Genomic DNA, 62,610 nt, shown 5'->3' with positions numbered 1-62,610 from the left:
TGTTGAATGAACTTTTCATTTGTCTACTATGAATCTATATGTATGACATGAGGTACTGTTTTTTATCATTACAAATGGTTTTTAAATTACTGTTATGTACCTTCAAAACGGTCTTATGTATAATTCAGGCATAAATTGCTCAATTATATTTTATAAAGAACACACACTATGCCTTGCATTCAGCCACACATCGAAGTACAATCCTATCAATTTTTCTGTCAAATTTCTTTGTCTTCATGCCTGTACCATAATTATGTTCAAGAGGGACAAGCATGTGCCATCTAGATAGATAGATCACTTTCATTTTTTTTTTTTTTTTACTTTCTATAAAGGGAACTGTTCAGCATGAACGCTTTTATATTTGACTTTGAAAATTTGATACGCATTAAAGTTTGTATTTTCACATGTGGTCAGTGATAGAATTCTACTGCAGGAATATCAAATAATTTGTCCTTCCTCTCTTGACACATGAGTGCTATGGTATGGATATGATTGGAATTTTTCCCCCAAGTTCCATGTGTGGGAATCCTTGTCCCCAGTGTGATAGTGTTGGAGATGGTGGAATCTTTGAGAAGTAAAGGCAAGTAGAAGAAGGTTGGGAGGTCACCCTGGAGGGGATAAATGATGATCTCATGGAATATATCAGCTCCCACGAGAATGAGTTTTCTTACAGCAAGTGCATCTGTCTCCATTGTCTTGCTCCTTGTCCTTCCCTGTGGTCTCTTCTGCAAGTGCTCCCACCATTGTGATTCCATCTGCTGAGAGGCCCTCACCAGGCTGAGTGGAGGCTGGCACAGTGTTCTCGACTCTCCAGAACTTCAGTGAAACAAATTTCTTTGTCAAGTTACCCAGACTTAGGTTTTGGTTATTGCAACAGAAAAACATAAATATAATGTATCATGATGACAGCTCTCATGCAGGTTCACAATGTGATTTGATGATAATTATATGAATTTCTGTTGGTGTGTGTGTCATGCTGCCTTCAGGGGTCAAGTTTTATACCTACTTGGCATTAGGATATATTGATAAAAGAGTCTACCAAACGTTTGTATGAATTTCCACCATGTAGGTTCTCCTATTTTAGTAAATATCATTTGATATGTCCTTTTTTAGAGTTAATAATTTATATTCTGTTAAACATAGTATGCTAATATAAAACCTATGATAAGTTCTTCTTCATTTTCTTCAAAGACATCAATTCATACCTTGAGAATTTACATCAGCAAACTATCAGAATCAGCTTTTTATATGTGTTGATAGTGATTTAAGTCTTTTTAAAGAAGCAAACAATGAATTTCAACGTGTTCTGAAAATGTTGCATTAAATATTTTTTTTCTGATTAGTCATAAGATATTCTATATTTTAAAATGTCTGAGAAAATATTTTGAGAGTTTTTGCCATGAGTTATTCTAGCTGTTTGAGGAAATAAATATGCATACTCTGATTTGAAGATTGACAAATATGCACACTGTATTCTAATATCCTGTGGTACCTTATAAATATGTACATTTTTTAAAGATTCAGATAAAAATAAATAAATTTAGCTGGGCAGAATGGTGTATACTTGTAATCTAAGTGGCCTGGGAGGCTGAGGTAGGAGGATCACAATTTCAAGGTCATCCTCAACATAAGTAACTTTGCAACATCCTTACTCAAAATAAAAATAAGTGATGGGAAAGTAGCTCAGTGGTAAAGCACCACTGGAATCAATACCTGGCACTGTTGCTGCTGCTACTACTACTACTAATAATAATAATAAATTAATAAATTAATTTAAAATATTTCTTTCTCACAGATTCATTGAGTGCTCACATACTTACCATTTTCAGTGTCAGTAATAATATGAAAAATCCCTCTCATACTTCTTATCTCTGACTGTCTCTTCAGCTGCCACTCTGTGCCTTCCGCATTAAGGGCCCATGTAAATACACTAGGTCAACCAGATTATTTGAGCATCCCCTTTCTTGAGATCAGGCAATCCGTAAACCCCACGTAACCGATCATAACCTCAGGAGTGACTACAGACCATTCTCCAAGTCGCCTTGGAACAACCCTTTCACAGGGCACGTTTTCATTTGTAGTTCTCAGGATAACTGTAGAGTGTGCTGAGAAGGTAACATGATAAGACAGGAAGGGACTAGATGGAACAGCGCAGCCTCTGTTCTAATTTTCCCTAGAATCAGGACACCCTTTAAGGGTTTAGTGAGTCATGTGATTCTAGGCCATAAAACCCAGGGAGTGCCACTTTCTGGGGTCCTCCAGCTGTGGTGTAAGTGGAGCACATTCAGATGAAACTAAGACCTCTGTGAGGAGCCTTCATGAGTGCTGTGGACAAGCTTGGAATGCATCCCTTCATGAGTGCTGTGGACAAGCTTGGAATGCATCCTAAGCTTCTGCTGTCCCTTGCTTATCTATCTGTAAGTAGTAAACCTGCTTCACTCTTCTTGCTAGGTATTGCTTTGGCTATTATGGGTCTCTCATTTTTCCAGATGAATTTCATGATTGCTTTTTCTATTTCTTTGAAGAATGTCATTGGGATTTTGATTGGAATTGCATTAAATCTGTATAGTGCTTTTGTTAGTGTGATCATTTTGGTAATATTAATTCTTCCTAAGAACAGGGGAGGTCTTTTCATCTTCTAAGGTCTTCTTTAATTTCTTTCTTTAGCATTCTGTAGTTTTCACTGTAGAGGCCTTTTACCTCTTTTGTTGATTCCCAAGTATTTTTTTTTTGAGGTTATTGTAAATGAAGTAGTTTTCCTAATTTCTATTTCAGAGTGTTCCTCACTGATGTACAGATGTGCGTTTGATTTATGACTGTTGACTTTATATACTGACACTTTGCTGAATTCATTTTTTAGTTTTATTTTTCTGGTAGAACCTTTCAGATCCTCTAAGTATAGAATCATGTCATCAGCAAACAGTGACAGTTTCTTTTCTTATTTGTATCCCTTTAATTTCTTTCTTCTGCCTAATTGCTCTGGCTACAGTTTCAAGGACTGTGCTTAATAGAAGTGGTGAAAGAAGGCATCTCTGTTTTGTTTCAGTTTTTAAAGGGAATACTTTCAATCGTTCTCCATTTAGAATAATGTTGTCCTTTGGTTTAGCATAGATAGCTTTTGCAATGTTGAGATATGTTCCTATTATCCCTAGTTTTTCTAGTGTTTTGAACATGAAGTGGTGCTGAATTTTGTTGAATGTTTTTTCTTACCCTTAAGTCTATTGATGTGATGAATTACATTTATTGATTTTTGTATGTTGAACCAATCATTCATTCCTGGGATGAACCCCAGTTGATCACTGTGCACTCTTTTTTATATGTTTTTGTATGCAATTGGCCGGTATTTTACTGAGAATTTTTGCATTTATGTTCATCATGGATATTGGTCTGAAGTTTTCTTTCCTTCACGTGTTTTTGTCTGGTTTTGATATCAAGATGATGCTAGCTTTATAGAATGAGTTTGGAATGGTTCTCTCCTTTTCTATTTCACGGAATAATTTGAGAAGTATTGGTATTAGTTCTTCTTGGAAGGTCTTGTAGAACTCTGCTGAGAATTTGTCTGATTTTGGACTTTTCTTTGTTGATAGACTTTTGATGCTGTCTTCTATTTCATTGTTTAAAATCAATGTGTTTAAATTGTATATGTCCTCCTGATTCTGTTTGGGTAGAATATATGTCTCTAGAAATTTGTCAATATCATCAAGATTTTATTTCTTAGTGGAGTACAAGTTTTCAAAATAATTTCTAATTGTTTTCTATATTTTAATAATGTCTGCTGTGATATTTTCTTTTTCATCATGTACGTTAATAATTTGAGTTTTCTTCCTTCTTCATTAGTGTGGCTAAGAGTTTATCAATTTTTATTTATTTTTTTCAAAAAAATTTTTGCTTTGTCAATTTTTAATTTTTTTTCAATTTTATTGATTTCAACTCTGATTTTAATTTACTGTCTTCTACTACTTTTGGTGTTAATTTGTTTTTATTTTTCTAGGGCTTTAAGATGTTGTCATTTATTTGTTAACTTTTTTTAATTCTTTTGATGAATGAGCTCAATGCAATAAATTTTCCTCTTAGCACCGCCTTCATAGTGACCCAGAGATTTTGATATGCTGCATTGGTGTTCTCATTTACCTCTAGGATTTTTTTATCTCCATTCTGATGTCTTCTGCTATCCATTTCTCATTCAGTATCATGTTATTTAGTTTCCAGGTGTTGGAGTAGCTTCTATTTTTACTTTATCATTGATTCCTAGTTTAATTCTATGATCTGATAGAATACATGTAGTATCTTTATTTTTTATTTTATTCTTTTTTTGTATTTTCTTAGAGTTGCTTTGTGGCATAATATATGGTCTATTTTAGAGAAGGAGCCATGTGCTGTTGAGAAGAAAGTGTGTTCCCTCATTGATAGATGAAATGAACTATGTATGTCTGTTAAATCTAAATTATTGATTGCATTACTGAGTTCTATAGTTTTTTTTTTTTGTTGTTGTTGTTGTTGTTTGTTTTGTTTAGCTTTTGTTTGCATGATCTACCCTGTGGTGAAAGAGGTGTGTTAAAGTTGCCCACTATTATTGTGTTGTGATCTATTTGACTCTTGAGATTGAGAAGAGTTTGTTTGATGAATGCTAGATGCTCCATAGTTATGGGCACATATATTTATAATTGTTATGTCTTGTTGATGTCTGTTTCCTTTAGTCAGTCTGCAATGGCCTTCTTTATCCCCTTTGACTAACTTTGGCTTCAAGTCTACTTTATTTGATATGAGGATGGAAACCACTGCTTGTTTACATGTCCCATGTGCACGATATGTTTTTTCCCAACCTTTCACCTTAATGTCTTTTCATGTCTATGTATGTCTTTTCTTATGAGTCTTTTTGTAAGCAGCATATTGTTGGATCTTTTTAAAAAATCCAATCTGCCAGTCTACTTCTTTGGATTGATGAGCTTATTAGGCCATTAACATTCAGGGTAATACATGTATATGTACAGTTCATGTGTATGTACATGTATGTATATATACAGTATATATGTTTGTATATATATTGTTGCCATCCTTAAACACACACTAACCATGCTCTGCATTCAGTCTTCAGGGTTCACTCATGCTTTAGCTGAAAATCTGAACCTGGTGATGATCCTCTCCCACTTCCCCACACTGCCTACTGGCTGACTCCTTTCACTCTCTGCTTCCTTAACTTCAACAGCTTTGGGTTTTGCACAGAATTGGTCTCGTGTAGCATTTGGTGTTCTGTGTCTGGCATGCTGCACCTACCATGGTAACCTCCAGACATATACATGATGTTGCAAATGAAAGGGTTTTTGTTTCCACATGTGGCTATGTAAATATTGCTGCAATGGTGTGGGAGTGCAGATGACTTCTGGCTCTGTACCCTGATGTATGATTGGTGGATCACATGTTATTTCTGTTTTTCATTGTTTGAGAAAAATCTCATGTTTTTTTTAATGACTGTATGAATTTCCTACCAAAATATGTACCAAGATTGTATTCCCTAACATTCTCACCAACTGGTATATTTTGAACTTCCAGAACTATCCTAATAGCGTAGGATATATGACAATGTCATTTGGATTTGCATTCCTCTCATGATTAGTGATATGGAGCTCCTTTACACATAGCTATATCCTATAGGGAACATTTTATTCAAGTGCTTCACTCACTTGTAGTGGGATTATTCCTATTTTTACCCTTGAACTTCTTCTGTCATAAAGATATCAACTTTCCATAGGATATTTTGCCTCCTGGAATTTTCTCCCACTCATAGTGTGTCTTAATTTTGCTAGATTCTTAGCAACAGTGGTTGCCAGGAACTAGGGGAATGGAGAAAAGGCAGTTCTGATCAGTGGGCATAAAGTTTCAGTCAAGCAGGATAAATAAGCTCTAGAAAGCTTCCTTACAACAAGGTATCTATGGTCAATAGAAATGTGCTGTACATTTAAATATTTGGTAAGATGATAAACCTTAAGTATTGTTACCATAAGAAATATTTTAACAAACAGTAAAAGAAAAACAAACAATAAAACAAAGAGAGAAGTGGGGAAATGTTGCTGGTTTCTCCTTTGATGCACAGGAGCCTTTAATTTTAACATAGCTCCACTTGTTCGGTTTTTCTTATGGTCCAAAGTTTGGTGCCTTATGGAGAAAGACCATTGTGAGGACAATAATATAGTCCTTTATCACATATTGTTTTAGGAGTTATATGGTGCCAGATTTCACATTTCAGTCTTTCATCCATTTGAAAGAGGTTTTTATGTACTGTAGAAGAAAAAGATCCAATCTCATTTGTTGGATGTGGATGTGTGGTTTTTCAAAATGCACTTATTGAAGAGAGTATTATGACTTTCTTGCATGTTCTTGCCATCCGTAGATGACTATGTAAGTGAGACCCTGCTCTGAGTGTCCCACATTCTATTTCATTGGTATCCCTGTCTGCTTTCATTACAATGTCTTTGTTATATAGTATGATGTTAGAGGTGTGACATCTCTAGCTGTGTTCTCACACTTTTATTTTTTTTAATAAGCTTTTGGGGCTTTTGTGGTTTCATTCTAATCATAGATTTGGTCTTTTGTAGTGAAAAGAACTGCAATGGAGATTTGAGAGAGATTTAATTGAACCTATAGTTCACTTTGGGTAGTATGGACATTTAATAATGTGGCTTCTCCTGATCCATGAATGTGAGATACCATTTTATTTGCTTGTGCTTCCTCCAATTTTTTTCATCAATTTCTTATAATTAGGGTAACACGGTAACACATTGTCCAGTAATACATGTCCATTTAAGGCCTCAAAGCCAGCCATTCATGTTAACTCCTTCTGGACGTTTAACAACCATTGCCCTTTTTCTTCTTCTGTTTGTTAGCATCCCAAGATGTGCACCACCACCTTATCCCCATGTACCTCTTTTAGCATGTCCTCTTTTTTTACTGCTCTGTCTCACATCTATGCAGTATTAATGCCTAAAACATTCTCGATTTCATATCCTAGGTCTTGACCTAAGTGGCCAACATCACAGCATTTATTAAGATGATTTACTATAAATATTGTCCTTGTAGGGTTGGACAGGATCAAAAATAATATAAAGGGCCCCTTTTCTGTGGCCACTCTTTGAGGCTCTCAAATTGTCATTATAGAAATGGTGTATCTGTCCTGTCAAAGCATCTGATCCTGCTGCTGTCATCGGTGAGGGTCCCATTTAGAACATGCTGTTACTTGTATGAATACCATTCTGTTTCTCCTTCCTGTCAGTAATGGGAGTTAATATTGGTAGAGTATATTTCCCTAAAAATATTTTGTATGAATTGGCATTGAATTGTACAAATGAGTCCAAATTAAGTAACTTGTATTTGTGCAGATGAGTCCAATGGCTTCCAAGGTGAATTATTAGCATCACATTCTTTTATATGTGAGTTTTTATATCCATCCCAGGTATTTTGTCTCATTCTATTTCTTGCCTATAGCTTAAAGAATGGTGCCACTCAGGAAAATGAATAGGAAGCAACTAAATTTGAGGTAGAAAACCACTCAAGGAAGCAAAGAATACAATGAACATGCATAGCTCACTGCCAGTCCTACACATAACAGACCTCAGTATTGTGTGCTTCCGTGGTGTGGGATGCTGTCTGCTTCCAGTAATCATAGATTATTGGAAGTAAAAGTATCTCCAAACTCTCCAGGATCCTATTAAGAGATGCTATGAAGATATTATCCCAAAAGATCTAAAATCAGCATCCTACAGTGAAATAGCTACCTCAATGTTTACGGCAGCACAATTCACAATAGCTAAACTATGGAATCAACCCAAATCCTGTCAATAGATGAACGGACTAAGAATTGTGATACACACACACACACACACACACACACACACACACACACACTGGAGCTCTACTCAGGCATAAAAATGAATGAAATTATGGCATTTACTGATAAATGGATGAAAATGGAGAATATCATGCTGAATGAAAGAAGCCAAACTCAGAAACTTGACATGTGGAAGGTAGGGTAAAATAAAGGAAAGAGGGAGGGAAGGACAGGATAACAGAGAGGGATAGATAGAATAGAGGGTTGGGAAAGGGGAGGCAATGCAGAACGAATTCTTTAAAAATCATGCTGTGTGCATATATAAATACACCACAGGGAATTTCACCTTTATACACAGGTAGAAAGAACCAAGGAAAGTAAACAGAAGCCTAGTAGAGGAAGGAGAATGGGAGAGTGGATGGAGGACTGGAGAGAGAAGGGGAGGGATCATGAGCTGAAATCGAACTCCATGCACGTATGAGTTTGTTGAAATGAACCCAACTACTATGTATAAATATAAAGCTCTAATTTAAAAAATAAAAAGAGATACTACGAAGAAACATGATTATTTTTGATAAGTGTCACCTGGGGAGAAAGTTTTCAGCAGTGTCCTCAGCTCCCCAAGCCTGCACACCCATTACTGCTGCAGCATCAGGGCTAATTGGTCCAAGGAGAGGGAAGGTCACAGTCACAGACCCACGTCAGAAGCTGGCTGCCTCCCTGCAGCACACATCCTGGTCACAGAGGCCTCAGCTCTGAGATCAACATCCTAGTAAAATAAATAACCAGGTGAGTATTTCCAATGTCAGTATGAAATGCAGATTGTCATGGAAAATCCATTTTAAGAATCTGAATAAGTGATCATATCAGAAAAAAAAAAGGATTCTGGAATGCACATGGTAAATATTAAAGCTACTCAGGAAAAGAAAAATTTCTGAATGGATTCACGCTCTAAAGAGAAATGGGGTTGCAGACCATGCACCAATCCCTGATAGCTCCTAATTTTACTTAATGTGATTTTTAGTGACAGTTTGTTGGATTAAACAACACTGATTTTCAAGATGTGTAAAGGTGTTGCCTCAAAATCAGACTGCTGCTCAGCCTCCCTGAGAGGAAACCTAGCCTAAATCTGCAAGATTTCAAGGGCTGGACCTATAGTCACTCAGGCTTCTTATAACAAGTAGGAAGAACTTACAGGAATCCGCTAGTCCTGTGTAGAAAGTGATCTGAGTGATGTTTGCTGGAATACAATGTTTTCTCTACATTGGGTAAAGACAGAATAGACACAGTAACTGTACCAATCCTGAAACCATCAGTGCTCTATGACTATGGTGAGGCCATTTCCCACTTAACATGGAAAGTAACATTTCAAGAAAATAGGATGAGTATTACAGGTGTGCAATACCAGTTATCAGATGGATGTCTTGTTTTTACCTGATTAAAAAATATTCGCCTGATTGTAGCAAATGCATCATTTGCTACATACAAGGAGAAGGCTAGCAGTGTGCAGGAAACATGTAGGAAATCTCTACCTGTGTTAAACTTTTTTAACCTAAATATGTTCTAAATAAAGAAGTCCTCTTCAATATGTACATTTTGAAAGACAGCTGTATTTGTGTTCTTACATGTACAATATAGACAAAAATCTACTATTTCAAGTTTTTAAATGCACAGGACTTCATGCCGTGGATATGACAGTTTGCATATAGGATTCCTATTCTAATATCAGTGATCAACCTTGTTTCCTTTATCTAGTTGTCCTTAAGTCAGTTATTAGTTAATACATAAGTATATCATCTGAAGAGAGTAAGAATTTTCTTCTACCCTCCACTCTTTCATCACCAGTTGTTGCAACATGTCCCAAAGCTTAGGACATGCTATATCATTGTGACACAATGCTTGTAATAGGTGCCATTGTGTTGTTTTCCTAACACACAACCATGGAGTAGCTGTCCCAATGTGCAGCCAGTCCCGCCTCACTTCAGGTAACTCACCATGGGACAGGTGCCTGCAGGGCTAGAGTTCCTTCAGTGTACCTGCAGTTATTAAAACACCTAAATGTCCCCCCCACCTCCCAATTGATATTGGTCCATAGAATGAACCTTTTTTAAAAATAATTTTTTAGTTGTAGATGAACACAATATTTTGTTTATTTTTATGTGGTGCCAGGATCAAACCCAATGCCTCACACATCCTTGGCAAGTGCTCCACCACTGAGCCACAACCCCGGCCCAGTCCATAGAATAAATCTTTACAAGCAAATGGAAACATATTAATATAAGAAGTTACAAAATACCACTAGTTTAGAATACATTAGGAATGTAGAAGAGCAAAAGTAAATATAGAACTGGATTGTCTGAACCTTTAGGAAAGCCTGGTGGTTCACTGAACTGTTTCAACTCAGCCAGTTCCAGGACCCTTCTCTGTCTGTCCCTAATAAGAATACAAATCTAGATCCCTAACCAGTGTGCTCAAGTTCTCCTCCTCTTTGGAAAGTCATCTCAGTGCCTGCCTTCTGTCATGAAGAATCAAGAAGTCACCATGTGCTGCCTTCATAGCAAGGATTTATTCACAATTAATGCCTTTAGATACACATAAAAATATTTATGAATTTAGAAATAGCCTTAAAAGAAGAAACATGAAAGTAAATTTTCAGAGCAGGAACTCCTGTGAGTGGGCAATGCTGGGTTTTAGTTGACAGGACAGGAGCAGCCCAGTCCTGTTCCCTGCCGGACCTCTTGTTGGCACAGGAGGGAACTGGCAGGACGGCAGCCAGTGCTGTGGCTGTAGGTATCATCTTCTTGTCACAGACTGTGGTTGGAGCTCTGGGCAATTCCTCCCTTCTCCTCCATTACCTGGTCCTTTACTTCACTGGGTGCAGGGTAAGACACACAGACTTGATTCTTCAGCACTTGATTGTGGCCAACTTGTTAACTCTCCTGTGTAGACGAGTTCCCCAGACAGTGGCAGCATTAGTTTGAAACATAGAAACTACTTTTCTTTCTTCACAGGGTGGGTAGAGGTTTGTCCATGTGCAGCACCTGCCTCCTCAACATTTCCAGGCCATCTCAATCACTACTGAGGACTCCGGGTTGGCAGAGTTTAACATGAAAGCTTCCAGTTATATGGGCCCCTCCATATGCTGAGCTGGATCCTGTACCTCCTTGTAAACATTCACTCTCTTATGTACAGTACTAAAAAATATAGTAGTAACAAAAAAAATCACCAGCCTAAGCAATTTTGGAAACTGTTCTGTTCATCATGATAAAACCCTAACCTCACTGCATGCAGCATTGCTAACATTCCCTGATGTCACAAAACCATCCTTCTCCTGATAATCACCTTTGTCTTTTATACAATTTCCTGCATCTTTCAAGTTTCCTTGGGTGTTGTTTATAATCCCAGCTTGTTCCTGATGAACACAGGTACAATATTGCTGGGTGACTGCCAGCTTTCAGCCCCTTTTCACTCATGAGGTGAGCCTCCAGAGCTTCTGCACCTTGCTTTGCCTGTACACAGACTCCTAGTGCAATGATAAATCAGTCACATTGTCAAGATGGCTGTAGCCACACAAAAACATACACATTTGTATACTGTATTCCCATGTATATTTGCATATGTTTTCATTCATGTACCGTCAAGATGTTGATTGTCCCTGAAGCAATTTAAGAAATTTTCACAGAAGTAAAAATTTTCAATTTTAAAAGACTCATAAAACAACAAAAATCTCTTTTAACATAAAATCCATTTTATTTGATGTCAATCTTACCATTGTAGTTGATTAACTGGTTACAATGTAATGAATATATCTTTCATCTATTTACTTCTACTCTTTTAGCTTAGCTTTTTCTTGAGTCAGATATGCTCCCCTTGTACCATAAGGCCTCCTATTCCAGCCTTTTTTCTTGGAAACCTATCCAAATGAATACAATCAAATAGTATTTGACTTTAAAAGAGCAGTTAGTCTTTTATCTTCATATAACCATGGACATCCTTTGGTAGAATTTACCTACAGATCTTGCGCTCTTCATGACACTTGTTTTATTTTCTTATTCTATTTTTTCTGTGTAATTTACTTTCTTCCATAATTCCACATTTTACCCCTTTTCTTTGATGGTGAATATTTACCACTCAGAAATTACAGCATATTTTTTGAAAACTAGTCATAGGGTAAATCATTTAGAATTTTTAGTCTCCACGTTGACAATATAAGGTTGTTGAAACTAATCTGTTTACCTTCTTTCAGTTTTTAATTGCCCATGTTTTTTAAAATAATTTTATGCACAGGCTGTGAATGTTCTCCTCAATGAGATCTGACTAACTTAACTTAACACAGCTCTGCATGCAGCTCCTATGTCAAAAAAGACAGCAAGGTCCTCTTCACTGATGCCACTTCTCTCCTTTCCCATCATGGTCCCTGGGTGACCACTATGTGACAGCTAACTACGTAAGTCTCTTTTTTTCTCTTTTATAATTTCTGTAAATGGAATCACATTGCATAACTCTTTAGTATTTAGCTAAAAATTACATGCTTCTGAACTTATCTGCATTTTCACAGTTAGTGATAGGATTCCATTGTATGGGACTCCAGCTATAAATCATCCCTCCCTTGATGCCCGTGTGGGGCTTCAGTTTGGGGCATCATCAGTAGTGCTGGCATGAAAGTTCTACCTCATGTTTTAAAGACACAGTAGTGCTTTCTGTTGGGTTCACGTATAGAAAAAAGTGTTGGGTCTCCAGCTTGCACATATATACAGATCTAGAACACCTCAGTTTTAGAAAACACTTCCAATATTCCCAAATTTCTGTATGCATTTCACACCAAGAAAAAGCTCTTAATTTTAAACTTGACAAGTTCTCCTTTGTATCTCACGTTTTTTGTTCTGTTTAGGTTATTTTCCCAGGACTGGGGTGTAGCTCAGTGGTACAGCACCTGCTTAGTCTGTGCAAGTTCCTGGGCTCAATTCCCAACACCACAAAAAGAAAACAACAGAATATGCCCACTTCTGACCCCTGACACTTTCTCTTGGCTGCTTTGGCAACTCCTGCCCCCTGCCCTCCCAGCCTCTAACCTGTGCTGTTGTCCCCTTGCCCAGCCTCTTATTCCCTTGTGGTTCAACCTCCTCCTCCCACACTTTTAACCTCCCTGGACCACTGCCTACTTCCAAGACCCACCAACCCCATATTCCCCTTCTCCTATAACACCTGATTGCTAAATCTGTGATAGGTTTCCTGTGACTTTCACAAACCACTGATCTTTACCACTTTTGCCCAATATCTCATCTGCATTTCCTCCTTAATTCTCACGTCCTCACTTTCCCCTATGCCTTCAATCCCTGCAATGCACATTGACCCCTCTGCCACATTTAACACCGTCTGCCTTTTATCCTTTCAGGTCCTTTTCTCCTGCTCTCTATGCTGCCATGCCCAGACTCTGCACCACTTTTATCAGCACCCTGCCCCTTTTGTACCCGGGTGTCCTCCACCCAAGCACCTTCTCTCTTCCAAACGCCACAGCCTTCTTACAAGGTGTCTCAATGTTAGGTGGTAATGCTCACTAATTTTTCAGGCTGTGGCTATTGTCTGGACTTGGAAGCTCCCCAAAGATTCACGTTAAAGGGCTAGTTTCCAGGATGGTGCTACTGGGAGGTGATGGGCCTTTTAATAGGTGGAACCTAATGGTCCCTGGAGACATGCCCTTGAAGGGAATCTTGGGATTCTGGCCCTTTGTCTTCCTGTTTGCTTCCTGGCTGCTGGGTGGTTTTGCTATGCCACACACTGCTGCCAGGATACAGTGCCAAAGTATTAGGGTCAATGGATCACAAAATGGAACCTCCAAAACTGTGAGCCAAAATAAGCCTTTTCCCTTTATAAGTTGATTACCTTGGGTATTTCATCATAGTTACACAAAGCTAACATAGTATTTATGAATACTGTCCTGGTAAGTTGTATGGGTGGAAGGGTTACAAGTGATGGGATGGGCCCTCTTCTCTGGCATCCAGAGGTCTGGAGATACAACTACTATATATGACATGTCAAGACACACAAACACACACACACACACGGTGACTACGTATGATTACAAGTAGTGTGTACATGCCAAGTATGTGCATGGATCTTTGAATGTGCTGCCAACTGTGTATGTGAGGGACTGTATGAGCATCATGGAAGGCTCCATGTGTACTTGAGTGTGAGTGTCCACATGCACATTTTCATCCTTGTATAAGTGTGTAAATGGTTTTTGTATATAGTCTGGGTCATCTACCAATCAACCCAAGTTGAATACTGGGGATGCCTGGATGATGAACCTGATCAAACTGTGAATCTGTCTTTAGGAATACTAAAAGAATCCATTTCAGCTCCTAAATTAAGTTATCCTGACGTGGGTGAAGTTCATAGAGAAGAGAAAAGACTGACATAACTTCTTGCCATTGGCCAGTGGGTCATGGCTGAACTCAACTAGATGTCATGTAGCAGACTATTTTCTATTTACCAAGTGGGGCTTCTCCTGTTTCTCTGCCACACTGAGATGAATTTATTTCTATCAACATTTGAGAAACTCACGTCAGGTAAGGGAATGCTAGAACTAGTCCCCAGTACAGTCTGCCCTTGCCTGTTCCTCTGCCCATATTAATCAGTTAGGCAGGAATAGAGACACATTGAGATGGGCCTCTCAGGAGACACCAGACCTCTATTCCTAGAGGAAACCAGTCTGGGTTGTAGGAGTGAGGCCTGGGGCTTTTCCAAAGTTCACAGTCCATCTGTGTAGTGGAGGGCTCCTGGGAATATACCAGAGTATTTCCATGTCTTAGAGCAGAGCGGCCAGGATCCTCATGGAAGAGGCAACTGCAATACTTGTTTATCAGACACCCTCCACAACAAGACTTCTGCAGTAGAGGCTCATCCAGGAGCTTGGCTTTGGTCAAGGATGGGGTCACACTGGAGCACAATCAAAGCCCACCGTTGCTCTGAAATGCTGCCCAGGCCATGGAGGGAGAATGACACTGGCATAGCACATCCTTCTCCATTTTAGATAACTTAATGCACATCTGCTCAGGTTTTATTTTTAGAATACATGTATTTTTTTAAATGTAATTTGGAAAAAAAATACCCTCTACAGAAATATTCAGACTTGTTGAAACAAGAAAATCCAAAGAAGACCTCATCCCAGGACTTGGCTCAAGCCACCCTCCCCTTTCTCCCTCAATGACAAATGTTAGAGAGCTGTGAGGTCACTGGAGCTACCCGCTTCTGAGGACTTCCCTCCCACTTGATCTCCAGGATGGGTAAGGGACAAGCATCTCCAGTGTTAGTAATGGGAGTAGTTAGTAATGGCTACACCCTAATCAGAGGAGTGGGTTAGAAAGCTGTGCATCTGAGTCATCTTGAAGAATAGCTGCCCTGCCCCGTGGAAGCTGATAAGTTGTAATCTGCTCCCTCACCTAAGCATGACATGAGGTTCCACCCTGAGCACATTCTAGAAGAGCAGGGAAAGGGGACTTTCCCTGAGTAGGGAAGGAGGGTAGCCATAGAACACTGCTATGCACTGTGGGCACTTTCCTGCACCAAAGGGAAATGTTCTCACATTCCTAAATCCCCTTCCTATCTCAGAACTACTGTGCAGACAAACAGTCTGAGAGCTATGGTGCTTGGTATGTCAGTAGTAACCTCAGCTATCTCAACACCGGACACTATGGCCAAAGGAAGAACAAGCAGTGAGCAGGCCTAAGAGCCAGGAAGGAAAAGAGGACCTGCAGACCTGGGCAGGATTCTCTCCATGTTGTCAAGCAGCACTCACATCCCCTCTCCAGCCACAGAGCAGAATTGGCTTCCAAGTTCAGGACATGAAACTGACCCCTGATATGAGCAAGTGTTGTGTATGTCCTCCCTTCCGAAGGCAGCCTGCTCCAAAGAAAGCCCTGGAGGCAGAAATACTGTCCTGGGAACAGTAGGCATTTTCTACAGTTTAGAGACTTAATCAGGAGGTAGAACTGACTGGGAATGTATGTTTGAAGACTTTTTTGATGTGGACCCTGGGGGGAAAAAGGGCAAGGCCTAGGAATATGGCAGGTGCTGCTAATGGGTCAGCTATAAAACACTGCTATCTAGAAGCAGGTCAACCTGACACTGACACTTTTCTCAGGTGGGTATCAAAGGAAAAAATTCCCTTCCCAATGGGAACAGCCTGGTCCCCAGCTGATGGCTACAGTGCAATGCCAAGGAATCCTCCATGAATGACAGGAATGTTTGTGATACTACCACATGTTCTCTCAGGAGAAAGGAGGCAAAATGAGGAAGAGGTTGGGATGGGAAGTGAATGAAGAGGAGAAAAGAGCCACTCCAGGGAGAAAGACATAAATATCCCCCTCCCCAGCTTGACACCCACAGCAAAAACCGATGGACCTGGGCCCAGGTGGCACGGCTCAGCAGGGGGCTCCCGCAGCAGAGCACTTTCAGCAGAGATGCACACAGGTTCCACCAAGGGAGGTTTCCAGGCCTGTCACTCTTAGATGAGCCTGGTGTCTTCCTTCCATCCATCCTGATGATAAGCAGGACTGTGTCCTTGGTGTAAACAGGAATCACCTGGTGATCCTCATCTGTTCTGGGAAGCTGCAGTAATTCCTGTGCCTGAGGGGACAGTGCCAGGGCTCTGCCTGAACCTCTATTTATTAACTAAAGGCACCAAATAACTCCCACAACCTCACCTTTTGACCCAAGTGGTGTGAGTCAGACTAGTAGAACAAGCAAGCATAGAAGTTTCTGGCAAAAAAGTCAAAGAAGCAGAATCATTCAAAAAGAAGACCAAGCTTATGCGTGGTGCTGTAAAGTGGCCACTAGAGAGAAGTTGTGCAGCTGTTGATTCAGACCTGCAGGGAGGAGAGGAGGACAGTGGAGCCCATCCTGGCCAGTTCCAGGACCAAGGGCCTTGCTCTGTGAAACCCTTCCACACATACACACCATCCAAGTGCCATGCTCCTTCCTCTGGGGCTCTCTGGGCCCCTCCCTGCATCAGTTAGGATTTAGATGACCAACAGTGATAAGATCTCTGAAGAGTCAATTAAGAGTGCAGCCCCTCCTTGTGACCAATACCAGCCAGCTGGCTGTTTGCAGCATCAGGAGCCCAGGCTCTGGTCTTGCTCTTCTGCCTTGCAAGGCCTACATTCCATAGGTAATCTTCTGGCCTAAGATGCCTGTCTCCATTCCAGCCATCTTATCTACATCCCAGAGTTCAGGAAGCAGGGGAAGGTGGGGGTCATGCCTTCCCCTCCTCACCCCCAAGGATCATTTCATAAAAGCCACATATACCATTTCTGTTCACACCTTTCCGGCCAGAATGTAGTCACAACTCCTCGCCAAACTTCAACAGACACTGGGAAATGTCTCGATCCCAGGCAGTCACGTGCCCAGCTAAAACTCAAGACCTTCCATGTTAAGAGGGGGAGAAGAGCAGAGATTGAGAACAAATGCTTCTGTCACTAAAGTCCCCTTACTGCTTACTGCTCTAGCTTTGACTATTCTGAGGCTCAAAGACAGGGCCCAAACCCAGGACACCGTAGCATGTAGGGCCTGGTGCACAGGGTGTGCAGCAATCTAAAAATAGTCTTGACTGCACATCATGTGCAACACAGGGCTTCTTAATTCACAGGAACTAACTCATTAGGCACACATAACTTGCCTTACAACCTAGGCACAACTGTAACCCCCACTTTACAGAGCACAAAACCAAGGACTATGCTCTTAAGCAACAAATATACTGCTAGCATCTATACAAGTCAACCACAGCATAGAACTCTATGGGCAGACATCATGAGGGGACCTCTGCCCGTAGGCCAACGCACTGCTGGTGGACCTCAGGGAACACTTCTCACTCTAGAGACACCTGCTGTAATGGCTCTAGGACTAGTTCCCCCCAGAGAGAAGGGCATAGTCTGTGGCCCTGAGGTGGCAGCCCCTCCTCCATGCCGACAACTCAGACCAAAGGACTATTTCTAGACCTTTATTTCTCTGTGAAAAGAAGGAAAAAGGAATAAAATAAAAATGGCAGAGTTGACACAAAAAATCCACTGGGGGATGGGAAATAGGGAAGTGGACAAGTAGATGGGAAGGGGTCCCCATTACAGCAGCAGGAGCCAGTGACCTGGGATGCTCACATCTCTCCCCCAATGTGGGCAAGTGTGGCCCCTTCCTCCCAGGTTGCTGCCCTGTCCTACCTTGTGCTCCCCCAGCCCCTTGGGAGGTGGACAGTGACAAGTCATCCCAGGCTGGGGAGAGGAGGAACCGTGCTGGGTGAAGGGGCCTGGGGTCAGACCATGCACAGGGAGTGACAGTCAGTGGCCCTCTACTTCTCCCCAAAGGAGGTACTTAGGGGAGTTGGAGGGTGGACACCAGAAGCCGGTGTGGGCTCTTCTTCCAGCATCAGGCGAGAGAGAGAACTGGGAAAAAGGAACAGGCGAGACTCAGAACCACAGCTCTCCCTCTGCCCACAATCTCCCTCTTCCCAGGCCACTGTGAACTGGGGCTCTATGCTTTCAAGGACTTACCAGTCAGAGCCTCCTGGGCAAAGTACTTGACATCCACATCCTGGTCCTGGGTCAGCTTCTCCAAGATGGGCTTGACTTCACTCTGCAGGGTGCTGGAAGAAGGGAGACGAGAGGTAAGCCAGGCGTATCTGGGGGCCACAGATGGGCAGAGAGTTCCTGAGTAAGAGTCAAAAACAGACACACACACACACACACCAAAACCCAAGTGGGGAAGCCTCCAGAGCCGAGGAAATACCCATGCACAAATAAGAAGTCTCTGAGGCCCAGGATACAATTACTCTGAAGGTTGGAAGGTGACAAACAAGGACAGACATCTCAGGGGCCCAGAAAAGGAACATCAGAGCTGTCAGGGAAAGTAGAGCAAAGAGGCAGAGAACCCATGAGTCTCAACTGAGCAGCTGGTGCCTTTCACTGATGAGAGACATATTCACCAAGGCCCCTGTGTATTATGTGTGAACACAGTGTTACATCACTCTTGATTCCCACCCATGGAGAGCTTGAACCAGGAAAAGACACAGTCCAAACTGGGAATAAGTAAAAGGCGTGGGACAAGAGGCTCAGCTGGGGAATTCCTGGCCCTGCAGGAGCTCAGCAGAGAAATCCACTCTCACCTACTTGGGCACAGGTACATGTGCCTTCATTGAAAATCAGTAACTTGGGGAATGAAGAAAGATTTCTGAGACAAATGAAAGGTAAGAAATAAGGTGTACACATCCCATTTGTTTTCTCCCGGCTGACAGAGAACTCCCCTTCCTCCCATGTAATCAAGGATTTGTTTTGCTTATTTCTGAACTTGAAATAAATGGTGTATCTTCCTGGGTCTGGGTTCTCTCTCAACAAGATGTCTGAGTCACTTGTGTCGTTGTAAGGGTCTGCTTTCTCACTGTTGGGTGAGTTTTCAGCCCCATGAATAAGCCCCAATGAGTCCACTCTATGGTGGACAGGCACTTGGGTTGCTTCTACCTTGCCACTGCTACGTGCAAAGCTACCACAAGCATCTGTCTGTCTCCTCTGGGACATAGACTAGGGTAACAAGGGGTGGCACACAGGGTTCAGGTGCAACTAGCCTCACTTCAGCCCACCATCATTCAGAGCACATGGCCTCTTCCACAGCCCCTGGCAGTCAGTGAGCCATCCTGCTGATCCACACCCAGCCATGGACTAGCTGGTCTGGGCAGGACACACCACCATGTCATGCATTATCTTGATGGCGAATGATGCTGATGCCCTGTCATATCCTTTCTGGCCATCTGGAGACACTCCTTTTGAACTGTAAGTTCAAGTCTTTTTGCCTTTGTCTTTCTTGGGCTTCCCTCACCTTAGTATTTTGTACACAGTTTTCTGGGTGAATCCTGCAAATACCTCCTTCTTAATCAGGGGTTTTCCATTTCACTTTGAAATGTTACTTTTAATAAATAATTCTTCATTTACTGAAGGCCCTTTATCAATCTCTTCCTATGCCAAGTGATGAAGACATATATTCTCCTACATTTTCTTCTAAAGATCTATTTTCTTTGTCTTTCTGTTCTGCTCTGTCACTTCAAGTTAATTTGCTTATACACTGAGACAGTTCTTTTATTTACATGTGGACATCCAAGTGAGCCACCACTTTTGAAACCATGAGCACTGCCCACCGAAGTGCACTGGGACCTGCTGGTACACCAGCTCCGTCTGCTCTTCCGCCTCCACCCTATCCTCTGTGCTGTGTGAACGTCCTTGAATCTACACCTGTTTTGATTATAGTGGCATCCTAAGTCTTGGAATCTGGTAGAACACTTCATCCAACTTCATTCTTAAGAATGCTTTGGCTAATTCAGATGTCTGCATTTCCATGTTATTTCCAGCATCATCATGTCAATTTTCCACGAAAAATATCTGCTGAAATTTAATGGGCTTGTACCAAATATAAAGATGTATTTGGAGAATTGTTCCATGCATGGATATTATTTAGGTTTCCCTGAATTTCTTAGAACAATGTTTTATAGATTTCACCAGGTGTTTCACATCTTTCATTTAATGTTTATTCTACTATTATTAATTATACAAGTACATGCACAACACACACACACACACACACATATATATGCACACACAGAGATTTATATATGTATGTGTGTATACATATTATATGTAAATACTTGTTAATTTCATTTTCTAATGATTGGTTGCTGGTACAGAGTGCTACCCTCTCCTCTTTCCTTCCATTCTGTGAACAGGTCACACGAATACTCATTCTACACTTGAAAAAACACACTGCAAAGGGGAAGAGAGAGGACAGGGCCACAGAACAAGCCAAAAGCAGTGCTAGACTTCAACCCTGGGCTCCATCTTCAAAGGTCAAAGATTAACATGCCCTGCTAGTGTGAGGGAGCACCCAGGCCTCACCTGTTGTCCAGAATGGGCCCTATCTTCTGTAGGGACTTGGCCACGTTGAAACGGACATTGGCAACTGGGTCCCCAGCCATACGCAAGACCGTGGGCAACATGTGCTTGGTAGTGATGTCCTGCCCACATACTTCAGACAGCACCTGGGGGCCAGCGAGTGACAAAGGGATTATTATGTGAAGTTAAGGCTAAATTCTATGTTCCCTGTCCTCTGTAGGCCACTAAAATGATCATCAGGCCCTAGAGGGATGCTGGGCAGCATCTGGGTCCAGAAGACCATACTAAGAGTGGTTTATCCTCTGGAAGCTCCCAGGTTCCCTACCACTATGGCATATCCCCTAACATTGTGGCATGTTCTTGGTGTGTCCTATGGGGATGGGCCTTGATTCTTAACCCTTGAAATCTCTCCTTCATTCAGTGATTTTTAAACTGTGGCATGAAAGAAATTATCAGAACACTTAGTTATATTTATTTCTAAATCCCATTCTTGACTTTCCAGCCATGTGTATAATTTATACATAAATATAGTAGTGCATAAGATAATCAAAATAATGAAAATGAATAGATAAGTGTACTTCCTACATGTGTCCCAACTGCTCTAAGCCCTTTATGTACAACTCATCACAACCTGAGGAGTTAGGGACTGTGACTACCAGCAGCAAGCCTTTCTAGTGAGAAAACTAAAGCATTGAGTGATTAGGTAATTTTCTCAAGGTGTAGAGCTTATGAGTGGCAGAATTTAAACCTAGGTGTGAGTCTAGAGCCTGCATGCTTAGCCCCTGTGTCAAAATTAAATAAGCTCACATACTCAGTAGGAAAGAAGAGGGTGCTCAAAACACTTTGGAGAGTGCTGCTCATGTTAAACAGGTCTCTCCAACCCTAGGTCTCCCACTATGCAAGTCCCTGCCCTGAGAGATGGATAGCCCTCCAGCCTACAGTCCCTGGATCTGTGGGTTTCTGTCAATTCTTCCATTTCCATGCCAGCTGTTTGGTTGGGGGCCCTCCTCCACCCTCCTCTCCCAGGCACTCTGTTCCACAGATGGGTAGGTGGGGTGCTCACGTTGATGCAGAAGAGTGTAGTCATGCGGTGCAGGTAGTTGGGGTCTCCAGACATGGCCAACACTTTGGGGATGATAGTGGCATGGGCCCACTCCTTCCCAAACTTCTCTACCAGCTTCTTCAGGTTGCTGGTGGCCGCCTCACGGATGGCATAGACTATAGCAGGGTGAGAGGGAGGTGAAGTGCTCAAGGGGCATAACACCCTACACACTACTGCTTACTCAGCAATGTCTGGTACCAGGCCACACGCGAGCCAATCAAGTTTGCCAGAAAGAAAAAAGGGCTCACTATGCTCTATCTAGTGTCTTCTTTTCACACAAATATCTCCTCATCACTCCAATAGGTGCTGGCCTCAATATACAGAAGGGTAAATTAAGGTCCTGAGACGTCATTTGCCCAAGCAAATCATTAAGCACTTAATAGATCAAACAGTGCCTGGCAGAGATAAACACTGACTTTTATTTTTTACCACTATTAATGAAAACAACGAGCAATTCTTACAATTGCCCTGAGAGACGGAGAAGTCTCATGTTTCACAGAATGGCAATGACTCGTTTACGCTTCCAGGCCAATAGAGTGGGATTCAAACCCAAGTCTACTCAGTGGTGCTCATGTTTAACAGGTTCAAGCAGGCCCTCAGAGATCTGATATATGCCCGTCCCAGCCTGTACTTCTCTAGGGTTCTAAATAGCAAGTGAGTGGATCCATGTGAGCATGTGGTGTCGGGGCATGGCCCCAGCCCTTCCATCCACCCCTCCTGGAGCTTTCACCTCCTCCTGCCATCCTGCTGGAGGGACTCACCATGATCCACGAGCCAGGCCATGCACAAGGAGTTGAGTTTCTCATCAAAGAATTCCACCCCCTGCAGGAGCAAAGGAGACAGGGCTCAAGGGAGAGTGGGCAGGGCGAGGTGCCAGAGACCCCAGGGAAACTACAGACATCTCAGACACTGGCTACTTCTCAGCCTCACCTGAAGTGCCCTTTCCCTTCACCCCTTATTGAGTTCTATACATGATCTAAGGACCTGTATCCTGGGTCTGTTCCTCCAACTCCTAGGCAGTTGTTATGTCCTGCAGCAAGCTTCCATGCCATCACCACCACAGCCCTGCACACTTTACCAGACCCTGGCAGTTTACCACCCCAGGCAGTGTTGCCGGACCCTGAGCCCCCTCACTCACCAGCTGTCCAGCCAGAAGGGGCATGTATTCGATGATGGCCAGTCGTACCCGCCACTTGGCATCTTCAGCCAGCTCCACAATGGCAGGGAGCAAGGACTGAGAGAGCTGTCGGATGCCAATCACTTCATTCACACAGTCCAGATTGGAGATGATGTTCAGCCGCACCTCTGGGCACTGTGGAGAGGACAGGAGGTTCTGAAAGAATGCTCTGTGCACTCAACTCAGAACCCATAAAAAGAGAACCAACATCTGCGCAACCAACATCTCAGAAGGACCTTCCCAGCTCCTGGCCCTATAGTAAAGGCACACAGGGCAAGCAGCATTTATTAGCAGGTGATGCAGCTTTTTAAATCTTATCACCTCAAGACATGTTGAGCCATTTTGAGAGAGCTTGCAAGAAGCACAGCAGAGATTACAATGTTATAGCAAAAGCAAGAGTAATGCAGGCATGATTTTAAACCTGGTTCTGCCACCTGCTAGCTGTGGCTTCTGGGAAGGGGTCCTTTCTGGGTATCAAACTGTTGACATTAAAAGTGCATCCTATAGCTACTGAGAGTAAAGGAGGGGCCACAGTTGCTAGCACACAAAAGGATTAATGTGTAGGAGCTTATTTTTATCATTGCTGTTGCTTTTATTCTCTGCCCATTTGAGTCCCAAATGGCATATATATATATATATATATATATATATATATATATATATATATATCCATCAATATCCATAAGGCATACAAACACATTTATAAGAAAAGACATATAGGGCTGGGGATGTGGCTCAAGCGGTAGCGCGCTCGCCTGGCATGCGTGCAGCCCGGGTTCGATCCTCAGCACCACATATAAAACAAATATGTTGTGTCCGCCAATAACTAAAAAAATAAATATTAAAAATTCTCTCTCTCTCTAAAAAGAAAAAAAAAAGACATATAAATGAAGTTCTCTTTTTTTTTTTTTTTTTGGATACCAGGGATTGAACACTTGAGCACTTAACCACTGAGCTACGTCCCCAGCCCTTTTTTTTTTTTTTTTAGCTTAGAATACAGGTTTATTTATTTTAAGGCCCATGGACAAAGGGGAAAGTGGCAAATGGTAACAACTGGTACAATTATGATCATTATTGTTATCATTATTATTATCACTGCATGAATAGGGCTTGTCAGCATCTCAGATTTCTGCATCTCGGATTTTGCTTTTTGTAAAGGAACTAAAGAATGCTTCATTGCTCCCTTACAATGGGAGTGGTTTTGCCATTCAATTATCATCTCCATCACACTCAATAGAAGTTAAAAGATGGCATTCTGGTCTCCTATTCAAGCGGATGATCTTTCTGACTTTCATTACAGGAGAAGCAACTGGTAAAGCTAATGCAATGTACTGTAACTAATGCTTTGGAAATGCCCAAAGCACAACAAACCTAATCCACTTTGAAGACTAACTGTATTCAGCATGCTCGGTTTTATATGAAGCTATATATTATAGTAAAATCAGCTCTAGGGGAAAATCCTCTTTGAACCAAAGCTAAGCCATTTTTATTTATTTCAAAGACTTATAAAAACCTGATGCAATATAAAAAACAAAAAAAAATCTCAATATTAAGATCCAATTTAACCCTTGGCTGAGCTACAATAATAGCATATATGTGGGTTTTGCACATAAGCTAAATTCGTGCACATGAAATCAAGAATTTCTATGATGCGATTGGTTCAAAGCTGCTATATATATATATTTTTTGGGTTTTTTTTTTTTGCAGTACTGGTACAGGGGTGCTCTACAACTAAGCTACATCCCCAGAACTTTTTATTTGTTTATTTACATTTAAATTTTGAGACAAGATCTTACTAAGTTGCCCAGGCTGGCCTCAAACTTGCAATCCTCCTGTGTCAGCCTCCCAAGTCACGGGGATTAATGTGTGCACCATCACACCTGGCTATAAATATTTTTTTAATCATACACACATGCAATTCCATTTATTTTCTAGTTCAAAAGGTTTTACATGTTGCATATTCCTAACATGTTTGCTGACATATTGGAGTTCCGGTTCAAATGGAGAAACATGTTCTTTCCCATCATAACATATACATTAGTAAATTCTTCCTTACAGGTGGAACTCAGCCTCGGGATCTGCTGAGTGTTTCTTAAACTTCCCTAGCATCTGAGTCAAATCTTTCTGCATACTGCAGGGCACCATTGCTTCTTTTTTTTAAATTTTTTATTGTTGGCTGTTCAAAACATTACATAGTTCTTGATATATCATATTTCACAATTTGATTCAAGTGGGTTATGAGCTCCCATTTTTACCCCATATACAGATTGCAGAATCACATCAGTTACACATCCATTGATTTACATATTGCCATACTAGTGTCTGTTGTATTCTGCTGCCTTTCCTATCCTCTACTATCCCCGCTCCCCTCCCCTCCCCTCCCCTCCCCTCTTCTCTCTCTGCTCCCTCTACTGACATTCGTTTGTCCCCCTTATATTATTTTTCCCCTTCCCCTCACTTCCTCTTGTATGTACTTTTGTATAACTCTGAGGGTCTCCTTCCATTTCCATGCATTTTCCCTTCTCTCTCCCTTTCCCTCCCACCTCTCATCCCTGTTTAATGTTAATCTTCTTCTCATGCTCTTCGACCCTACTCTGTTCTTAGTTACTCTCCTTATATCAAAGAAGACATTTGGCATTTGTTTTTTAGGGATTGGCTAGCTTCACTTAGCATAATCTGCTCTAATGCCATCCATTTCCCTGTAAATTCTATGATTTTGTCATTTTTTAAAGCAGAGTAATACTCCATTGTGTATAAATGCCACATTTTTTTTATCCATTCATCCATTGAAGGGCATCTAGGTTGGTTCCACAGTCTAGCTATTGTGAATTGTGCTGCTATGAACATCGATGTAGCAGTATCCCTGTAGCATGCTCTTTTTAGGTCTTTAGGGAATAGACCGAGAAGGGGAATAGCTGGGTCAAATGGTGGCTCCATTCCCAGCTTTCCAAGAAATCTCCATACTGCTTTCCAAATTGGCCGCACCAATTTGCAGTCCCACCAGCAATGTACAAGTGTACCCTTTTCCCCACATCCTCTCCAGCACTTGTTGTTGTTTGACTTCATAATGGCTGCCAATCTAACTGGAGTGAGATGGTATCTTAGGGTGGTTTTGATTTGCATTTCTCTGACTGCTAGAGATGGTGAGCATTTTTTCATGTACTTGTTGATTGACTGTATGTCCTCCTCTGAGAAGTGTCTGTTCAGGTCCTTGGCCCATTTGTTGATTGGGTTGTTTGTTCTCTTATTGTCTAATTTTTTGAGTTCTTTGTATACTCTGGATATTAGGGCTCTATCTGAAGTGTGAGGAGTAAAGATTTGTTCCCAGGATGTAGGCTCTCTATTTACCTCTCTTATTGTATCTTTTGCTGAGAAAAAACTTTTTAGTTTGAGTAAGTCCCATTTGTTGATTCTAGTTATTAACTTTTGTGCTATGGGTGTCCTATTGAGGAATTTGGAGCCCGACCCCACAGTATGTAGATCGTAGCCAACTTTTTCTTCTATCAGACGGCGTGTCTCTGATTTGATATCAAGCTCCTTGATCCATTTTGAATTAACTTTTGTGCATGGCGAGAGAAAGGGATTCAGTTTCATTTTGTTGCATATGGATTTCCAGTTTTCCCAGCACCATTTGTTGAAGATGCTATCCTTCCTCCATTGCATGCTTTTAGCCCCTTTATCAAATATAAGGTAGTTGTAGTTTTGTGGATTGGTTTCTGTGTCCTCTATTCTGTACCATTGGTCCACCCGCCTGTTTTGGTACCAGTACCATGCTGTTTTTGTTACTATTGCTCTGTAGTATAGTTTGAAGTCTGGTATCGCTATACCGCCTGATTCACACTTCCTGCTTAGCATTGTTTTTGCTATTCTGGGTCTTTTGTTTTTCCATATGAATTTCATGATTGCTTTCTCTATTTCTACAAGAAATGCCGTTGGGATTTTGATTGGCATTGCATTAAACCTATAGAGAACTTTTGGTAATATCGCCATTTTGATGATGTTAGTTCTGCCTATCCATGAACAGGGTATATTTTTCCATCTTCTAAGATCTTCTTCTATTTCTCTCTTTAGGGTTCTGTAGTTTTCATTGTATAAGTCTTTCACATCTTTTGTTAGGTTGATTCCCAAGTATTTTATTTTTTTTGAAGATATTGTGAATGGAGTGGTTGTCCTCATTTCCATTTCAGAGGATTTGTCGCTGATATACAGGAATGCCTTTGATTTATGCGTGTTGATTTTATATCCTGCCACTTTGCTGAATTCATTTATTAGCTCTAATAGTTTCTTTGTAGACCCTTTTGGGTCTGCTAGGTATAGAATCATGTCATCTGCAAATAGTGATAATTTAAGTTCTTCTTTTCCTATTTTGATGCCTTTAATTTCTTTCGTCTGTCTAATTGCTCTGGCCAGTGTTTCGAGAACTATGTTGAACAGAAGTGGTGAGAGAGGGCATCCCTGTCTTGTTCCAGATTTTAGAGGGAATGCCTTCAATTTTTCTCCATTCAGAATGATGCTAGCCTGAGGCTTAGCATAGATTGCTTTTACAATATTGAGGTATGTTCCTGTTATCCCTAGTTTTTCTAGAGTTTTGAACATAAAGGGATGCTGTACTTTGTCAAATGCTTTTTCCGCATCTATCGAGATGATCATGTGGTTCTTATTTTTAAGTCTATTGATGTGGTGAATAACATTTATTGATTTCCGTATATTGAACCAGCCTTGCATCCCAGGGATGAATCCTACTTGATCATGGTGCACAATTTTTTTGATAAGTTTTTGTATCCGAGTGGCCAGAATTTTATTGAGGATTTTTGCATCTAGGTTCATTAGAGATATTGGTCTGTAGTTTTCTTTCTTTGAAGTGTCTTTGTCTGGTTTAGGTATCAGGGTGATGTTGGCCTCATAGAATGAATTTGGAAGTTCTCCCTCTTTTTCTTTTTCCTGAAGTAGCTTGAAAAGTATTGGTATTAGTTCCTCTTTAAAGGTTTTGTAAAACTCTGCTGTATACCCATCTGGTCCTGGGCTTTTCTTAGTTGGTAGTCTTTTGATGGTTTCTTCTATTTCCTCAATTGATATTGGTCTGTTTAGGTTGTCTATATCCTCCTGACTCAATCTGGGCAGATCATATGACTTAAGAAATTTATCGATGCCTTCACTATCTTCTAATTTATTGGAGTATAAGGATTCAAAATAATTTTTGATTATCTTCTGTATTTCTGAAGTGTCTGTTGTGATATTGCCTCTTTCATCCCGTATGTTAGTAATTTGAGTTCTCTCTCTTCTTCTCTTCGCTAGCATGGCTAAGGGTCTGTCGATTTTGTTTATTTTTTCAAAGAACCAACTTTTAGTTTTGTCAATTTTTTCAATTGTTTCTTTTGTTTCGATTTCATTAATTTCAGCTCTGATTTTAATTATTTCTTGCCTTCTACTTCTTTTGCTGTTGTTTTGCTCTTCTTTTTCTAGGATTTTGAGATGAAGTATGAGATCATTTATTTGTTGGTTTTTTCTTTTTTTAAGGAATGAACTCCAAGCAATGAATTTTCCTCTTAGAACTGCTTTCAATGTGTCCCATAGATTCCGATATGTTGTGTCTGTGTTTTCATTAATCTCTAAGAATTTTTTAATTTCTTCCTTGATGTCTTCTATAACCCATTGATCATTCAGTAACCTATTGTTCATTCTCCAAGTGATGTATTCTTTTCCCTTCCTTCTTTTATCGTTGATTTTCAGTTCCATTCCATTATGATCAGATAGGATGCATGGTATTATCTCTACTCCTTTATATTGTCTAAGAGTTTCCCTGTGACATAATATATGATCTATTTTTGAGAAGGATCCATGTGCTGCTGAGAAAAAAGTGTAACTGCTTGATGTTGGGTGGTATATTCTATATATGTCAATTAAGTCTAGGTTATTAATTGTGTTATTGAGTTCTATAGTTTCCTTATTCAACTTTTGTTTGGAAGATCTGTCCAGTGGTGATAGAGGTGTGTTGAAGTCTCCCATGATTATTGTATGGTGGTCTATTAGACTCTTGAACTTGAGAAGAGTTTGTTTGATGAACATAGCTGCACCACTGTTTGGGGCATATATATTTATGATTGTTATGTCTTGTTGGTGTATGGTTCCCTTGAGCAGTATGTAGTGTCCCTCTTTATCCCTTTTGATTAACTTTGGCTTGAAATCTATTTTATTTGATATGAGTATGGATACTCCTGCTTGTTTCCGAAGTCCATATGAGTGATATGATTTTTCCCAACCTTTCACCTTCAGCCTATGTATGTCTTTTCCTATCAAATGCGTCTCCTGTAGGCAGCATATTGTTGGGTCTTGTTTTGTGATCCATTCTACTAGCCTGTGTCTCTTGATTGGTGAGTTTAAGCCATTAACATTTAGGGTTATTATTGAGATATGGGTTGTTCTTCCAGCCATATTTGTTTATTTATGTTACTAAACATGGTTTGTTTTCCTCTTTGATTATTTTCCCCCCTTTAGTGTCCTACCTCCCACTGTTGGTTTTCATTGTTATTTTCCATTTCCTCTTCCTGTAATGTTTTGCCAAGGATGTTTTGAAGAGATGGTTTTCTAGCTGCAAATTCTTTTAACTCTTGTTTATCGTGGAAGGTTTTAATTTCATCTTCCATCCTGAAGCTTAATTTTGCTGGAAACACAATTCTTGGTTGGAACCCATTTTCTTTCAGTGTTTGAAATATGTTATTCCAGGATCTTCTAGCTTTCAGAGTCTGTGTTGAAAGATCAGCTGTTATCCTGATTGGCTTACCCCTAAATGTGATCTGCTTCCTTTCTCTTGTAGCTTTTAAAATTCTCTCCTTATTCTGTATGTTGGGCATCTTCATTATAATGTGTCTAGGTGTGGGTCTCTTATGATTTTGCACATTCGGCGTCCTGTAGGCTTCTAGGATTTGGGGTTCTGTCTCATTCTTCAAGTCTGGGAAGTTTTCTCGTATTATTTCATTGAATAGATTGCTCATTCCTTTGGTTTGAAACTCTGTCCCTTCCTGTATCCCAATGACTCTTAAATTTGGTCTCTTGATGTTATCCCATATTTCTTGGATGTTCTGCTCATGGTTTCTTAACAGTCTTGCTGAGCTGTCTATGTTCTTTTCAAGTTGAAATACTTTATCTTCATTGTCTGATGTTCTGTCTTCTAAGTGTTCTACTCTGCTGGTAGTATTCTCAATTGAGTTTTTAAGTTGGCTTATTGCTTCCTGCATTTCTAGGATTTCTGTTTGTTTGTTTTTTATAACCTCTATTTCCCTGTATAGTTGATCTTTTGCTTCTTGGATTTGTTTATGTAATTCATTGTTGAAGTGATCTTTCATTGTCTGATTTTGCTGTCTGATGTCTTCCTTGAGACTCCAGATCATCTGAAGCATGTATATCCTGAATTCTTTATCTGACATTCCATCTGCTGCAGCTATTACCTCTTCTAACGTTGAGTTGACCTGCAATGCTTGTGGTCCTTTCTTTCCTTGTCTCTTCACACTGTTCGCGTTCCTTTCTACTTGGTGAAACTGTTGTGCTATTGAATTTTCCCCCTATATATTTATATTGGTCTTGTATAGTTGCAAAGTGTCCCTCGCAGGCGCGGGCGGCGGCTCTGTCCCTCTGCGGGCCGCTAGGCTTGTTCTGTCGGTGGTCACAGTTCTGTCTACTTTGCAGGCGCAGGCAGCGGCACTGCCCCTCTGCAGGCCTCTGGGGCTGTACTGCCAGTGGGTCGCAGGTCCGCCTACCTTGCAGGCGCGGGGGGGGGGGGCGGCTCTACCCTTCCTCAGGCCACTGGGCCTGTTCTGTCTCTCGGTTGCAGGTCTGGCCTGTTCTGATGGTGGTCACAGTTCCCTCTACCTTGCTGGTGCAGGGGGAGGGGGCGGCTCTGCCTCTCAGCAGGCCGCTGCTCCTCTTCTGCCGGTGGGTCGCAGGCCCGCCTACCTTGCAGGAGTGATTGGAAGCTCTGTCCCGCCGCGGGCCACTGGGCCTTTTCTGTCCGTGGTCACAGTTCCACCTACCTGGCAGGCGCGGGGGGTGGGGGGCAGTTCTGCCCCTCAGCAGGCCGCTGGGCCTGCTCTGTGCGTGGTCACAGTTCCCTCTACCTTGCTGGTGCAGGGGGAGGGGGCGGCTCTGCCTCTCAGCAGGTCGCTGCTCCTCTTCTGCCGGTGGGTCGCAGGCCCGCCTACCTTGCAGGAGTGATTGGAAGCTCTGTCCCACCGCGGGCCACTGGGCCTTTTCTGTCGGTGGTCACCTGGCAGGCGCGGGGGGTGGGGGGTGGCTCTGCCCCTCAGCAGGCCGCTGGGCCTGCTCTGTGCGTGGTCACAGTTCCCTCTACCTTGCCGGTGCAGGGGGAGGGGGCGGCTCTGCCTCTCAGCAGGTCGCTGCTCCTCTTCTGCCGGTGGGTCGCAGGCCCGCCTACCTTGCAGGAGTGATTGGAAGCTCTGTCCCGCCGCGGGCCACTGGGCCTTTTCTGTCCGTGATCACAGTTCCCCTACCTGGCAGGCGCGGGGGGTGGGGGGGTGGCTCTGTCCCTCAGCAGGCCGCTGGGCCTGCTCTGTGCGTGGTCACAGTTCCCTCTACCTTGCTGGTGCAGGGGGAGGGGGCGGCTCTGCCTCTCAGCAGGCCGCTGCTCCTCTTCTGCCAGTGGGTCGCAGGCCCGCCTACCTTGCAGGAGTGATTGGAAGCTCTGTCCCGCCGCGGGCCACTGGGCCTTTTCTGTCCGTGGTCACAGTTCCCCTACCTGGCAGGCGCGGGGGGTGGGGGGCGGCTCTGCCCCTCAGCAGGCCGCTGGGCCTGCTCTGTGCGTGGTCACAGTTCCCTCTCCCCAGCCCTTTTTTACTTTGATAGGATCTTGTTAAGTTGCTGAGGCTGGCCTCAAACTTGTGATCTTCCTGCCTCAGCCTCCCAAGTAATGGAACTGCAGGAATGTGCCACTGCACCTGGCCACAATTAGTTCTTGTTACTCAATACAGAAGCTCTACTAGATCCTTGTCCTATATTACATACTCCTGAATGGCAGACACGGAGCTACTTTTCTCTATATTCCCTTAGAAGTGTGGGGTAAAGAAGCAAGCACTGAAACAAACCAGTGAACCAACTTAGTAAGTGTGCAGTAAAGTCAGCAGGTCAAGGCTATCCAAACATTGCACATTCAGAGAAAGGTCTGGCCCTTGACCAGCTCCTGGAAAGGAACCTCTAAGCCCCTGGGATGTCCTGACAGGCAAGAGTGTCCTGGTTTACCTTGGGCTACTCCAGATAGTCTGTGCTAACACTGTGATCCACGATTGAGGCCTTGGTATCAGCATGCTCTCTGGAGGGGCTGGGGACTAAGTAACTAAGGTTAGTCACAAGTGCTGCTGGCCTGTGCAACCAACTGCCAATGAAATCCAGACCACTCAGGCTCAGGGGAGCCACCTGGTTGGGAACACTCCATGTGTGCTGCCACACATCACTGCTAGGTGAAGTAAACACTGTCCTCACAACTGCACTGGGAGAAGACAATGGAAACCCAGCTGGTCTCTCTCCCACGCAACTGTGAATCAGCAAAGACTTCATTCTGTATCCCTGCACTGCATTAAACAGGAAATGTGAACAGAACAGCTCATCTAAACTCTGCAGGCTATTGCAGCAACCCATTGAACATGAGGATGGACTCACGAACCCAGACATAGCAAGAAATGAATAAAGAGACTAGCAGTCAATGGGAGGACAAGATGGCCTTATATGGAACCCCCAAAGTGAAATCCCACAAGAGGTTCCCCAACAATTCCTATGTAAAAAGCATATGAATCCCTTTTACCAAAATGACAGCCTCCGCCTGCGCCCGCCGGAGCCTGTTCGCATCGACTGACCAGAGTCCGCAAATTCTCCGCTCTGAGCCCCTCCGGACCGCCCCGACCCCAGCTTTCTATCCTCTGAAAACACTAAGAATAATGTCCCTGCATCAGTTTTTACTAGAGCCAATCACCTGTCATGCTTGGAACAGGGATCGTACCCAGATTGCCCTTAGCCCCAATAATCATGAAGTGCACATCTATAAGAAGAATGGGAGCCAGTGGGTGAAAGCTCATGAACTCAAGGAGCACAATGGACACATCACAGGTACTGACTGGGCTCCCAAGAGTGACCGCATCGTCACTTGTGGGGCAGACCGCAATGCCTACGTCTGGAGTCAGAAAGATGGTGTCTGGAAGCCCACCCTGGTGATCCTGAGGATCAATCGCGCAGCCACTTTTGTGAAATGGTCCCCTCTAGAGAACAAATTTGCTGTGGGAAGTGGAGCACGACTCATTTCCGTTTGCTACTTCGAATCTGAAAATGACGTGGGTAAGCAAGCACATTAAAAAGCCGATCCGCTCCACGGTCCTCAGCTTGGATTGGCATCCCAACAACGTTTTGCTGGCAGCAGGATCGTGCGACTTCAAATGCAGAGTATTTTCTGCCTACATTAAAAAAGTAGATGAGAAGCCAGCCAGCATGCCCTGGGGCAGCAAGATGCCTTTTGGTCAGTTGATGTCAGAGTTTGGTGGCAGTGGCACTGGCGGCTGGGTCCATGGGGTCAGCTTCTCTGCCAGTGGGAGCCGCTTGGCCTGGGTCAGCCACGACAGCACCGTGTCTGTTGCTGATGCCTCAAAAAGTGTCCAGGTCTCAACTCTGAAAGCGGAGTTCCTGCCACTCCTGAGTGTATCATTTGTCTCGGAGAATAGCGTTGTGGCAGCTGGCCATGACTGCTGCCCGATGCTCTTTAACTACGATGACCGCGGCTGCTTGACCTTTGTCTCCAAGCTAGACATTCCAAAGCAGAGCATCCAGCGCAACATGTCTGCCATGGAACGCTTCCGCAACATGGACAAGAGGGCCACCACCGAGGACCGCAATACAGCCTTGGAAACGCTGCACCAGAATAGCATCACTCAAGTGTCTATTTATGAGGTGGACAAGCAAGATTGTCGCAAATTTTGCACTACTGGCATCGATGGAGCCATGACCATTTGGGATTTCAAGACCTTAGAGTCTTCAATCCAAAGCCTCCGGATAATGTGAAGCTGTGTGAGCCTCCCCCATCCAGCAGGAGAAACATGGCTGCCTGCCGCTCTGCCCCAGCGAGACGGTGAGGAGAGCCACCCCAGGAAGCACTGTAAACACGTGGCGCAAACATCGTGTGTTTTTGTTTAAATATAATTGGTGAAAGTGTTGGTTTTTTAAAGGCAAAAAAAAAAAAAAAACAAAATGACAAGATTTTCCATCAGGGATAGAAGGTAGCCAGTATTCTGCTACCTAGTCTGAAGGCTAAAGAAGTCTCAGAACCAAGATCCCCCACCTTGGGGGGGGTCAGTTTTCTATAACTCCAAACACTCGGGGAGAAGGGAGGAAGTATTCTGGTGCTAACCAGCTTGTTGACTTCACTTTCCTCTTAGAGTACTTTCCTTGGAACTTCTGTGAAACAGTGTTCATGTGTAATCATAAACTGACATAAATGATCTTACTGAAAGCTTCCCCAGCTTTCCTTCAGAGGGATTTCTATGCAACAGTTTACAAAAGCTCGGACTATCATGTCATCAGGAGAGCCACCCCGTGGTTTCCTCCTACCAAAGCAAAACCTTTTAATGAAATGACTTCCACCAGCAGTTTTAAGTCGAACATAACCCTTCTGCTTTTTTCTACCTTGGCTCCCCTAAACAGCTCTTTGGTACCTGAGCCTGACAGAGATAAACTGAAGACTGACTATCCTCAGGAAAAAAATCCACAATCATATGCTAAGAGCTTCTGATCTGTCTTTCCTTCCTGCTTCAAAAAAAGACTTTTGGAGTAGGAACACCTGTGTGGCCATTTTCACCCAAGTCTGAGAAAATGTGCATATGAATATGTCAGAAACTACAACTTTGTAATGTCATCAAAGTGCTCCATTAGAGGTAAACATGACCCAAATAAAACAGGACCACTGATCCAGCCTGGCCCCTCCCTGACCCCTGCAGTCACCCCCATGTGGCCTCCCCTGCACCCTCCGGCCACCTTACTTCCTTCGGCCACCTTACTTCCTTCGCACTGGCCTCAGGGTTCTATTCTAACACCCAGATAAATCCCAGCTCTGCCAATTGCCCACAGCTTCAAATCAAAACTCCTTTCCTAGTAGTCACACTGATGATCTCTCCAGTTATCACCCTCTTGCCTTCTCTGGTCCTGGCCACTTGGACAGTCAGGAGTGGTCACACGACTATCTCTGGATAATGGGGCATGCAGGTGTGAGCAGATGTAATGTCTTGTCCCTAGGAGGACCAGGTCTGTTGCTGTCAGGTGCCAACCTTTTCATGGGAGCTGGGAGACAGTAAAAATTAGAGCATTCACTTCAGACCCAGAAGGAGTCGAAGTCAGCAGGGCTAACCCACCAGTGTGGGCTCACTGTGACAGAAATAATCCTGTCTTATTTAAGTCACTGTATCTTAAGGTCTCTATTACAGCATCTTCACCTGAGCCCTAAAAAACATGACCCAACTGTCTCAGCACCTATAGCACCTTGGATGCTGTAGATGGGTATTGCCCTTCTGCCCTCTCTGCTGCCGGTTTGTGAAGGTCAAAGATCAAAACTGACTTGTTCTTCCTCATTTGTATTCCCAACACCCAGGAAAAGGACCAAACACTTAGTGCGGGACATACAAAACAAAGCCTGATGCGAGAATGAGTGAACACACAGATCATTGTGCCCACAAACAATAAACTGAGCAGAGATTTGAATGCCTGCAGAGGTCCTAGTAGATTTCTGGTCAAGCTGGGCCGGCAGCCTGTCACCTCTGCAAACTCAGAGCTGAATTCCCTCCAGGCATCCTTACCTCATCCTTCAGCTGAGCCAAGAAGAGGGGCAAGAGATGTTCAATGGTGTTGTCTTTGCCCAAGATGGGAGAGAGGCCCATGATGACTGAGGCCAAGGCTGACTTGACGTGCTGGTTAGCATCTGACACCAGCTCCTGTGAGGGAGAAGGGAGGAGGCACCAGCATCAGGCCACCCTGCAGTGGCAATGGCCAAGCAGACACCAACTCTGAAGAGGCTCTTGAGACAGCTGCTCCTCTGCCCTGCTCACTAGTAGAAATAGACAGCTCAGAGACAGGGCAAACTAATTTCTTACATGTCCCCACTGCTTAGAGCTGATGGGCCTGTTTCCAATAACCCCACCCCAATCCCAGAGCTCTCTGGATGAGAAAACTAGGGTCACCTCTGAGGACTCTCACTGCCAGCACTTGTCACCAAAGTCAGCCCTGAGCTGCAAATTCTTGGTTTGTTGTTGTTGTTGTGTTGTTACTGGGGATTTAACCCAGGAGCATTTTACTCCTGAGCCATGAGCCATATCCCCAGTCCTTTCCATTTTTTACTTTGAGATAGGGTCTCACTAAGTTGCTGAGGCTGGCCTTGTGGTATGGCACCCTGCTCCAAGCCTCAGATTCTGTCTGTAGTTAGGAACCCCCAATTGCTTTAAGCCCAAGTGTGGCACTAGCAGGCAGGGAACCTAGCTTGTGTCTGGCAGCCCCCAGAGCCCAACCCACCCCATATTCTTTGTCCCTCCCACGGAGCTCCCCATCACCTTAACACAGGGCAAGATCTGGGTCATGATCACATTCTCCCGACAGTCTGCTGAGAGGCTTTCACAGAACTCTGTGGGTGAGAAGAGCAGGAGGGCAGATGAGACCCAATGTCCTACTCCTGCTCTCAACCCTCGGTACACCCACCCACCTTGCTGAGTTCTGGTCACCAGCACCAACCTTTGACCTTGTGGGAGGCTGCAGCCCTCACCTCAGCCTCACAGTCCTTCATCAAGTTCTGGAAGGCAGGGACCAGATCTGTCTTGGTGATCTCGGGCCCCACTGCTTTCTGGAGCTATGGATAGGGAGAAAGGGGATGAGTGAAAGGGGAGAGTGAGAGGGTCTATTGGGCAGCCATTGTAGGCCAATGGGTAAAATCAAAGTAAAGGCGCCAGAATCAGGGGCCTGAGCAAGGAGACTAGAATCTTCACTGAGCTCTAATCCCAGCACCACCGAATGACCCTGGATAAAACTCTGCACCTCTCTGAACCTTAGCTTCTTCAGAACCAAAGTGAGGCCCGTGAGGGCATGTACTTCACGGTGTTACTTGCATTAAAGATAACAGCAGCCCTCCTTATCCTTCAGGTTATTTTATCTGGTTTTATGTTACCTAATCCAGAAACATTCTAATAACATAGTGGCTCCCACCTTTTAATTAATGATTTTTATTTTCTTAAGACTGATTACCAGAAACAGGTATTACTTTTATAATTAAAATTAAACAATAAAGACTGAGGGAGGAAGTAAACTAGATCTGCCTGTCTCCTGGCACATGGACTCTGCTCAGAGTTGGTTCCTAAAGACACAGATGGAAGCAGGATGGTTCATCACCAAGAAGGGAATAAATAAGTGAAAACCTTGTCAGGCCTCCCGGGCAAATGTTGCCTTTCATTCACATAACAAATATCTGTTGTCTGCTGGGAGCCAAGCACTGCTGAAGCAGTCCAAAGCCCTGTCCCGACTCGGTGTATGCTGTTCGTGCACAGGCGACAAGGACAGGAAGGTGCTGACTCACAGGCTGTACACACACGTCTGCGTGGTCACCTTTCCTAGCATCTTCACAGAGCCAGGGAAATGGTACCGGAGGCTCTGACCCCTCCAACAGTCATGAGTGTAAATGAACGGCAACACAGGAGAGGAAGCCCACAGTGGAGTGGCAAGCAGAGTGTGTGCTCTGACCCTGCCCATCTCTACTGCACTGGGTCCAAGATCCAGCCCTGAATCTTCCTACTCACTCCCGCTCCTCCCTCCCAGATGCTCTTGCTGGGACACAATCCCTCCCTAGCTCTCTCTCACCCATTCATCCTCCACAACCAGCTGAAGCACCACAACCAGCTAAAGCACTCGCTCCTCAATGCTTCCTGATCCCCTCTACCTCCCCCTCTGCCCCACACCTCTGACACTTCATTATCAATTTCCCCCCACCTAGGCTGACCAGCCCCTTTGATCAGGAATGTGCTAAATTCACTGCAATCTAACGACTCCCAGGAAAGAGATGGTACTCAGCCAAAGAGCACTATTCTGGGCTGTTGTCCCTATTCTATCTGCTGCTGGTGTCAATCTAACCAACTAAACTTTTGGGCTATGTCTTCTCTTTTATTAAAAAAAAAAAAAAAAGGGGGAAGAAGAAGAAAGCTCTGTGAAGACAGGAACACACTTTCTTCCTTGGAGTCTGAATTTGGCCTCAGAATGTCTCACTACAGCACTTCAGTTGCCCCAGCAACCAGCCAGGAGTGGCATGTGTAGTGGGATTCACCAGGTCGATCACAGAGATCTTCTTGCTCCAACACCTGAGAGAATGTGCTCACCTAATGAAAACCTCCAGTTCCTACACATCCCTTGCCCTGTCCCCTGTGTCCTCCCTTCTGTAGGACAATGTCAACAGCCCCTCACTGTGGGAAGCCATCCGTGAAATGCACAAGGACCTTTTCAGCATTGAGCCAGCGAGCGGATAGATCTGGTATTTGGGAACTTATAGTGGCACTTCCCCTATTAAGACCCCAATGCAAGCGAACTCCTGCTCCTCTTTGCCAAAAGGTCCCGAACAGCACCAGAGATGGGCAGGACCCCTTAGGAACTGAGCAGCCTACCTGCCCCCACCTCTATCCTGTTTTGGTGAAGAACTTCTATCAAAGTCTTTGATGTATTCCAATATAAATAAAGCAAGCACGGCTCCCTTCTTTATTAGAAGCTGGACTCTTCTGTCAGCTTGGCCCATCGCTGGCCCCATTCTGAAACTATTTTTCTGTGTCCTGTGGTTATCTCGAAGTACCACTTTTCTTAGCTTTTATTTCTCAGCCAGCCCATCCCTCTGGAGGGGAACCCATTCCCTCACCCACATGGGACGTGGGCGATACCTCACCTACCTCTGTGAACTTGTCAGCCACCATGTAGCGGACACGCCAGGACTTGTCCTCAGCAGCCTGGCGCAGGGTGGGCATCACTAGGGCCTCCAGGTCCTCCTGTGGCAGAAGCTGGGCGATGTTCACGCACGCCTCCACAGCCAGCAGCCGTACCGAGTCCTGGGGAAAAGATTGGAGCAGTGGGAGGCAGCAGGGGCCCCACTGAGCCCTGGCATTCCCTTTATGATACTGGGCTCACCAGAGGCAGGGATGACAGGGGGTCAGGGGGCAAACCTACCTGCTCGTCAGAGGCCAGATTGGAGAACATGGGGATGATCTCGCTCTTGACGTTGTCCAGCTCTAGTACCTTTGCGAACTCCCCCAGCTTGGAGGCTGCGGCCCGCCGCACCATGGGGGTATCATCTGAGCAGAGGTTCCGGAAGTACCTGGGGTGAAGAGAATGGGGCTCAGGAAGGGGAACTCTAGGATCCCTAGGGAACTCCACAGTCACTCAGGGGCTAATTCTGGCTGGGGGACTGTGCAAGTGATGGCCCCTCTCATCTCCCCAGCCCTGGCACGTGGGGCTGACAGCAACAGTTCCTCCCACATGGACTGGCACCAGGTTTCAACATGTTTGAGACATTTAGGGCCTGTCTGCACACAGCACATCCACAGACAATGGCAAGAGCTCACAACCATGGTAAAGGCCATATAAAGTGCTCAACCAAAATGCCACTGAAGGGTCTCATTTTTCAGCAGCAATTATGGCAGAGATGTGTGGGGAGTAACGCACACCTTTCAGCATGTGTGCACAGCTGTGAGCCAGCATCATGGAATGAGCAATGGGGCAGCAATGTGAGGCGTGATAGAGATGGTCAAAACCTGAGGGCAGGCCTGCTAAGGACAGGCCCTAGGGAACATGAGACATCATTCATCGAGTGTTCCATGTGCCAGATTCTACTCTAAGCATCTATATGTGACAATTCTTTTAAATCCTCTCGGCAGCCAATGGGAGGAAGAACTCCCACTGAGGCGGAGCCTGTGGATTTACTGCCATGGTGTCCAGAGACCACTCTCAAGGACAGGCCTCTCTGAGGGGAGAAGCTAGGAGAGCTTTGGGATTATCAGGGCCCTGGGTGGACCCACAGGGGCTCAGGCTCAAGAGAAGGGAACCGAGTTCACAGGGAGGCTTGCTGACAAGGGAGGAAGAGGAGGGACTCACTGCCGCAATTCTGCCTTGACAGCACTGGACACTCGGGGGTAGCAGACGGAGAAGAGGCCACAAGCAGAGGTGCGGGAGGTGAACCAGTCGCCACCCGCCAGCCGCTTCACCAGCGGCACGAAGTGGGCCTCCAGGTCTGAGGGTGAGTGCTCGTGTGAGATGGCCCGCAAAGATTCCACCGCCTTGTCCCGCACCACCGTCTCCTCCACTGTGGCCAGCGACTCGAGGGGTGGCTGTGGCAAGAACATGAGGTTACTGGACAGCTCCCTCCCTGCAGACTAGCTCGGAAGCCCCACCTCGTGCTTCCAGGTGGACTCATCTCTGAAACTCCATCTCTGATCACCCCATCCCATCCTTCATCCAGTGAGCCTTAAAGGTCCTTGAAAGATATTCACTGGGACCCATCAATCTTAAAATTACACTAGGTACTTTTTAGGAAAGGGTATCACCTGTCCTTTGCGCTCCAGGTGCAACAATCTTCACTGACATTGAGTAGAAACACCTATTTACTATGTGTTTGAAGCAGGGTCCTTGTGTCATTAAACTGTGTGAAACAGGTCCTGATATTGGCCTTATTTCAAAGAGCAGAAATCTGAGGCACAGATAGCTTAAGTTACTTGTCCAAGCTGGCAACTGCTACAATCTAGGACCTAAAACCAGGCCACCTGGACTCTTATCTTCTCCTGAACTGCAGCTCCTGTTAGTATCTGACACCCTTTGTGTCCCATCATCCAGGATAATGACACACAGGCGGCAGCAGGGCAGGGTCTGGCAGAGACTCAAAGGACAGCCCTGGAATCCCCCCTTACTAGCTGTGTGACTTTGTTGGGATGCTCAACTTCCTAGTGCTCCACGGGGTTCATCTGTTAAGAGACTCTCGCTACCCAAAGGGTAGACGTGACAGTGATAATGACAACTGCAGTACTTTGTGCCAAATGTTATGACATGGGATTCTCAAGTCAGTTATAATGTAGGGTTTGATGATTCCCACTTCATAAAAGAGGACACAGAGAAATCAAATAACTTTCTTACAGGTCACCCAACAAGTGGTAGAACCCAGCCCAACTCCAAACCCTGGCATTAGTCAGGTGTCAGGGGAACAGTGTGGATGGCAAGTGCCCCTTCAGTAATACCATACCGAATACCACTACTGACTTGATGGACTAAAGTGCTGTCGAGCCCTGTCTGTTCTGAGGTGGTCCCCAGCCTCTCCTCTATCTTCCCCTTCCTGGACCTGACAGGAAGGACCAGAGGTCAGACTTGGAGGGAGAGGTGGGAAGAGGATCTCAGCAATTCCGGACTCACCAGCAGGCAGTGCACATACTCTGGGCCTCCCACCAGAGTGGTAAAGGTTCCCAGCTGCTCCGCCAGGGCCAGGAGGACCTCGTCCTCATCATAGATGGTGTCTGTGGGGTCAAGACAGATACTGTTACAGTTCTACCCCAAGTCCAACCCCAGCCCCTCAGTAACCCAAGCTCAGAACAGAGAAGCTCCACTCTGCTTCTTACACTGTCAGCACCCAGTCTCAGGCCTGCACTTTGCTAGGTGTGGGTAATGGGAGAAGCATGTCAGCCACTGAGCCTCTCAGTTCCTGCTCCCAAAAAGAGTGCTCAGTCACTCTTGTCTCTCATGAGCGGCAGAGACCATATATATACAGTGCAGGACTTGGTCAATGGAAACTTACTTGTGTGGGTCAAGCACTTCCAGGAAGTTCTGCTAGGAACTTCCTCCTCTTCTGCCTAATAAAGTCTTCTCTTTTCAGATTTGGCTCAGCTATCACCTTTTGCAGGAATCTCAGGATGGCCCTAGACCAAGCCAGGCCCCTTCCTTGGGTTCCCTCCCCCTGCGTCCCATGCTGCCTTTATCACCACAGGCTGTGTTCATTCTGGGCTGGCCCCTGCACATACCCACTCCTAACAAAGACCAGCAGAGGAGCTCTGTTCAGATTTACTGAAAGAATGACTGACTCTGGAATGGGAAAACTGTCCCTGCCTGTAACTAACCCAAAGGCCTTGCTCCCTGAGTTCAGGCTGTTTCTCCCCAAGGCAGTGGGGCCTGCTATCACTGGCAGAAAGTACCATGTCCCTGGCATCCATCAGCATTTAGACCCCCTTGAGCTTAGACTCTTGCTATCTGTGAACCAAGGAGAGAGACCTCAGGAGAAAGAACCTTGATATCATACTTCCGGCTGCCAGAACTGTGAAAATAAATTTCTGATGTTTAAGACATCTGGTCTGCAGTATTTTGTCCTTAGCCAAAAAATATGTGGTGATTTTCCTCTCATAACAATGATTCTGAATTTCTGTAGAACTGAGCTCAGAGAGGGCTTTAAGCATATTTTGTCTGAAACACCACCACCTTTTCTGAAAAACGCAGAGTACCTGACACTTGCCCTTCCAAACATTTTCCAGTGGTTTGAAGTCCAAAGCAGAAAAGTATGACATCACCTGGGACTCCAAAAACTCAAAAAAGTCCCTCTCTGAATCACCAGACCTCTTCAGTCTATGGCTCCCACATTACTGTGACCCTTCGTCTTCCCACTTGAATTATTAACATTATAACGTTATATGTGATTTCACCACATAACGAAGATAATACTTAGACATAAAACTCACTGAGGCTTCTCACTGAGGCTTACACATCACTGATTTACAGGAGGAAACAAAGCACATTGAGGCAGGACTGAACTCGCGCAGACAGACTCCAGGGTCTCTGCTCTTAACCACCATCTCCAGCTGTCTTTCTCTTCCTCCACCCAACCCTCAATACAAATTCTGCATGTGCGTGAGGTGCTTCTACATCTAATTTGCTCCACTCTCAGCAGCCATCTACAATGGTGCCCTGCCCTCCTCTATAGGATTAAACCTCCTGTTTCAGCAAAATCGAACCCAAGCTGCCTTGTATCCCTCATTCTGGTCACCTCGGTCACCCCACCTCCACTCACTGGTTACTCACCACACTCACCTGCTAGTGAGTGGGAGTGGGGTGACAGTTGCCTTCCCACCACCCACTCACAGACACACTGGGCTATGTGAGAAGTACCTGACAACTCTGGTTAGGTGCTTTTTGTAGATCCCATTATAGAGAAGGTAACTGAGGTAAGGAGGGGGAGTGAGCACAGTAGGTTTTCCCAGCTGCGTGTTTCAAGCCAGGCCCTCCACTTCACTCTCTAAACCTTTTGACCCATGTTATCCTGCTCAGCCACCCCCTTGCTCCAGGAGATGTTCCTATCTCAGTAGTCTGCGCTTTCGAGTCTCTCCAACAATTCACAGTGGAAGCCACTTGGTTTGGGCTCACCATCACAAGCACAGACACCTACTCCTCAGGTGGTGTTCAGAGTCTCACACACCTGCGCTCCTCAGTCATAGCTGTGTCACTGTGGGCAACTGGCTGAACCTGCTCTGGCCTGTTTCCCCACATTGGAAGGGAGGGGTAACAGTCTTGGTGTCCTCCATTCCCAGGATCATCACTAGGTCCAGGTGAGATGACTGGAGAGGAAACACTTCCAATGACAGCCCATTAAACCTTCAGTTTGCAATTTTAACTGGTATTAAACATAAAGTTCAGAAAGTCATGTAAGTAGTGACACCAGAGGATTTACTATCAACTGAGACCCAGTCTGTGCCAGACACTCTGCTGGGCAATTCCCACACATCTTCACAGATGGCAGGTATGGAAGCAATCTACCACCAGCATAAGCGCACGGACCACACACTGAGTGCCATCACAGGCTCTTTGTAGAAGCCTTCCTCAATCCTCATATTGTCTTATACTCCTACATCCATTCACACATCATGAATCTGAGGGTGGGAAACATGGAATATCAAGTCCAAGTCACACCTGGAAAGTGGGAGAGCTTAGATTTGAAATCAGGTAGTAGGGAACCCAAGTTTGTGTTACTGGTCATTAACAAATGCTGTCAAGTTTGGAGACAGAATGACTATAATCATTCCTTCTCTAATAGTACAACCTAGGGCAAATGAATTACTTTACCTCTCCACACTTCAGTTTCCTCATCTACAAAATGGGGACAGTAGTATTACCTGCCATAAGGCACTGCTAGAAGACTGGCTCAGTGAATGGCAAGGGAAAGGGACACAAGTACAGGTACCACTATGAACACTTCATGAAAACTAATTCCGTCTCACTCAACGCAGTCTAGACACCACCTGCACGTGGCAAGCGTATCCTAAGTGTTAGTAATCATCATTAACCTCTAATGCTCACGTGCTATAGTGCAGGGATGACCATCCCAATGGTTGATTAGGAAAAAAAAAAAAGGTAAAAAGAGTCAAGTAAGGAAAACTGTCTAGCCAGGCACTGTGGCGCATGCCTGTAATCCCAGCAGCTCAAGAGGCTGAGGCAGAAAGACTGCAATTTAAAAGCCAGCTCAGCAAGGGCAAGGCGCTAAGCAACATAGTGAGACCCTGTCTCCAAATAAAATACAATATAGGGCTGGGGATGTGGCTAAGTGGTCGAGTGCCCCTGAGTTCAATCCATGGTACCCCCCCGCAAAAAAAATTATTCACAGCCACCAGATAACAGTTGGCGCCACAATGCAGAATGAGCTCCTTGTGCCTCTAGACCCCGCTGCCAGCCTGCCACCATTCACCACAGACCTTCTCTCAGTAAGGCTGCACTTTGATTCCTCTGAATTCCTGTCCTCGCTCCAAAGAAGCAGACACAGTATGTGAAATCTACGATGCACTTCTATCTCAATTAGCAGGAACCACCCCCAGTAGTCACCCTCCACCTGGGTCCCAGGAGTCCACCTCCTTACCTGTAAGGAAGGGCAGGAGCTCACTTCGGGTCCTCTCAACCCCAAGGGCCAAGGCAATGGTGGACAGCTTCTTGATGCTATTGAGGCGAAGCTAACCAGAGAACAAGAAAAGGTGAGAAAGTTAGTAATCCCAAACTCAAGGCAATTCTGGAAACATCTACATATAAAGATGCTCAGCAGTAATGTAGTCATTATCTACCAAGTGTTCTTCGGCCTCGAATGGACCATTAAAAACAATGGTAGCAGAGGCAACAAGTGCCAGAGCACCCTCTGGATCTCACCAAGCCCAGCACTGCTCAGGGGCACTTCTCAAGACTGAACCTGCTTCCCCAATACCACTCCCCCTGCAGGACCCGCTCTCGCACTCAGTACCATATGACAAAGCTGTGCGTGCCCTTGGACTGCAGCAGCCTTGGTACAGTAAGCTTACTCTGGACCAGGTCCTACACTAAGCACTCACTAAGATCTCACTTCATCCTCACAACAGCCCTTTGAGGTCAGAGTTAAGATTCTAAGTCCCCCTTTATGGAGGAAAACAGACTCAGGGAGCAGAAGTTCCTTCTCAGAGTCACAGAGCTAAGATGGCCTGGAGCAGGCATTTAAACCCAAGCTGCTAGCTAACAGTGATGCTGAAAGTACCGTAACATTCCTATGAACATTCCTATGAACAACAGCATTAGCAGTAGTAATATACCACTAGCACGGTGGATTGGCCAGTGGCCCATGATATTACAATACACATTTTTCATTTTTGTCCACGGTTCCTGGCTTATAACTCCCTCCTTAAGGTAGGCCATAGACACCAGAATTTCTCTTTCTCAAGGTGGGCCACAGAAACTGTAACCTTCCTCAATCTGTCTTGGAGCTGCCCATGATGGAATTCTCTGGAATTCCTCATCTGCCAGTGGATCATAGACCCCCCCACTTCAGAATGGGTCCTGGCCATGCCCTGGAGAAAGGAATACTGCACAGAGGCTGAGAGCACTGAGCACACAGGCCTTGATGGGTTTTCCCACCCAGTCTAGCATTAGATCAGAACCCTCAGAGCCTGCACAGGAAACAACCCAGCTGACACCTTGATTTTAGACTTCTGGTCTCCAAAGAGTAACAGGACAAATCTATTGCTGAAGTCACCTTCTTTTTGGTGATTTGCTGCAGCAGCCATAAAGAACGGATATGTTGGTTAACACACATGACAGGTCACTCTCAAAGCATTTATGTGCTGGGTCCTCAATGGAGCCTCTCAGCCTGGGAGGGAAGCACCACTGACACCCTCTCCACCTATGGCAACTGAGGCCCAGACCAGCTGCTCTGGGGCAGGATGACTGAAACCTTCCCCTTGAGTTTCTCCATCTCCACAAGGGTGAGTCTCTCAAGGCTGTCCAGAGACTGTGACAAGATCACGTCTCTTGGCAATAAAAGAACCTAAAGATGAAGTCTTGTAAGACCCACAATTTATTTTCTACCAAAGAATAAGATGTACACAGAGACAGACCTATGAAATGATAGAAAAGCAAATATGACAAAAATAATCCATCACCAAATCCGTGTGCTAAGTATATAGCTGCTCAGTGTGTTAGCCAAGAAGTTAGCAAAACCATTCTATAAATTGCCAGTAAATATTCTCAGCTTTGCAGAGCCTCCATCTCTGTCCCAAACACTCAACTTTACCCTCACGGTTCAAGAGCAGCCACAGAACCCAACATTGCATAAACCAACGAGCATGGCTGAGTTCCAACAAAAGCACACTTGTGCAAGCAGGTAGTGGCTGAATGTGGCCCACAGGCTGCACTTTACTGACTCTTGTACTAATTTCTCAATGTTCTCATGTCTGAACTTTTTCATAAAATACAGTGGGGAGTATTGCCCTAGCTGCCTGCTTTCCTCACTTTGTCTTTAGGCTAGATCTGAGTTCTCTCAGCTGGACTTTAGGGAAAGGCAAACGTGGCTGGGGCCTCAAGTGAGCAGCAGCCCTGAGGACCATGGGATGGTGGCAGGGCATAATCACAATAATCATCATAACTATGCCAGCAAAGGTACCAACCAGCATCTGTTGGTTGTATCCTGTGTGCTTCTAAAAGCTCGACATGGATAATCAACACAACCCCAGAACTGTGCTCACAGGTTTTGTCTCTAGAATACTCATTTTACAGGTGAGGCTGCTGACTTGGAGAGGCTGCCACCTGCTGGAAAGCAACGAGGCCACAAGCAGAGCCCAAGCAGCGTAACTCAATCTCCACACTACAGTACCTAAGGGATGCCCAAGAGGCAGGCCCGTAGAGCCAGTCCTCTCCCACAACGGAGAGCTGTCCTTGGACATTCTAGTTGTGGTTTTATTAATAATGTCCTCCAGTCTGTTCAGGCAGAGGGCTCATGACTGCATGACAGAGGTGGTGTTTCAGAGCAGGCCACCTAGGTTCAAGGCTAAACTGTTTACATAAGCTGTGGGATCTTGGGAAATTTTTCCACCTTTCTGAGCCTCATTTTTTCTACCTGGAAGTGGGAACGATAATACCTAACCTCAGGAGGTTATCATGAGTACAAAGTGACACACTTTCTAGAATACCCCAGCACCAGAGAAAGATCAGTCAAAGCAGCTGTGGCACCTCCCCCTGCTGACAGCATCCTAATTTTGTTGGAGTAATCGGGAAGTGCACAGGAGGCGGCTAGCCAACTGCCCACCAAATAATGATGGCAAATTCTTCCCATAATGCTTATTATGCTCCAGTTCTGCATGCTTTCAAGTTTAACTCAATTGACCCTCACATCCCCATGAAGGGACACAGGACACCCATCTGATGACAGAGAAACAAAGCACAGAGAGGTTGAATACCCTCACACAGTCCATAGGCAGCAGAGCCAGGACACAGTCCAGCTGCAGGCTCTCTACCAGTATCAAAAGTTTCTGCTTTTTTCTAGGGGGAGGGAAGTTGATGGCAGTGTCCAACGTAAGCAGATTTAACACTGACATAATTTTGAAACAGAGGTAAGCATAAATAATATTAAACGATGCATACAACAGATAAAATAAAATAGGGATATGTTGTGATTCCCACTGGTGACAGGTTCTACTTATAAGTCTTCTGTCATAATATACTTCCAATAGAAGGAAAGTTAGACGTAAGTTAGAAGTTAGTGAAAATTAAGTTACTTTTCCCATTCAAATTCATGGGTCTGCCTAGGGATCAGAGATGAGCCCCAGGTCAAGAGCGCCTGCCTACATTGGTTATACTGTGGCTCACATCCCTTGGTTTTCAGCTACGCACAAGACCACCTTGGAAAAGACATTTCCAAGTCACTTTAATTCTGAATGTGCTACTAAAGACCAACATCTGGCCAGTGAAACCCAAGTGAAAATGGTATATGCTACTTCTGGGAAGTGTGTTTATAGTAAAATGGGGCGACACCTTCCTTCCTGTGTGGAATGTGGTCATAATGTCTGGGGCTTCAGCAGCCATCTCAGGGCCTTGAAGTAACCTAGAAGGTGGTGGTAAGGGAAGAATATGCAGAGTACAATGGTAGGAGAGTGGGACCCTAATGGTAAGAGAGTGGGACCCTAACATCATGGAGTGTCACAGCAGCTTGGACTACCAGCAGACATTTTAATCATCAGTCAGACATAAACTTCAAGCTCATTTAAGCCCATTACTTAGAGTTTTCCTATCATCTTAAACTTGATCCCAATTGACTCAGCACATGGCCTAGTTGCGAACGAGATCTAAGGGCAGTCTGCTGGGGAGTCCAGAAAAGAACCCCTCCTTGACTCAAGGGAGGAAGGAGGCAAGTCCCTGTGTGTCCTGGGCTGGCCCTTCTTTCCCTGTGGTTCCAAGGACAGCAGATGCTATGGCCACCCTGTGACCATAAGGCTGGTCAAGAGTGGTGTGCTTGACCCAATTCTTTGATATTCCTGAACTGCTGAACTTGTTTATGAGAAAAAAATAATGAACCTCCTTATTTAAACCAATCTCAACTGGGTTTTCCTGCAGCATTCTTGACAGAAGTTATTAATATTGTTTCTTCATCATGTCATATCCCAAAAGAACTTCCTTGGGTACTGTCTTCCAAGTGTGCTGCTGCCAGCACTTACCACAGTCCACCCATTGGGCTCCATGTCTGCACTTTTACCAAGGACCTATCTCCAAAAGGCCTCAGCACAAAGCCCAGCACATGAAAATCTAAAGAATAAAATCCTCCTTCCCTCTGCCTGCACCTGCAGAAACACTACCCACTTCTAGGACTCATCTCACATGCAACCATGGAGCCTTCCCTGAAATGAGTGAGTGCAGTATGATCCCACAGGATCCCATACACAGAATGTCTTCCTTTCACAATCCGAATAAAAAGTCAGCAGCCTTACTCTGGCTGACCTAGTGCCTATCTATTGATCCACATTCCCCCTTGCTCCCTGGGTGCCTGGGGCAATGGCTTCCTTGAGAGTAATCAGCCAACAAACAACCCACAGCCACTCCCAGTCCAGGTCTGCACACTTGCTGGCTTGTTTCCTTGGACTGGTAATTCTCCCCCATGTGCCCCGGGGCTCCTCCCTCACCTCCTGGGGTCTCTGCTCAACCTCACCTGGTAACCACCCTACGCACAACAGTATCCCAGCACCCACCCCAGCACTCTGCACAGCTTAACTCCTATCATGCCCCAACATGAACTTGCTAGCTTACTGTTTCTCCTCCCCTCCGAGAGCATGAGCCTGGCTAGGGCAAGGGACTCTGCCTTCTTCACTCTGCTCCAAGAACCTAATGCAGGGCCTGGTACAGAGGAAGTACCCAATAAATATTCACAGGATTAATTTTGGTAAAATAAACATAATACAGATATTAGTATACGCAGAGAAATATGTTCAAAACAGTTGCTTTGGTAAAGACAGTGGCCAACAATGGAGGTGGGATGTGTCTGGGATGTGTATGGTTTGACAATGTTCAATGAATGACAGAAGTGTCTCTCCACTCTAAAGCCCTAAAGTCTATGCATCCTTCCTCCTTATTCCATGAAGGACCAAATTTTTAAATAAAAATAATGTGGGTGGGTGGATGTGTGTGGGAAATACTAAGCACCCACCTGATGACTGTTTAGAATCATCACTGAGAAGTGAGAACAGCCAATGTGACCTCTATTTCTGTAGCAACCGATTTTTTTTCTTTCTTTTCTTTTTTTTTTTTTTTTTTTTAATAATCAATGAGTCTACTCTGGCTTCACCAGTTACTAGCTAAGGATCCTCATGCCAGTCCCAGGCATTTTGGAACTACAGTTTCCTCATTGTAAAATGAAAAATATAAGGCCTAACTCACAGGCTCACTAGGATGATAAAGTAAGGACAACAGAGAAGAGCCTGACACATAATAAGCACTTAATATTGCCTGTTATTATTCTCATGTTCTTTCTGAAACAGGGGAAAGAAAAAAAGTACACTAAAGCGGAGCGGGGCAGTAATTTCCCTACCCCCTTGGAAGCCATAGCACCTAGGAACACTTCTCAGTTTGCTTGGTTGGCATTATGATTATTTACACACATGCATGATCCCCCATTTGGAAGACAACCTGTCTCTGGGATAAGGGTCAAGACTGGTACCAAATGAGGATTCCTGAACTAGAATCCAGTACAGAACTGGCCCTACTGAAAAACACAGAGCTTTAGGCAAGTACCAAAAGCAAACAAGGAAGCTCCTGTCTCTGCCAAGGCTGAAGCAAAGGTTCTGAAAGTCAAGAAGGTAGAGCCAAAAGGCCTCAACAGTCACACCCACACACCTGCATAACACCCACCTTCAGGGGCCCAAGACACTGCAGTTCCACAGGCAGCCCAAGTATCCTCAGACACCCCACCCCACCCCACCCCCGCCCAGAAGCACACTGACGGCATCCACCAAGATTTCCTGACCACAGACTCTACCATGAAGCAGATGGAGGCACTGCTCTGTTGCCAGTGTGCACTCTGGAGATCAAGGCCAACAGCATTAGACAAGCCATGCTGAAAAGAGCTCTATTACACCACATGGCCAAGGTCAACAGGCTGACCAGCCCTGACAGCCAGAAGGAATGTTATGTTCAGCTGGCTCCTGACTGTGATGCTTTGGGTGCTGAAAACAATCAAACTCATCTAAACTAGTCCAGCTGGTTAGTTTAAACTTTGTTTTTTTCACCATAAATACAGACACACACACACACACACAAAACAGATTTTAAAGGTTTTAAAACCCCAGCTACTATTTACAGAGTGCTTTCTATGTGCTAGGTTCAGAACTAGACACTTAAACGTGTTCTCTCTCACAGCAAAGGAAGAGGCAAACACTACTCTGCACTCATTTCCTCACAGATGAGGAAACTGAGGCACAGAGAGGGGAAACTGTCCCTCAGTGAATTTGTGGCAAAGCCTAGACCGAACCTGTGCTCTTCGTAACTGCCCTCTTCCAACTCCTTATTTGTAAGCTCTTAGAGGGCAAACTCCTTTTCTATGTTCTGCTTTACCAAATCCCAAGACACTCCATAAAAAGAAGCCCAAATCTGGAACACCATGTTTCCAAGATGTAGACACAGGGGAATTCTGCAATGTCTCAGATGATGGCTGGTAACTGCTCTGTCTTTACATAATCTATCTAATTCATTTGGAAAACCTTGATGCGTGTGCCTTCCATCCTTTTTTCATTTAACAAGAACACCAAGGTCCTAGGGCTGGGGATGTAGTTCAGTGGTAGAGCACTTGCCTAGCATGCCCAAGGTCCTAGGTTCTGTGCCCAGAACCAGTGTGTTAAAAAGGAAGAAAACCAAAGACCCAAAGGGTTGAGTAACTTGTACAGAAGCCAATTTGGAATTTGAACCTTGATGTGCAAGACAATCTCTGCAGGGAGGCCAAGGCTAGGTGGTGGATGTGCCCTCAAGCCCAGAGCCCTTGGCTAATTCTAGTTTTGCCACTCACTAGATTGTACGATACGGGCAGAGTATCCTTATTTATTAAATGGGAAGAATTCCAGACTTTAAATTTTGGTTTAAATTATATTTCATGGCCAAATCTGATGTAAATCAAACCAACTACAAAAGGATGCTTCTGAAACAATCAGGAAAATCAAATGATACCAAAGAATTGCTGTTAACTTGGATGTGATAACGGCAGTGTGGTTATAAAAGTGTACGTTGTTTTAGAGTTGCATACTGAATAACGTAGAAGGAAATGTCTAAAGCCTAGAATTTATTTTTAAAATACTTCAGGGAAAAAGGAGATAAACAGATGAAACAAATGTGGCAAATATTGCAGAAACTGCTGCAACTAGGTATCTAGTATTATTTTCTCTATGTATTTTTTAAATTTAATGATTAAAAGAAAATTAATGGAAAGAAAATGAGTACCTATCTAAAGTCTTCTGTGTGGATTTGATTAACACATACCAAGTACTCAGCACACTGTGCAGCACATAGCAGGGTTTTCTGACTCGGCACTGCAGCCTTTGGGGCTCGGTAGTCCTTGGTGGTCAGGGGCTGTCCTGGGTATAGTAGGATACAGTGTAGCATTGCTGGCTTCTACTGTAGATGTGAGCAGTACTCCTCACCAGCTGAGACACTGCCAACACAGCTTTCTGGCCTCTGCCTGGAACCGGCTTGTGTGGGGAGGCTTGGACAAGACGTGTAAACCCAGTGAATCTATGGCGGGCAAAGCATGAGAACTAAACCTCTGCACCTTCCCACATCTGATAGGCAGCCACTTACCATACCATTCCACTGCATCCCCACAACCAGCAGACGTGGATTCTTTGCCAGTGTGCACTGTGGAGGTCAAGAGTGCACACATTTTACAGATGAGGGGTCTGGGCCCAAAGACAGGAGCTACTATAGGGACACACAGAACAAACTGGCGGAACTGAGGTCAAACTTCCATCATCCTCGCTTCCTCTCTCTACAGCACCCACCACACCACATCCAACCCATCAGCCCTGCTTGACATGACCCAAATCCAACCATCTTCCCCCATCTATGTGCTAACACTGGGCCTGTGTTCTGCAATGGCTTCTCATAAGCTATCTGCTCCTGCGCATCTCCTGCCCCAACAGCCAGAAGGACCCTTTAAAACATTTTGCTCCTCTGCTCAAAGGCCTCACCTAATCTAGCCTCATCTCAGTCCCCACATCCCACCACTTTCCCATTCACCCAATTTCAGCCACGTGGGCCTTCCTGCTGTTCCCACTTGTGGCCTCTGTACCTACTTTTTCTCTGCCCATGCCCAGATTTTCTTACCTCACCTGTTCATTCTCCTTCCTTTCATTCAAGGCCTTGCTCAACATCCCTTCTCAGGGGAACCTTCCCTGACCTAAACATCAGCCCTGGGTTTGCTCTATTCCCTGTTGCTACCTTGTTTTTCTTCTTAGCAAACACTGCCACTGACATCACATTACTGATCCATCATCTGTCTTCCCTACTAAAGTATAAACCCCACAAGGGCAGCAGCTCCCTACTGTATCTGCAGCATCTGAAACAGTATCTCCCACATAGGAGGTACTGCATAAATATTTCCTGAAAAGAATGTGTTGAGACTATAGGATTTGGTATTCCCTGTTCTTTCCAGTATCCTGTACTGTCTCACGCCTCGGCTTCAAGGCTTTGGCCAAGTTGTTTCCCTTTACTGTGCTTCAGTTTCCTGATCTGGAAAATGTAGACGAGCAAGGGATCTACTTCAAAGTTGTGAGATTCAATGAGAACATAAAAATGATTCTTTTGTACAGCACCTTGTACAGGCAAACATCCAGTAATTTGACAGTGATGGTTTAAGTCAGAAACTGACATTTTCCCCCCAAAAGAGGCAGACAGTAAATATACATATGGGTGTATCTGAGTTTTAAAATTAATCAATAAAAAAAAAAAACTTTTATTTAAAAAAACAAGCAAGCATACAGCCAGGCAGCTGTTTGCCAAGCCCAGGCTTAAATGATGGCTCATGAGGTTTTTGCAAGGTCTGACCTGAGCTTCCTCTTCCAACTTCATTTCCCATCATAAACAGCTTATTCCCTTGGCTCCTATGGCCTTCTTTCTGATCCATAACACCTTCTACCTACTCCTGCCTTAGGGCCTTTACACTAATTTCCTCTGCCTGGGATGCTGTTTCCTAGATATCCATGAGGCCTGCTGCCTCCTCTGTGCTCAAATGTTACCGACACTGGCCGTCCTATATAAAGCTGCATGCAGCACACTCTCCAATCTCCTCCAGACCCAATCCACCATCTACCATTCTCTATACTGAACTTGGTTTCTTGTCTGTCTCAAAAAAATGAGCTCCACGAAAGCATTTTTTGCTCATGGTACACTGTTGTGTCCCCACAGTTAAGTACTCCATAAATACTTGCTGAATAGCACCCCTTCAAAAACCTCAAGGAAAAAAAAAGTAACAAAAAAATATTAATTACTTAAAACTAAAGCAAAAAGAAAATATTTTAGAACCATCTTCAATCTCCTATGATTTTCCCCCTCAATCTCTACTTTCTAATTATAGTAACTGTGATAGGCAGAATGAGATCCACCAATATATCCCTGTTCTAATCCCAGAACCTGTGAGTATCTATCTACCTTATACTGCAAAAGAGATTCTACAGAAGTGATCAAAGTTAAGGATGCTGAGATGCGGAGATGAAGAGAGATTATCTGCGAGTGTCAGAGAACCTTTCCTGACTGTGGTCAGAAGCAGATGTGAGTAGAATGGCTGGAGAGATGCAATGTGGCTGGCTTCAAAATAGAGAAAGGAGTCATGGGCCAAGGAATGTGACAGGCTTACAAAGGTGGGAAAAACAGGGAAACTAGATTTTCCCCTAGAGTCTCCATAAAGCAATGCAGCCTTGACCACACCTTGAGTTTAAGTCCAGTGATACCCATGACAGACTGGATCTCCAGAACTGTAAGACAATAAATTTGTGATCTATAATATCACAAGCTTATAGCAATTGTTACAGCAACCAAAGATAACGTTGACCAAAGATAACCTAGCTCCTTTTTGCCTCAAGGCAAATCTCCCATAAATCAGCTTTTCTCAGTCTTAGCACTAAGGATATTTTGGATGATTATTTTTTTATTGTGCTTTGGGGTCAGTGTCCCATGTATGCAGAATGTTTAACAGCATTTGCCTGCACCCACCTGAGGCCAGCAGCAATTCCCTGGTATGACAACCAAAAATGTCTCCAGGCATTGCCAAATGTCCCCTGGTGGGCAAAATCACCGCAAGATGAGAACTACAGCCATTACAGGTCTGCTCCCTCTGGGAGGCTCTTCATCCAGTCCCATCCTCAACTATGCACCCTCAGAAACACCTTCCCTGACTGGCCCATTCCCCCACCCCATACTGTACTTGCTGTGCTCTCTGCCCAGAAAGCCCCACAGATTCTTCCCCTGCCTTCATAGTAGGGTATTTGCTCAAACATCAAAGCCTCCCCTGACCATGCTTTAAATCACATCCTCCAACACACATACATATCCTCAACTAATACAGCATACATTTCACCTAATGTCCATTGTCTGTTTCCCCTCACTACAAGGTAAACTCCCATGGCCAGAAGTTTTTGTCTGTCTTGTCCTCTGCTGTACAACAGCGTCCAGTTCAGTGCCCAGAGTAAAGGCCCAACAAATACTTGCTGATTCACTATCACATCACCCCATTTGTTTTCTTCTCACCATTTCATACATGTTAATGATACTGTATATTTAATTCTGTTTACCTGCTATATACCTGTATCCTGACAGCAACTGGTGTGACCATGATATGCCCAACACTATACATGGCAGGTGTTCACTGAACAAATTAACTCATACAATGGTCCAATTAACTAGATATTTATCCACATTTGAAAAAAGAGGAAGCCAAGGTTCAAAGAGATTAACTAACTTGCCCATTGTCAATCAGCAAGAAGTGGAAGAGTCAGGATGTGTAACTGCACTCCACCTGACAACAGAACCTAGAAGGCAGGACCAGGTTCAGCAGGTTTCCCCGTGCACCTAGCACAACTTCATAAGAGGGGAAACAGGCCTAACTGAAGGATGGACCTCTTCAATTGCCAATCCTAATAATACAGGTGACATTTACTGGGCCCTTCCAAGCACCCAGGCACCGTTCTATTTTACGGATTCAGTTCCTCACAACCTCCCAATAAAGGGAAGACTATTATTAGCCCCTATTTTATGGAAAATAGAAGCCCAGGGCCATGAAATAACGTGCACAAGGTCATTCGGAGGGTGGGAGGTGGACCAAAGTCTGAAACCCGCTCAAACCTAAGCCGGCCGGGATCAGGGGTCTGGGGCACCCTGACCCACTCACCAGAAATGTTAGTCCTCTAAGGAAACTGTGCTAAGGGGCAGCGGGGGACATCAGGGTTTCAGCGTGAATCACCCCTGAACTTGGCCAGTCCTACCCTCGGGAGTGGAGTGCTTTTACGCCTTCCTTCCCATGGGGATCTACACTAAAATTAGACGCAGAGGGAGGACAGGAAAGGGGATGGCAGCCTTCGCTCTCAGGCCCCAGCTGCCCGCGCTGCCCAGACCCCCGGTCCGCCTTGCGCCAGTCCCGCGCCCAGCCCCAGGGGCACTCAGGGCCGCGGCCAATCGCCGAAACGCCCCGACCACAGCGCCCACGTCCCGGGCCTGCGGAGCGCGCGGCGGCCCGGGACCCTCAAGGCTCGCCGGCCCCCGCCCTCCACGGGTCCACACCCAATCCCGGGCGCCGTCTCTTGGAGTCCGGCGACCTGGAACGTTGAGAGCGGGACACTGATTGGCCCCCGTCTCCTTCCGCCACTCCCAGCGAACGCTCAGCCCTCTCCGCGAGGGCCTCCCGCGCCCCGGTGTCCCCCTCCCCGTCTTCCCCAAGTCCCCTGGAGCCTCCGGACCTGAACATCCTCGTTGCGAAGCTCATCTATGAGCACCGCAATGGGGTAGAGCGAGTCGTCGCCGTCGGCCGCCGCCATCTTGGCTCCGTCTCGTTCCTGTCAGACTGCGGCCAGCGCTGTGCTGAAACCGGGTTAGGGAGGGGCAGAGCTGGGAGGAGGAGGAAAGGCGGACGTGGGGGCGCCCGAGCCACTCTACAGGGGCTGCCCCACAGTCATTGGCCGCGCTACGGGACGCCAAGCCCGCCCTTCTTTGGTCTAGGCAAGTGAAGTCCCGCCCACTGCCCATTTACCATTGAGCGAACGAAAGAGATTGGCTAGCCGAGCCTACCATAGGGGAAAGGAAGCGGAAGTACTGGGTTTCTTAGCGACCGAGATTGTACCCGCCTACGTCGCTGCTAACAACGGCTGAGACTAGCAGTTGCTTCTAACCAATGAGGACCCGGGAGCGGGAGGAGGCAGATCTGTCCTTTGGCAACTCTGGGAGCAGGCCTAGCTTTTCTTGTGGAGGCCCGCAGGTTTGCGCGTCCTGGATGGCCTAGCTGCGGTTCGGCTGGGCTGGAGGACCGCCTCCCGGCGCCTTTGTGCGGGAGGGCGAGGGAAAGTCTTTGCTTTTTGTAGAAGCCCAGCTTAGGGTGAAACCCTGTTCTCTCCTGCTGGCGCTCAAGACCCTACCTAGGCGCTTCCTAATCCCCTTTCACCCTTGACGGGTGAAAACTAGAGCTGCCGGAGTAGTCTTGCCTTTTCACGCCAATAGCCTCTTTGCCCGAGCTGCACTCTTCTCGGAGTGCCATTCCTGACCACTCGCCAGATTTCTGCGAAAATCTCCCCCTTCCCTGCCTCCCCTCGTTTCAAACATATTTCAGGCCCCTCCCCTAAGACAGGCTGCTTATTTTATTGTCAGAAGTAAAGCCCTTGAACTATCGTAGATCATGCATTTCTTCAAGAAGCCCTATTTCCTTTGAGCAGTGAGTGTTATTTAGCTAATGCATTTGGGGGCTAGGGTGTATGTTGCTAGGTTGTCATCAATTCTAGACTTCTCAGTTGCTAGTTCAGGGAAATGTGCATTTTATAAATTGAGTCCTTACATTTCTAATCATGAATTCATCTTAATAATATGCCAATTCAAATAAAAACTTATGGGATCTTCATTTGCCATGTTCCAATTTTATGTTTATATTCCTTTTTCCTCTTATGCTGAAAAAAAAACTTAGTATTTATCTATAATTAGGAAAATATATAAAATATATGTGTAATAGTTTCAAATAGTTCCTTTGCCCTTAAGAAATTTCCCACTTAGGCGCCCTGCTCAGTGGCACATGCTACTAATCCCAGCGGTTTGGGAGGTTGAAGGAAGAGTATTTGCCAAGTTCAAAACCAGCTTCAGCAAGTTAGTGAGGCCCTGAGGAACTTAGCAAGACCCTGTAATTAATTAAAAAATAAAAAGGGCCAAGGATGTGGCTCAATGGTCAAGTGCCTCTAAGTACAACCCCTGGTACCAAAAATAGAAGAAAGAAATTTCCCACTTGGAATGTGTAGGCAAAACACTGTGTTTTAAAATTGCTTTAAAAAAAGTTCTTGCCAGGCACAGCGGCCTTTGCCAGTAATCCCAGTTGTTGAAAGCCACAGCCGAAGGGGCCCCAGCAAACTTCCAGCTGCTGGCTGATGATTGGCTCACAGCAGCCCCAGCAACATCTAGCTGATTGGCTCCTCTGCGGTGATGCTCATTGGACTGTTTCCCTGCCCTTTCAGACCACGGAGCTGCTCATTGGGGGACTTTTTTGGCTCCGCCCACATGACCCAGCCAATCGCCTCAAGAGCAGGAGGATTGTGGGAGGTGGGGAGAAGCTTGTGTGGGAGAGAGAGGCTTGTGGGAAGCTGGTGGTGGCAGTTGAGGCTCTGAGGGTTTTTCCTGAGAGGCTGTTTTGTTTGGCGTGTGTGGTTCTAAAAATAAAGTTAGTTTCTTTTGACAAGTGGCTCCTGATTGTGCCCAGCCAGACCGCGGCACCCAGTGGCTCAGGAGGCCAAGGCAGGAAGATCTCAAGATCAAAGCCAGCCTCAGCAATTTGGTGAGTTAGCAAGACCCTGTCTTAAAATCCAAAATTTAAATGGGGGTGGTGGGGGTTGCAGATGTGTCTCAGTCCCTGGATTCAATTCTGATACCAAAACAAAAACAAACAAACAAAAAAAATTCTTTAGTATGGCTGTTCCCCCATCTTGATATAACTTGTTCATTTTAGAATTCCTTTTCTTTGTTCAATATTCTTAGAGTGATCAGAGGCATTTCCATTGGTACTACCTTAAGTGTCATGGGTATTTGTCAGTTGATCATGATCAGCCCCAGGAATTCCAGATTAATAGAACTTAAAATAAAAGAGAAATAATTTAAAAATAATTTGTTGAATCAATGGTAAAAGATAAATTGATAGAACTTAAAACTAAAATCTGTCATGTTCTTAAGCATCTCCAGTACCCTGTGTCGGGCTCTGAATGTGCTAGTTAATATCATTCTACCTGTGCATATGATTTGCTAATGGAGCAACAAAAACATCACAAACAAGAAAATGTAAATGATAAGTCTAATACAGAAAACAGAATGAATATTTCTCAAAAAGTTAAAAAGAGAACAGTAATATGATCTAGCAATCCCATTTCTAAGTAAATATCCAAAGTAAATGAAATCAGTACCTTGAAGAGATACCTGTACTTCATGTTCATTGTCACAGTGAACATGAAGGCAGGTCTAAGTGTTCATCAATGGATGAATGGATAAAGAACACACACACACACACACACGCACACAAGCACACCTGTATGTGCACACCATGGGGAATATTATTCAACCTTATGAAATAAGTAAATTCTGGAATTTGCAAGGACATCTCTGAACCTGGAAAAGACACACAAATTGAAATGTCACACACAGAAAGTTGAATACTGTATGGTTTCGATTAGAAGTGGAACCTAAATTAGTTACACTCACAAAAGCAGAAAGGAGAATGGTGATGGTTGGCAGGATCTGGAGGAAGGGGGAGATGGGGAGGCGTTTGTCAAAGGGTACAAGGTTTCAGTGATTCATGATAAATAAGTTTTGGAGAGGTACTGTACCTGTAGGGCATTGATTAACAATATTACATTATACACTTAAAATTTGCTAAGAAGGTAGATTGTATGGGTGCTTTTACCACAGAAATGTTTTTTAAAAATCTTAAGAAAATGAAGAGAGTGGGAGGAAACTTTTGAAGGTGCTAAGTGTGTTTATAACATTGTGATAATAGTTTTATGGAAGTAAATTACCCTCCAAACACTTCAGGTTATATACATTAACACCTATGACTTTTTATATGTCAAACATACCCCAACAAAGTGGTCTTTAAAACAAAGAAAACAGAAAACTCATACTGTAACGCTGTATATAACTAATTTTCTTTAAGAGTTTGAATTGTAGTGGGGCATGGTGGTACAGCCCTGGAATCCTAGTGACTCAGGAGGCTGAGGAGGAAGATCACAAGTTCAAGGCCAGTCTCAGCAATATTGTATCAAACCAAAAGTAAAAAGAACTGAGGATGTTGCTAGGTGGTAAAGCACCCTTGGGTTCAATCCCCAGTACAAAAAAAAAAAAGGTTGGATTGCATTAAAGTAGACGACTCACTTTTCACCAGATCAGGATGGGTTCAAGCATACAGACTAGGGAATGGACTTGGGAGACAAGAATTTATCTACCAAAATGGAGACTACAGAACGTTGTGGGTGAGATGGAGCAGGGGAGAGAAGTGTGGGATAGCAGGGTGAGAGGCTACATAGGTAGAGAGCAAAGATTCCTTAACTGGCAGAGCAGCCCAGGAGGGGCTCTGGAGAAAAGTGATTACACTAAAGTTATTGGTGTGTTTCCCTTGGGGCTGGATGGATCTCGGCCCCCAGGCGGCAGCCAAATGGCTCACTGAGGCATCTGTGGAAGTGGTTTCTTTGAGGTACACCAGAAGAAAGGGCTGAGTTAAAGTGAAGGTGTATCATACAGGGAAGCCCAAACAGGACATGGTAGATCCAAGACTCTGAATATTTGGGAATTAACAAAAATTTGCAGAATATTTCTGGATTTTCAGTACTGATACTGGCAGGGTTAAAGTCTAACTCTCCAAAAGTGATGCTAGGACCATCTGGTATCTGGGTTACATGTGGAATAAATGGAGCTCTACCAAGGACTACATTTGATATGAGGATGGACATGGGACAAAAGAAGGCCCAGGAAAGAGTGAAAGGCCTCAGACGTGAGGCCTGGTAACCCAGGCTGGATGGGACCTCCTTTTAATCTCTTTTCCCACCCTCTAGAACTCTTTGTGCTGTTTCATCTTTCTGTGATGCTGCCACAGAACTCTCGTCGGGAACATGCCACTCATTTGGAAGCTACAGGCAACAGTGCCAGCAAGTGTACTTCAAATATCAGAAAACTGTTTCTTTGCTCTGAGGACATTTAGCACCCGTAGTTGAACTCAAGCTGGATTCCATGGGGCATAAATTCTATATAAATTCTATATTTGCTGTGTGGGTTGGAGCTTCTGTTTTTCTACGATCTAGAGAAGAATCAATTTTTAACCAGTATTTGAGGAAATCAGAAATATTTAAGAGAGCCCTAGACCCTGCAACCAGAAAAAGCTATGTCTGCCTATTGCACATCATACCTAGTCATGAACGTCATCTAAGAGATATCTGAGATCAGACTCTCAGAAAAGGTGAAGGTCATTCTTCTAGAGAATAAGGTTGGGCAGAATGGGGATCAGAGTGAGGAATAGAGCTTTTGTCCTAAACTTTTGACGTTCGTACGTGCTGTAGATAGCTCTGGGAAACATTCTAGCCTATTCTAGAGATCCTGGAGGAGGTTATTAAGTGGTTAAAGGATCCCTGCAAAGGAAGGGTCCAACCTTAACTATTCATAGGCCACCTTCCTGTGTTAGAAAGGCTGTATTTGTGAAGGTGTTGATGTGCATAGCAATGAAGAACCTCTGGAAGCCTCTAATCACAGGGGAAAGAACGACACTGTGGTCTCAGAGAGAAGAATCCTATCTCATGGAGCATGATGCTCATGGTGGGTCACAGCAGAGGACCATTGACTGAAAAATCAATTGAGGCTCACATGTATATCAGCTTTCTTCTTTGAGTTCCCTAAGGAATAAAAATCGTGTGTATATATATATATAAACAAAATGTGTATACATGTGTATATATGTATATATGTGTGTATATATGTATATATATGTATGTATGTATATATACACTCACATACACACACACATATACATACATGTAAAAGGAATAATAGAGAAAGAATACAGACCTTCATGAGTTGATGGAGAAAAATGGTGCATTCATGAATAAGAAAAATCTTCCCTTTGCTTAGAGAGAGGACTTTGAGAATTGGGCTGCAGTCTTCTATCTTTATCTCTCAGGATAAGTCAGACATGGAACTCTAAAATCCTGCCCATTCAGTCCTTGGCTGTCCTGGGGCCGCCTCTTTACCTGCCCTTTCCATGGGCTCCAGATCCCAAGTCTCTGGGCCTGAGCCTCTTGGAAAGCAGACTGTATGGGAAGGAATCAGAATCCGGGACAGTCTTCCCTGGTGTGGTCTGCAGGGCCACCAGAATTGAACAGTGGTGGCCTGGGATGAGTCTTGCCAGTCGGCAGGTGGCATGAGATGTAGTAGTTAGAACTTCAGGTTCTGACGTGGGTGTGTTGTTGGGGAACTTCCTGAGTCATGGACTCCCCATTTCCTGACCAGCACAATCACAGGTGCAATGGGATTCTCTCAGGAGTTA

The 62,610-nt window shown here is 44.5% G+C and overlaps 2 protein-coding genes across 2 annotated transcripts; one reads left to right on the top strand and one right to left on the bottom strand.

The window, feature by feature from the left end:
* Window positions 1–17,803: 17,803 nt before the first annotated feature.
* On the bottom strand, window positions 17,804–56,963 carry Ppp2r1a (protein phosphatase 2 scaffold subunit Aalpha). The gene is made up of 15 exons (XM_046466048.2): window positions 56,804–56,963; window positions 44,950–45,040; window positions 41,475–41,575; window positions 40,170–40,402; window positions 39,246–39,393; window positions 38,972–39,127; window positions 36,786–36,900; window positions 36,608–36,678; window positions 35,861–35,995; window positions 22,986–23,159; window positions 22,609–22,669; window positions 21,809–21,963; window positions 20,749–20,891; window positions 18,364–18,455; window positions 17,804–18,255 (listed from the first exon to the last, which is right to left on the bottom strand). The coding sequence occupies exons 1-15, from the start codon at window positions 56,879–56,881 to the stop codon at window positions 18,239–18,241; spliced, it is 1,770 nt and encodes a 589-aa protein (XP_046322004.1). The 5' UTR covers window positions 56,882–56,963; the 3' UTR covers window positions 17,804–18,238.
* LOC124107834 (actin-related protein 2/3 complex subunit 1A-like) lies at window positions 32,850–34,238 on the top strand. The gene is given in 2 exon segments (XM_046466049.2): window positions 32,850–33,354; window positions 33,356–34,238. Coding segments are annotated over 2 exon segments (1,110 nt in total). The 5' UTR covers window positions 32,850–32,965; the 3' UTR covers window positions 34,077–34,238.
* Window positions 56,964–62,610: the final 5,647 nt, after the last annotated feature.

The sequence above is a fragment of the Marmota monax genome, unplaced genomic scaffold (genome assembly GCF_021218885.2).
Source record: "Marmota monax isolate L192 unplaced genomic scaffold, Marmota_monax_Labrador192_F-V1.1 WCK01_AAM20220418_F8-fsc00160, whole genome shotgun sequence".
NCBI lineage: Eukaryota > Metazoa > Chordata > Mammalia > Rodentia > Sciuridae > Marmota > Marmota monax.
This window is presented reverse-complemented; position numbering and strand designations above follow the sequence as displayed.

Coding starts and splice junctions, on each gene's coding strand:
- Ppp2r1a (XM_046466048.2), bottom strand. CDS start 56,881: ATGGCGGCGGCCGACGGCGACGACTCGCTCTACCCCATTGCGGTGCTC. Junction 45,041..56,803: donor TTCGCAACGAGGATGTTCAG/GTCCGGAGGCTC, acceptor TTCTCTGGTTAG/CTTCGCCTCAATAGCATCAA. Junction 39,394..40,169: donor GTCAAGGCAGAATTGCGGCA/GTGAGTCCCTCC, acceptor TCTTCACCCCAG/GTACTTCCGGAACCTCTGCT.